The following is a 72,089-nucleotide window of genomic DNA, read 5'->3' as shown; positions in this document are numbered from 1 at the left end:
CTGTTTCTGTGCTGTAGTTTTCCTATGGTTTCTACGTTGGCACCAACGACACAGGCAGGAAGAGGGATGAGGTCCTGAAGTGAGAGTTTCAGGAACTAGGCAGAAGGCTGAAGAACAGGACCTCAAGGGTAACGTTCTCAGGATTGCTGCCAGTGCTACGTGACAGTGATGGTAAGAATTGGAGGAGATGGCAGTTGAATGCGTGGCTGAGGAGTTGGTGCAGGGAGCAGGGTTTTAGATTTTTGGATCATTGGGATCTCTTCTGGGGAAGGTGGGACCTGTACAGATTGGATGGGCTGCACCTGAACTCGAGGGGGAGCAATATCCTTGCAGGTAGGTTTGCTAGCATGGTTCGGGAAGGTTTAAACTAATTTGCAAGGGGGATGGGACCCAGAGCGATAGAGCAGTCAAAGAAGTGCATGGAGTAAAGCCAGATCTAACATATAGAGAGGCTTTGAGGAAAGAGAAGCAGAATAAACGGTGTAAAGACAGTAAGGTAGAAGGGCTGAAGTGTGTGTACCTCAATGCAAGAAGCATCAGGAACAAAGGTGATGAACTGAGAGCTTGGATCCAGACATGGAATTATGATGTAGTGGCCATTACAGAGACTTGGCTGGCACCAGGGCAGGAATGGATTCTCAATATCCCTGGATTTCAGTGCGTTAAAAGGGACAGAGAGGGGGGAAAAGGGGAGGAGGGGTGGCATTACTAGTCAGAGGTACTATTACAGCTACAGAAAGGGAGGGTAATGGAGCAGGATCCTCTTTTGAGTCAGTATGGGTGGAAGTCAGGAACAGGAAGGGAGTATTCTATAGGCCCCCTGGTAGCAGTAGAGATACAGAGGAGCAGATTGGGAGGCAGATTTTGGAAAGGTGCAAAAATAACAGGGTTGTAATCATGGGTGACTTTAACTTTCCTAATATTGATTGGCACCTGATTAGTTCCAAGGGTTTGGATGGGGCAGAGTTTGTTAAGTGTGTCCAGAATGGATTCCTGTCACATTATGTTGACAGGCCAACTCGGGGGAATGCCATACTAGATCTAGTATTAGGTAACGAACCGAGTCAGGTCACAGATCTCTCAGTGGGTGAGCATCCGGAGGACAGTGACCACCGCTCCCTGGCCTTTAGCATTATCATGGAAAAGGATAGAATCAGAGAGGACAGGAAATTTTTTAATTGGGGAAGGGCAAATTATGAGGGTATAAGGCTAGAACTTGTGGGTGTGAATTGGGATGACGTTTTTGCAGGGAAATGTCCTATGGACATGTGGTCGATGCTTAGAGATCTCTTGCAGGATGTTAGGGATAAATTTGTCCCGGTGAGGAGGATAAAGAATGGTAGGGTGAAGGAACCATGGGTGACAAGTGAGGTGGAAAACCTAGTCAGGAGGAAGAAGGCAGCATACATGAGGTTTAGGAAGCAAGGATCAGATGGGTCTATCAAGGAATATAGGGTAGCAAGAAAGGAGCTTAAGAAGGGGCTGAGAAGAGCAAGAAGGGGGCATGAGAAGGCCTTGGCGAGTAGGGTAAAGGAAAACCCCAAGGCATTCTTCAATTATGTGAAGTACAAGAGGATGACAGGAGTGAAGGTCGGACCGATTAGAGATAAAGGTGGGAAGATGTGCCTGGAGGCTGTGGAAGTGAGCGAGGTACTCAATGAATACTTCTCTTTGGTATTCACCAATGAGAGGGAACTTGATGATGGCGAGGACAATATGAGTGAGGTTGATGTTCTGGAGCATGTTGATATTAAGGGAGAGGAGGTGTTGGAGTTGTTAAAATACATTAGGATGGATAAGTCCCCGGGGCCTGACGGAATATTCCCCAGGCTACTCCACGAGGTAAGGAAGGAGATTGCTGAGCCTCTGGCTAGGATCTTTATGTCCTCGTTGTCTACGGGAATGATACCGGAGGATTGAAGGGAGGCGAATGTTGCCCCTTGTTCTAAAAGGGTAGTAAGGATAGTCCGGGTAATTATAGACCAGTGAGCCTTACGTCTGTGGTGGGAAAGCTGTTGGAAAAGATTCTTAGAGAGAGGATCTATGGGCATTTAGAGAAACATGGTCTGATCAGGGACAGTCAGCATGGCTTTGTGAGGGGCAGATCGTGTCTAACAAACCTGACAGAGTTCTTTGAGGAGGTGACTAGGGATATAGATGAGGGTAGTGCAGTGGATGATATCTATATGGATTTTAGTAAGGCACTTGACAAGGTTCCACACAGTAGGCTTATTCAGAAAGTCAGAAGGCATGGGATCCAGGGAAGTTTGGCTAGGTGGATTCAGAATTGGCTTGCCTGCAGAAGGCAGAGGGTCATGGTGGAGGGAGTACATTCGGATTGGAGGGTTGTGACTAGCGGTGTCCCACAAGGATCGGTTCTGGGACCTCTACTTTTCGTGATTTTTATTAATGACCTGGATGTGGGGGTAGAAGGGTGGGTTGGCAAGTCTGCAGACGACACAAAGATTGGCAGTGTTGTAGATCGTGTAGAGGATTGTCAAAGGTTGCAGAGAGACATTGATAGGATGCAGAAGTGGGCTGAGAAGTGGCAGATGGAGTTCAACCCAGAGAAGTGTGAGGTGGTACACTTTGGAAGGACAAACTCCAAGGCAGAGTACAAAGTAATTCGCAGGATACTTGGTAGGGTGGAGGAGCAGAAGGATCTGGGGGTACATGTCCACAGATCGCTGAAAGTTGCCTCACAGGTGGATAGGGTAGTTAAGAAAGCTTATGGGGTGTTAGCTTTCATAAGTTGAGGGACAGAGTTTAAGAGTCGTAATGTAATGATGCAGCTCTATAAAACTCTGGTTAGGCCACACTTGGAGTACTGTGTCCAGTTCTGGTCGCCTCACTATAGGAAGGATGTGGAAGCATTGGAAAGGGTACAGAGGAAATTTACCAGGATGCTGCCTGGTTTAGAGAGTATGCATTATGATCAGAGATTAAGGGAGCTAGGGCTTTACTCTTTGGAGAGAAGGAGGATGAGAGGAGACATGATAGAGGTATACAAGATAATAAGAGGAATAGATAGAGTGGATAGCCAGCACCTCGTCCCCAGGGCACCACTGCTCAATACAAGAGGACATGGCTTTAAGGTAAGGGGGTGGGAAGTTCAAACGGGATATTAGAGGAAGGTTTTTTTTAGTCAGAGTGGTTGGTGCATGGAATGCACTGCCTGAGTCAGTGGTGGAGGCAGATACACCAGTGAAATTTAAGAGACTAGACAGGTATATGGAGGATTTTAAGGTGGGGGGTTATATGGGAGGCAGGGTTTAAGGGTCAGTCCAACATTGTGGGTCAAAGGGCCTGTAGTGTGCTGTATTATTCTATGCTGGCTGTAGTCAGGGCTTTATGCCTTGGCTCTTAGTAGGGTCACCCATGCCAAACAGGTCAAAGGGTACAGGCCAGACTAAGAGTGGTCCTCTAGGTTCAGGGGTCAGTTCAGGTTTAATAACCCAGACTTGTAAAACAAAATTGTTACAGAAACCACAATGAAGAATTCTTCCACACCTGAGTGTGACGGTATTCCCGAGTCTCCAACCGGGGCTTGCATGGCTGACAGTAGTGAAAACCAAGCTACTGACACAATGAAGGGAAGCCTAATACTGCCAAAAGATGGAGGACCTTCATCTCTGCCCTAAGTGCCAGCGGCGTAACAGGCAGCAGGTTGCTCCATATACAGACCACATTCTGCATGAGGTTGCCCCACAGATTCCTTTAAAATCTTTTCCATATCCAATCACCCTAACTATATCCCTCATTTACAGCCTTTAATCCAACATGGAGCATTTAATACATCTCTAAAAGGTCACCCCTCGGTCTCCAACATTCAAAGGAATAGTCCTCCCTATACCTTATGCCCTTGAATCTTGGCAACATCCATGTAAATCTTCTTTACACTCTCTCTGGTTTAATTACATCCTTCCTATAACATGGTGACCAAAACCGTACACAATCCTTAAAGCGTGGCCTTATTGACATTTTGTACAGATGCAAAACTATGTCCCAATTCTTACACTCATTGTCCTGACTGATGAAGGCCAACATGCCAAATGTCTTCTTCACTAGCCTATCTATCTTTAATGCCACTTTCAGTGAAGTATGTGTGTAAATTCCTAGGACCCTGCATTCCACAATACTGCCCAGGGCCTCACCATTCACTGGGAAAGTTTTACCCTGGTTCATCTGATGGAATTATAGCAATGTCAATGTTGCTGAAATCAACACAAGGCGTTTTCACATCAGGATTATTAAACAAAATTTGGCACCAATAAAGTAGATGACAACGTGGTCTATTTTAAGAGAGTTTGAGAATTTTAGAGAGAGTGGTTCAAAGGTTAATAATGTAGAAACCAAAGCTTTTGCCTCCTATTGGTGCAGTTTGGAGGGCCAAGAGGCCAGAACCAACAGCACACAGAGATCACGGAGAAGATAACAGACATGGGGTACTGACATTCTCTTTAGATACTTAAATCACTTTAGTAACCCATCCCCTTCTTACCCCTCCAGCTCTAGATTGACCTGATCGCAGAATCCCTTGATGCATTCCCATTTCTCTTCAGTATTTAGAGGATTGGTAGCTTTATCTTTAAAAGAAAAACATACAACACAATTAGAAGAAACTGTGTGTTGACAAAACGCCACGTTACCTAGTCTCCTCCATGGCAGATACTGACTGACCTACCAAGTCTTTCTGCCGTATTGCTTTTGTTTCAGACCAGCAACACCTGAAGGGTGTTGGTCTTTGTGTTATAGATGAAGTATTAAAGATTTGCTAAATTATGAAATTATATTAATTTATAAAATTATAGGAGGTATGGACAGATTAAATAGTGGGCATTTTTCCCCAGGGTAGAAATGTTTATTACGAGAGGGAATGCGTTTCGGGTATGAGGGAGAAATGTGTTGTTGTTTTTTTTTTTTTAAAAAGACTGGTGGGTGCCTGGAATATACTGCCAGGGGTGGTGGCGGAGGAAGTTAAGACCGAGGCTCTTGGTTAGGGATGAACATGCAGAGGACAGAGGGATATCGATCACGAGCAGGCAGAAGGGATTAGTTTAATTAGCTGACATTAGCCTTATCAGTCTGAGATATCCTGGTCCAAAGGGCGTGTTCCTGTGCTGTGTGTTCTCTATATATTCTAACCTTCCACCAACAACCAGAATACGCAGGAACAAACATCGTGTGCAGTTTTTGTCATCTACCTACAGGAAGGATCCAAATAAGATTGAAAGAGTACAGAGAAGATTTACAAGGATGTTGCCAAGTCTAGAGGGCCTGAGTTATAAGGAAAGATTGGATAGGGTTTTATTCCTTGGAATGTAGAAGATGCAGAGGAGATCTGATGGAGGTATACAAAGTAAAGAGGGGTATAGATAGGGTAACTGCAAGCAGGCTTTCTCCACTGAGGTTGGGTGGGACTACAACTAGGGGTCATGAGTTAAGGGTGAAAGGTGAGAAGTTTAGAGGGAACTTAAACTTCCCCCTTAAACTTCACTCAGGGACTATGAGAGCGTGGAATGAGCTGCCAGCACAAGTGGTGAATCCGAGCTCAATCTCAATGTTTAGAGAAGTTTGGACAGGTACGTGGATGGTAGAAGTATGGAGGGCTCTGGTCCCAATGCAGGTCAATGGGAGTAGGGAATTTAAATGGCTTGGCATGGACTAGATGGGCTGAAGGGCCTATTTCTATGCTACATTTTTCTATGACTAACACAGAACCGTACAGCACAATATGGGCCCTTCAGCCCAGGATGTTCTGCTGACCGATATCTCCCCTAAACTTTTCTCCACTCACCTCTGGTAATGACCACTGGTGCCCGGGGTAAAAGGTGCTGGCTGTCCACTCCATCTATGCCTCTCATAATCTTATACACCTCTCTCAAGTCGCCTCTCATCCTTCGTCACTTTGAAGGAAAAAACCCAAGTTTGCTCAACCTTTCCTTATGTAACAGCCTCTCATCCAGGCAGTATCCCGGTGAATCATCTCTGCGCCCTCTCTAAAGCTTCCACAATTTTCCTGTAATAAGGCAACCAGAACTGAAAACAATACTCCAAATGTGGTCTAACTAGAGTTTTATAAAGCTGCTACATTACCTCGCATCTCTGAAACTCAATCCCCCCAACTAATGAAGGTTAACACATTATATGCCTTCTTAACCACCCTAACAACTTGCTTGGCAACTTTATTCCTCTAGACTGCTAATAATCCCGCCATTAAGCTTTAACTCCACTTTCAACTTCAATCTTCCCAAGTGTATCACTTCACACTTATCCAGAGTGAATCCATCAGCCACTTCTCCACACAACTCTGCATCGCATTTCTTCTATAGCAGCCTCCCATGCTTCCCACAACACCTCCAACCTTCACGTCATCTGCAAATTCACTAATCCATCCCTCCACCTACTCATTCAACTCATTTACAACCCAAACACTGTTTCAAGAAACCAAGGAAAGAAGCAACAAGTAACCCATCCCTTTCTTACTGTAGATTGACCAAATAGCAGAATCCCTTGATGTAGTCCATTTCTCTTCCGGTTCATATAGTATACTGGATCCCAATAGTAAAATAATCTAATTAGACACAAAAAAAAGCTGCTGGTTGAATTCAGCGTCTGCAGAGGGAAATGTTTACTAAACCTAGATAAAGGGTCTCAACCCGAAACATTCGCTGTCGATTTCCCTCCATAGGTGCTGCTTGTGTTCCTCAATGTTTGATTTCTTGCTCTAGGTTCCACCATCTCAGTCTGGTATTCCTAGGCATCACAGGCATTCCACAAGGCCGTTCAGCCCATCAAGTCTGCCCTGCCATTTCATTAATGCCGATTTAATTATTCCCTCGCATCCCATTCGCCTGCTTTTTCCCCATAGACTTTGACATTATTACTAATCAAGAACATATCAGCCTCCACTTAAAATGTATCAAATACCTTGGCCTCCACAGCTGTCTGTGGCAATGAATTCCACACATTCACCATCCTCTGGCTAAAGAAATTCCTCCTCACCCGTGTTCTAAATGGACACCCTCCTCTTCCGAGGCTGTGCCCTCCAGTCCTACACTCTCACACTATAGAAAACATCCTCTCCACATCCACTCTAGTCAGGCCTTTCAATGTTTGAGCGCTTTCAATAAGATCCCTCCTCATCCTTCTAGACTCCAGTAAGTACAGGCCCAGAGCCATTAAATGCACCTTATACATTAATCCTTACATTCCCAGAAACATTACTGTAAACCTCCTCTGACCCCTCTCCAACGCTAGCACAACCTTCTTTAGATACAGGGCCCAAAACTGCTCACAATACTCTGAATGCATCTCACCAATGCCTTATAAAACTTCACCATTATATTCTAGTCCTTCGAAATGAATGCTAACACTGCATTTGGCTTCCTTACCTACAAGTTAACCGTTAGGGAATCCTGTACTACGACACCCAAGTCTCTTTGCACCTCTGATTTCTGAATTCTCTACCCATTCTTCTTTCTGTCAAGATGCATGACCATACACTTCCCTATGTTGTATTCCATTTACCACCTTTCTCCCAAACTGTCCAAATTCTGCAGACACCCTCCTTCCTCCGCCCTACCTACCCCTCCATCTACTTTTGTATCATCCACAAGCCATCCAGATTATTAACATATCACTTGAGAAGTAGGAGACCGAAGACGAATCCCCGAGGGGCACCACGAGGCACTAGCAGCCAACCCCCTTTGTGCCCACTCTTTGCCTTCTTCCAGTCAGCCAACCCTCCATCCAAGCTAGTACCTTTCCAAAAGTTACATGGGCTCCTATATTGATTAGCAGCCTCTTGTGCGACACCTTGTCAAAGGCCTTCTGAAAATCCAAGCAAACAATATCCACTTACTCTTCTTTGTTGCTTCCTCAAAGGACTGTCAGGTAAGATTAAGGAAACCATTTTGATTTGAGCTTTTTATCATGCACCTCCTAGTAGTCTGAAACCTCATTCTTTATAATGGATGAATAATTTAATGACTAATAATCCTTATTAATCTTACCAACCACTTGTCAGGCTAACCACCCTATAGTCTTGTCTCTATCCCTAACAACAATTGTTCATCCCAGTTTGGCAAAAGAATAAATCAAGGAAGGTAGTGCACCCGTGGCTGACAAGGGAAATTAGGGATAGTATCAATTCCAAAGAAGAAGCATACAAATTAGCCAGAAAAAGTGGCTCACCTGAGGACTGGGAGAAATTCAGAGTTCAGCAGAGGAGGACAAAGGGCTTAATTACAAAGGGGAAAAAAAGATTATGAGAGAAAACTGGCAGGGAACATAAAAACTGACTGTAAAAGCTTTTATAGATATGTGAAAAGAAAAAGATTGGTTAAGACAAATGTAGGTCCCCTACAGACAGAACCAGGTGAATTGATTATGGGGAGCAAGGACATGGCAGACCAATTGAATAATTACTTTGGTTCTGTCTTCACTAAGGAGGACATAAATAATCTTCCGGAAATAGTAGGGGACAGAGGGTCCAGTGAGATAGAGGAACTGAGGGAAATACATGTTAGTAGGGAAGTGGTGTTAGGTAAATGAAGGGATTAAAGGCAGATAAATCCCCAGGGCCAGATGGTCTGCATCCCAGAGTGCTTAAGGAAGTAGCCCAAGAAATAGTAGATGCATTAGTGATAATTTTTCAAAACTCTTTAGATTCTGGACTAGTTCCTGAGAATTGGAAGGTGGCTAATGTAACCCCATTTTTTTAAAAAGGAGGGAGAGAGAAACCAGGGAATTATAGACCGGTTAGCCTAACATCGGTGGTGGGGAAACTGCTAGAGTCAGTTATCAAAGATGTGATAACAGCACATTTGGAAAGCGGTGAAATTATCGGACAAAGTCAGCATGGATTTGTGAAAGGAAAATCATGTCTGACGAATCTCATAGAATTTTTTGAGGATGTAACTACTAGAGTGGATGGGGAGAACCAGTGGATGTGGTATATTTGGATTTTCAAAAGGCTTTTGACAAGGTCCCACACAGGAGATTAGTGTGCAAACTTAAAGCACACAGTATTGGGGGTAAGGTATTAATGTGGATAGAGAATTGGTTGGCAGACAGGAAGCAAAGAGTGGGAAAAAATGGGACCTTTTCAGAATGGCAGGCAGTGACTAGTGGGGTACCGCAAGGCTCAGTGCTGGGACCCCAGTTGCTTACAATATATATTAATGACTTGGATGAGGGAATTAAAAGCAGCATCTCCAAGTTTGCGGATGACACGAAGCTGGGCAGCAGTGTTAGCTGTGAGGAGGATGCTAAGAGGATGCAGGGTGACTTGGATAGGTTAGGTGAGTGGGCAATTATCCACTTCGGTGGCAAAAACAGGAAAACAGATTATTATCTGAATACTCAAACAACAGGAATTCTGCAGATGCTGGAAATTCAAGCAACACACATCAAAGTTGCTGGTGAACGCAGCAGGCCAGGCAGCATCTCTAGGAAGAGGTGCAGTCGACGTTTCAGGCCGAGATCCTTCGTCAAGACTAACTGAAGGAAGAGTGAGTAAGGGATTTGAAAGTTGGAGGGGGAGGGGGAGATCCAAAATGATAGGAGAAGACAGGAGGGGGAGGGATGGAGCCAAGAGCTGGACAGGTGATTGGCAAAAGGGATACGAGAGGATCATGGGACAGGAGGTCCGGGAAAAAGAAAAGGGGGGGGGGACCCAGAGGATGGGCAAGGGGTATATTCAGAGGGACAAAGGGAGAAAAAGGAGAGTGAGAGAAAGAATGTGTGTATAAAAATAAGTAACAGATGGGGTACGAGGGGGAGGTGTGGCATTAGCGGAAGTTAGAGAGGTCGATGTTCATGCCATCAGGTTGGAGGTTACCCAGACGGAATATAAGGTGTTGTTCCTCCAACCTGAGTGTGGCTTCATCTTTACAGTAGAGGAGGCCGTGGATAGACATGTCAGAATGGGAATGGGATGTGGAATTAAAATGTGTGGCCACTGGGAGGTCCTGCTTTCTCTGGCAGACAGAGCGTAGGTGTTCAGCAAAGCAGTCTCCCAGTCTGCGTCAGGTCTCGCCAATATATAAAAGGCCACATCAGGAGCACCGGATGCAGTATATCACCCCAGCCGACTCACAGGTGAAGGGTTGACTCACCTGGAAGGACTGTTTGGGGCCCTGAATGGTGGTAAGGGAGGAAGTGTAAGGGCATGTGTAGCACTTGTTCCGCTTACACGGATAAGTGCCAGGAGGGAGATCAGTGGGGAGGGATGGAGGGGGATGAATGGACAAGGGAGTTGCATAGGGAGCGATCCCTGCGGAAAGTGGGGGGGGGGGGAGGGAAGGATGTGCTTAGTGGTGGGATCCCGTAGAAGGTGGCAGAAGTTACAGAGAATAATATTTTGGACCCGGAGGCTGGTGGGGTGGTAGGTGAGGACCAGGGGAACCCTATTCCTAGTGGGGTGGCAGGAGGATGGAGTGAGAGCAGATGTACGTGAAATGGGGGAGATGAGTTTAAGAGCAGAGTTGATACTGGAGGAAGGGAAGCCCTTTCTTTAAAAAAAGACATCTCCCTCGTCCTAGAATGAAAAGCCTTATCCTGAGAGCAGACGCGGCGGAGACGGAAGAATTGCGAGAAGGGGATGGCATTTTTGCAAGAGACAGGCTGAGAAGAGGAATAGTCCAGATAGATGAGAGAGTCAGTAGGCTTATAGTAGACATCAGTGGATAAGCTGTCTCCAGAGACAGAGACAGAAAGATATAGAAAGGGGAGGGAGGTGTCGGAAATGGACCAGGTAAACTTGAAGGCAGGGTGAAAGTTGGAGGCAAAGTTAATAAAGTCAACGAGCTCTGCATGCGTGCAGGAAGCAGCGCCAATGCAGTCATTGATGTAGCGAAGGAAAAGTGGGGGACAGATACCAGAATAGGCACGGAACATAGATTGTTCCACAAACCCAACAAAAAGGCAGGCATAGCTAGGACCCATACGGGTGCCCATAGCTACACCTTTAGTTTGGAGGAAGTGGGAGGAGCCAAAGGAGAAATTATTAGGAGTAAGGACTAATTCCGCTAGACGGAGCAGAGGTAGAGGGGAACTGATTAGGTCTGGAATCCAAAAAGCGTAGAGCTTTGAGACCTTCCTGATGGGGGATGGAAGTATATAAGGACTGGATATCCATGGTGAAAATAAAGCGGTGGGGGCCAGGGAACTTAAAATCATCGAAAAGTTTAAGAGCGTGAGAAGTGTCACGAACATAGGTAGGAAGGGATTGAACAAGGGGGGATAAAACCATGTCGAGGTATGCAGAAACGAGTTCGGTGGGGCAGGAGCAAGCTGAGACAATAGGTCGGCCAGGACAGGCAGGTTTGTGGATCTTGGGTAGGAGGTAGAAATGGGAAGTGCGAGGTGTGGGAACTATAAGGTTGGTAGCAGTGGATGGGAGATCCCCTGAGCAGATAAAGTCGGTGATGGTATGGGAGACAATGGCCTGGTGCTCCTTAGTGGGGTCACGATCGAGGGGTAAATAAGAGGAGGTATCCGTGAGTTGTCGCTGTGCCTCGGCAAGGTAGAGGTCAGTACGCCAGACTACAACAGCACCCCCCTTATCGGCGGGTTTAATAATAAGGTTAGGATTAGTGCGGAGGGAGTGGAGAGCAGAGCGTTCCGAAGGAGTGAGGTTCAGATTATTATCTGAATGGTGGCCGATTAGGAAAAGGGGAGGTGCAACGAGACCTGGGTGTCATTATACACCAGTCATTGAAAGTGGGCATGCAGGTACAGCAGGCGGTGAAAAAGGCGAATGGTATGCTGGCATTTACAGCAAGAGGATTTGAGTACAGGAGCAGGGAGGTACTACTGCAGTTGCACAAGGCCTTGGTGAGACCACACCAGGAGCATTGTGTGCAGTTTTGGTCCCCTAATCTGAGGAAAGACATCTTTGCCATAGAGGGAGTACAAAGAAGGTTCACCAGATTGATTGCTGGAATGGCAGGACTTTCATATGATGAAAGACTGGATGAACTAGGCTTGTATTCGTTGGAGTTTAGAAGATTGAGGGGGGATCTGATTGAAACATATAAAATCCTAAAGGGATTGGACAGGCTAGATGCAGGAAGATTGTTCCCGATGTTGGGGAAGTCCAGAACGAGGGGTCACAGTTTGAGGATAAAGGGGAAGCCTTTTAGGACCGAAATGAGGAAAAACTTCTTCACACAGAGAGTGGTGAATCTGTGGAATTCTCTGCCACAGGAAACAATTGAGGCCAGTTCATTGGCTATACTTCAGAGGGAGTTAGATATGGCCCTTGTGGCTAAAGGGATCAGGGGGTATGGAGGGAAGGCTGGTACAGGGTTCTGAGTTGGATGATCAGCCATGATCATACTGAATGGCGGTGCAGGCTCGAAGGGCCGAATGGCCTACTCCTGCACCTATTTTCTATGTTTCTAAAGTGTAGAGTGACATCTGTGGTTTTCTGGTCCTCTGCAACCATTCCTGACTCCTGTGATTCCTGAAAGATCACTACTGATTCCTCCACATGTTGTGGGTCATGTGGGGTGGAGGAAGGCAATTCATGCAAGCAAAGTACTGTACCTTCATTAACATGAGCTGCCAGAGGCCAGCTGCGAATGTTCCTGGTGCCAGGTTCCCTTTGTCTTTTGAAGCTTATTGACACCAATTCTGCTAGATGCCCCCCCCCATGATTATTCAGAGTTAGATCCTTAACACTACTTATATACTTGGATGGAGTGTGACCCTGACATTTTTAAAAAAGTTGTGTTTTGTGTCACTACTGTTAAACCCCACCAGTATCTCATGATCAGTTGAATATGTGGAATATAATCAAAATGCAGAATCTGGAAATGTGAATTAAAAGCAGTAAATGTTGGGTACATGTAAAATGTCTGGCATCATAGGTGGAAAGAGAAACGGAGCATGGAGTGAAACCTTAACTCTGTTACTCTTTCCACAGCTACTAGCTGACGTGCTGTTTTCAGCTATTTCTGCTTTTAATCTCTCCAACTATTGTGTAATGTTTATTCTCTTGAATGCAGATAACTAAAACTGTATAGCCACTCCCACATTCACAGTTACTCAGTGAGCATTAGAGCCAAACAAAATCATTACATAAGTCATTTTTTCAAAAAAAAATCTACCCACTTCTGCACAGTCAATTCAACCATTTCCCCAGATCCAACCATGCTGCCGAAGTGTGGGAGGGGTTATGTCGCAAGTCATTATGTCTGTCTTGTGACTTCCCCATGACTTACTGAAATGCTAATTTCGACTATTGCTGTCCTCACTTCAGTTTCCACGCTGAAACGTTTTACAGCCCTGAACAGTCACAACTTCAAATTAGGCACATCAAACCCGCAAATCTAGCTCCTCGTTATGTCACACAATCAATAACGCACTCAATTAGGGCAGCAGATTAAAACAAGCCATAAGAACCAAATCAAAAAGCACCACCTAGTTAAGGTACAACGGCAAGCTGACTGAACTGATCGCTTAAGTCAGATGTTGTACGTTGCAATATAATTTATTATTATTACCAATTCAGTGCATGAACAACTGAGACCCTGCTTAGGTACTTTGTGAAAAACAAAAGAACTGAATTGTAAATTCTGAAGCTATGATAATTTTAAGAAACACACATCAAAGTTGCTGGTGAACGCAGCAGGCCAGGCAGCATCTCTAGGAAGAGGTGCAGTCCAATTTTAAGATATCTCTATAGGAAGTGGAGTTTATTGAACTCCATTGCTGGATTAACACCCTGTACACATCACGGTGTTCCCTGTGTTTTGCTGTCAGCTGTGGTTCAGTGAAACCCATCACTCCAAAACCACCAGCGTATAAAAAAATAACCCATCACTGAACAGAAAAAGGTAGAAATACTCAGCAGGCCAGGAAGCGGCGTTGGAAAGACCTATAGCGTTCATTTGTGATCTTCTAATTGGATTTGAAGAATTCAGTATTAGCATTTCAAAAAGAGCACTTGGGTTTTTCCCCCTAGTGAATAGTTATTCTTCAGCCAACATCTGGTCACGTATCGCAATGTATCTCACCGGCATTACAACTGAGGAAACCTTAAACAAACCCCTCTGGACAATGTGGGCTAGAGAGATCGCCATCAGCCGTAGAGATGATATTTTAGGCACAACAGATAGATTATAGCAAAAAGGTAATAAGAAACGGGACAAGGGCACCAGGCAGGTCCAGTTGGGAACGCATAGGCACTGGCAGCTTGGACAGATTTATATTCTTAAGAATCAAATTTTGTTATTGAAACTTAAAAGGGGAGGCTCTTGAATCAGAGATGGGAGGACAGCAAGTAGCTCCAAGAATGGGAGAAGGTGACAACAACGGGGAACTCTAACAGGGAAGGGTGGGGTAGGTGGGCGAGGAATCATCAGCTCCCACGGGGAGTGGAATGGCAGGAGAATTGCGGGCCGCTGAGAAGTCGATCACTTTCTGACTGGGGAGGGGGTTGGTGGGCAGCATGTACTGGGAGACGCGGCCGCCTCTTCCCTTGTAGGCGGTTACAAACTACCGAGCAGCAACCACAATAGGTCCGGGTTCTGAAACAGGGACTGAAGCTCGCCACCTTTTCCCCGGCCCCGCACTCACTCAGCCACGACTCCAGCGTCTCTCCTTCCTCGTCCGCCGCCATCTCTCGGACCCGCTGTTCAGCTCCTCCCCAAAGCACTCGCACCGCCCCCTTTATAAAACAGAACAGTGGGGCCTAAAGACCCCACCCCGAGGGCCTCGACTCAAGGTTTGGCTCCATCCCCAAGGTCTGACCCACCCTCTTGCTGGGCTACCCCCTTCCCAGAGGTCCACATCCTGGAGCCTAACATTGCCGCATAGTGGGGTGTCCTCTCCACAATCCGACCTGTCACCGAGCTCCCCGACCAAGCCTGACCCGACACCATTCCCGGAGAGTTCAGCGCGGGGTTTGATTTCTTGCCAAGGATTCCGTCTTAGGATCTGATCCCATTCCCAGACAGAGTCAGATAAAAAAAAGCACAGCATATAAACAAGCCCTCCAGCCGAACTATTTGAACTGCCTAGTCCCATCGACCTGCACCCGGATCAGAGCCGATTCGAACTTCTCCTAAACACTGACATCGAGCTCACGTGTATCACTTGCACTGGCAGCTCCTTCTACACTCTCACGACCCTCTGCGTGAAGAAGTTTCCCCTTAAATATTTTACCATAACCCATGACCTCTAGTTGTAGTCCCACCCGACTTCCGAGGGAAACACCCGCTTGCATTCACCCTATCTATACCCCTCATAATTTTTTACGCCTCTATCGAATCGTCCCTCAGCCTTCTCCGTTCAAGGAGCATAACCCGTTACACCTCTCATCGATGTATTTACCCAAACTTTATTAAATGTTGCAATTAAACCTACAGTCACCCGTTCTTTTGGCAGCTCGCACCACCGTCTGAGTGTCTGGGTAGCCTCCAACCTGATGGCATGAACATTAACTTCTCCAACTTCCATTAATGCCCCTCCACCCATTCTTATCCCATCCCTTATTTATTTATTATTTTTTCCTTTTTTTCTTTCTCTGTCCCTCTCACAATCACTCCTTACCTGCTCTCCATCATCCTCTGGTGCTGCCCTCCCCCTTTCTTTCTCCCTTGGCCTCCCGTCCATGATCCTCTCCCTTCTCCAGCCTTGTACCCCTTTTGCCAATCAACTTTACAGCTCTTAGCTTCATCCCTCCCCCTCCTGTCTTCTATTATTTCAGATCTCCCCCTCCCCTCCCCTCCCACTTTCAAATCTCTTACTATCTCTTCTTTCAGTTAGTCATGATGAAGGGTCTCGGCCCGAAACATCGACTGTACTTCTTCCTATAGATGCTGCCTGGCCTGCTGCATTCCACCAACATTTTGTGTGTGTCGTCTAATCTAATTTACTACTTCATCTTGAATGCCAAGCAACTAAACCTTCCTGACCAACTTCCCATGTGAGACCTTATCAAATGTCTTGCTAAAGTCCATGTAGACTTTATTTATCAACTTTCCTGGTAGCTTCCTTGAAAATCCCTATAATATTGTTTAGAAGCAACCTACCACGATACCTACACTATTCCAGAAGACCAAATTTGTCCCCTGTATTCCTTTTGCTCTTAACATACTTGTAGAATCCCTAGGATCCTCCTTCACCTAGTCTGCTAGGGCAACTTCATGTCTTCTATTAGGCATGCTGATTTTTTTTCTTGTGTTCTTTTGCATTTCTTATAGTCTGTAAATGCCCCATATGTTCCTACCTGCTATGCCCCTGCTTTTTTTTTTCTTAACCAGGGCCTTATTAAGGGAACTTTCCTGAACACATTTGACAAACTCTATCCCATCTAGCCCTTTTACAGCATTAATGTGGTCATACCTTTCTTATTCCTCAGTTCCACCCACTAGACAAGTTCTCTATTGTCTGTCCTGAGACCTGTTGTGACATTTCCCTACTAGTATTGCCACCCCTCCCGCTCTGTCACATCTAAAACGGAACCGCAAAATATTGAGCTGCCAGTTCTGCTTCTCCCACAACCAAGTCTCACTAAAGATCTGACCTATTCCTGGGGATTTCATTCCAAGGTTCTGACCTCTCTCCTGGGTCACAGCATTAGCTGGGATTCCAGCACACATCAGGTTCCATTTCTGGGAGTTTCCTCTCAGGTTGTGTCCTATTCTCAGGCATCCTATCAATGGGATCTCATCATGAACGATGACTCCCAATGCAGGGCAGTATCTTACGAATCTGCTTCTACTCCATTGTGTGGCACTTGGTCTGTACCCAGCCCGTGAACTGTATTTTCAAAGTCTTGCTGCTATGCCAGTTCCGAGTGGAAGATACCTGTGTCCATAAGCCTTTTAGCAAGGAGTGGTCCACACGGACGTGACAAAGTGAGGCTAGATTCAATGACAAGGAAGCCCAAAGTGATTTGAGTCTAATCCTTTCTGCACAGACATAGCATCTGTACATGGGATACATGAATGCCCATTTACCCTAAAGCAAACATCTAATCTCACACACACAAATATCTTCCTATCTACACGATTTTTCCCTCCCCACCTTGTTCCTCTCATTCCAGTTCACTTCCCTTTGCCCTCTCCCTCTTTTTGCCTTCATACACTCCTAAGCACCCTGTAGTTCACACATCTCTTAGCTTCATCTTCATTAACTACTCTCAGCTTGATATTTTCATTTATCCCATCCTTGTTTCATTCACTTCAAATTCCCTCCCTCTCATTATACTTCACTTCCTACCCAATCCTCAGCTCCATTTTCATTAACTCCTCTTAGCACCCTCCCCTTCTTCCGGTCCTCCCTCATCTCCTTCCCATTTCACTCATTCCCTCCCTTTTGGTATCCTCTGTTCCAGTCACTCACTCCATGTTCCCCAGCACAGTTTACTCCTAATTCCATAGTTCTGGATATCTTTAAATCATTGATCCATGCTAACAGAGGCTACCTATAAAACTTACTCCAGTTTCATTCATTCTCATGTCTACGTTTGGAAGGATGTAACTATCTGCTATGCTGATTAACCTGAGGTTCTTTATGGAAGGAAAGCTGCAACATGGCCTTCTTCAAGTTCTTGAAATTACAAGGGCTCCCTGGGTTTCAAATGACCTCACTTACAAAAACCCAGGACTGCCTGTGTAAATCGAGTGTACTGGCCAGCTGCATCACCGGCTGGTGAATTGCAGGACGTTTGACCACAAGATTCTATAAAGGATTGTGAGGACTGCTGAGAGGATCATCAGAGTCTCTCTTCCACCCACCAGAGATACTTACCAGGAGCACTCCTTATGCAAGGCCCTTAGCATTGTCAATGATCCATCCCACCCATCCAACCATCTCTTTGACCCCCTTCCATCAGGCAGGAGGTACAAGCATTAGGACAAGAACTGTTAGGATGGGAAACAGCTTCTTCCCCTAGGCTGTACTACTACTGAACTCCCTATCAACACCGAGGTGTCACCACGTAGGAAGCACCAATAGCATTATACTAGTTACTTTTTCGCTTGTGATGTAACTGCACCTTATTAGTTGTTAACTTATTTGTGCTAATATTACTTTATATGTTGTATGTGAATTATTTGTACTGTGTTGTGCACCTTGATCTGGAGGAACATTGTTTTGTTTGGCAGTGTACATGTGTACAGCTGAATGACAATAAATTTGAACTTTTTACTAGTGGGAAGGGTGAGATCAATACAAAAGGAGAAAAACATAAGATAATAAATATAAATTATTTATAATAAATCCAGTAAAGAACTCACCAGACACCTATTTAACTCAAAGCATAGTAAGTCTGTGTTTCTCTTTAGAGATAGTTAGCTAGTTACTGCCTGTTATGCTGCTGGTGTTTAGGGCATTAGAAATAGAACCAATGTCTTTATTTGGAAGACACAAGGGAGAAAAGAACAGAATGAAATAAATAAAAAACAATGTGAAGCAGGAGGCTGGTGTGGAGCACAGAACAGCTGCATTAAATGATATTTATCTCCGCTGTTAATCCATTGATACCAATAGTCCTCACAGCAAGTGATTTGGTATTCTTGGTTATCAGATGATCAAAGTCCCATGAACAACACGTGATCCTGAAGTCATGGATCTGAGACTCCTCCAAGAGCAGGAGTAACATAAGGATTACCCTGTGGGGACGGAAGTCTTTCCCTTCTCTGCTGGACTCCAATGCAGCTGAAGCTCAGGTCCCTGACCAGTGTGCTGTAATCACAAAGCAGCGCTGTGAATGCAGCTTCTCATTATACCAGGTAGATTCACCCAGAAGTGTAAAATGTTCGGACGTTCACGTTTTCCCTTCCTGGATGTTCCGTCAGCAGTCGTACAGATTGAAGAATACATCATGGACAACCTGTCAAGAGTACAGGTGGTAGAAGGCCACCCACGCTCACCGAACAATCACTCGGTGCAGTCGCTCACATACCTCTTTAGGTCCCAAGGACAGCATAATTTCAACTACACTTGGTCCCTGCTGTGGAGAAAGCAAAATACTATCAGATCCTCCAAAAGAAACAGCAAATTTACCCAATTAAAATTCCCTCATTATGTCCCCTCTCTACAACACTCCAAAAAGATATAGATTACCTCCCCAGAACCAACACTAGGCACTAGAATAACTGTGGCAGAAAGGTAAGCTATTTATATCTTTGAAAGAGAGCTCCAATCCCACCACCGACTGCCAATGATAGCTCTGCCAATTCCATGAGCAACAAAACATTGCGTTCATCTCCCCTTCAGCTCTTTTTCCAATTAATAAATCGCTCTCATCTGGATACCTAACTTGCCAACAGTGAAGGCAGTGTTTCCATCACTAGCCTAAGAAAACTTCTCAGAATTTATCTCCCATGTATTATCTCCTGTGAGCATGCTCAGTGTTAAGGAAAACTACGGCAGCCTTTTCAGTCTCCACAAGTATTTAGTCCCTCTTCACTGGTGCCACTAATCTTGATGCTCCCTACCTGCTGCCCGCTGAGAGCCAGTCGAAGGAGCTTCATCATGGCACTGTATTTGGTGGTTGTCAACTGTGTCTGTAACCATTTCAGCTCTGAATTCAGATCTGCTGGGGTCCCATGAACGTTTGAACAGTTCTGGTATAGGCTGGAATCCAAGTCAGCAAAGTGTTAATTGATTTCTTTGTAAGATTAAGTTTCAAAGTGACAGATTGAAGAAAACTAGAGGGTCGAGGAGAATGGATTGCAGAAAGGAGAGTTGGCAGTACAAGAAATGTGAAATGCCAGGGTGGACTTCGAGGAGGGCATGAGTTTGGAGAAAAAGGTAAGTACAGTAGGGAAGGGTGACAGAACACAAGAAGGTGGTGGGAGATGTATGAAGAAAAGGGTACAGCAGAGATAAGAGTAGAGAGCTGAGAAAGAGGGTGAGGGCGAGAGTGGGGTTGGGAGGAGAGACCAGATGAGACCAAGCCTTAGAGGAAGAAGACGGAAGGAATTGGTGGGGGTGGGGGGGAGGCAGGGACCAAGGGCAGCAGGGGTGCAGGTGAGACAGAAGGACCACAAGAGACCATAGGGAAGAGCTAAGGGTTGAGAGGAAAGGGCTAAGCAATGAGGGGGGAGTGCAAGAGTAAACTGGAAGGTCAGTGTGGGCAATAGTGTGGAGAGACTAAAAGGGAAAGAGCAGGAGGGGTAAAAGGAGAAAGGGTGAGACAGGAGGACAGGCAGCAATAGCAAAACGAGAGGACAAAAGGGGAGGACGGAAGAGTGAGATTAAAAGGCGAGGACAGAATGAATGGGAAGACAGGTTAGGAGGAAAGGGAGGGGAGGCAGATACTTACCTTAACACCATGCTGCAGATTTTCACTGCCTCTGTTGTCAGATCCTCCATCTGCTCTCGTGGCACAGGAGGGCAGATCCATAGGTAGGAGTAGTCTGGTTTTAGCAAGTCCAGCAAAGAAGTGATGTGCCCCTGCCGGTATGTCAAATACATAATTTTATGGCTGTGTCTTACAGTTCATTAACTGAGGTTTCAGCTTGTAGGGAAGTAATAGTGAGGGCTAATAACCGGAAATAGGGATGTGGATTGTGCTAATGTGGAAACAGGGAATCCCAGACAAAGCCTAGAAATCGAGACATGGAATGCAACAGTAACAACACCCAAGGTTCAGGGACTTCATTAATTACGTTATAGCATGCATCCATTGTTGTAACAGAAAAATATATATATATATACTGTTAGACCTGTGGATAATCATGTTATTCAGTAATCAGGACCTAGTCTGCTACTTAATTAAAATCGAAATGTAGTTTCACTGGTAATGTTGTCAACTAAGAATACAACTACGTTGTACCCAGTTCATGTTCAGGTAGATCAGCTTTGATTGGTCTAATGTTGCAGACCAGTTTTTAATAAATTGCCCGTTATTTCAAATACCAACTCTGTGTGGCCTCTCAGTTTGCTCCTACACCGGCTTTCTCCTTTCGAACCACACAGTTCTTCAGCAACAGTATCAATCTCCCTGTGGGAAGTTGACACAGCCACTACTCAACAACAGGCAACCCATCCCAACTCATAGTTACTGAGACTCAGAGGGGGCTGAAACTAGGAACAAATTTCAGTATTGCTCCTACCTTCCGGTGTACCAGCACCCGTTCCACATAGTCTGTGCTCAGGGGTTTACCCTCTGGCAGATTGTCCTTGTATACCTTCTCTACCAGTGTTTGCAGCTCTGTCACCAATAGCTGCCGTGAGCTACTATTTTCGATGCAGCGCAACAAGTGAATTCTGCCAAATAAGAAGAGCATGGACAGGATCTGAGTGGGCAGGTTCAGTTGTTGTGAATCATTTGTCTGCAGTGTAACATATCAACCTAATCTCAGCTGGAGTCCTGAAAATGCTATGTGCACCTCCTCATAGGTTAACACTAATAAACACCAACAGCATCCCCTCTCTCCTTGTCACCACCTCCTGTATACCTTATTCATTAGTTGTGTCTCTACCTGCATAGTATTTATTAACTACAGTGAGAAGTATTGCATGCCAATCAGTTCTGCCTGGCTGACTTTTACTCTCCTGATGCTGATACTGCCTATGATGCCCCAGCAAAACTGACCAATTCAGAACAGACTGAGACTGGCTTGGGGTGTCAAGGTCTGAGTAGCTCAGCAGCAAGAAACTTGCTTCTCCACTGCATCTTACCACTCCATCAAAGTACTTCAGTCAATCCCTTAAACAACTAACCAGAACACAGGAGAACTTCCCTGCATTTCCTCAAACACTGGAAACATTTGACACCCTCCTGTTTCGACTCTATTTAATGTACCACATTGGGAGGGCCATTTGAACTTTATCAGAGGCTGTAAATTTTAAAGTTACAAATGTAAACTGATAGAGTAAAGGTTATGTTCACCACAGTAGAAAATGGCTTTACTATTAGTACAAGTACACTGATGTGCACATTTATGCTTATGCGTGCTCACACTTGGATCCTTATGTACCTGTTGAACTCTGGCAGTTTGTCAAGGTCCAGGAGTGCAGAGTGAGTTATGATCCTGGTCACATCAAACTCACTCACTAATTCTTCTAGAGTTCGACCTGGCCGATTTCCTACAAGCACAAAGAGTCATAGAGTTATACAGCATGACAACAGGCCTATCAGCCCAACCCATCCATGCTGACCAAATTGTCTACCTTAGCTCGTCCCATTGGTCTCGTTTTGGCCCACATCCCTCCAAACCTTTCCAATTGTCAAACTATTTTTCAAACAGAGTTATTGTACCCACCTCTACAGATTCCTCTGGCTGCTCAGTCAATACACCCACCATCCTTTGTGTGAAAACATTAGTCCTCAGGTCTCTCTTAAATATTTCCCTCTTGCTTTAAAGCCTATTCCTTGTTTTCCAGTTGCCCTCTGTGACTCGTTTTACTGATCCTTTTCATGAGCACCCAGAAGAACAAGACCCTGCTGCTATCATTTTACTCCAAATATCCTACATACAACATACCCCAGTATGTCCATAATATGCCAAACCTGTAAATACTCAATCCATTCTGTACATAACCCTGCCTGCAACAGGCTCAATTTAAAACATCCTCTATCTGACACACTCTAAGCTCCGCACAACCCTCCCTCAACATAGCCCAGCCGATTTGCAGTCCCGTGTATAAGGTACTCCAAACGGAACAGAACAATACCTGAGAAGCCTGAACCACAGTTCGTAACAATGTCCAGTAAAGCCTCTGGGAGGTACCCATTCTGGGAAAAGTTCTGAATGAACAGATCACTCTGACGCTTAGACAGCTTGCTGCCGTCCTTGTTCAAGAGGAGAGGAAGGTGAGCAAAAACTGGCGGATCCCAGCCAAAGGCTCTGTACATCAACACATGCTTGGCAGTAGAAGTTAGCCACTCAGTACCCCGCAGAACATGGCTGATATTCATGTGATGGTCATCAACAACATTTGCCAAGTGATAGGTCGGAAATCCATCTGCCTTAATGATGACAGGGTCTCCTTCCACACTGGCCGGCTCCATCCTGTTCGTTCCATACACCAGATCTTCAAAGGACACTGTACCCTTGTCCAGGCAGAATCTGATAACATATGGGCACCCTTGTACCAATTTCTCCTCGATCTGTTTTGAAGTAAGGTGCCTGCAGCGATTGTCATACCTAAAAATGGAGAACATTCATTTAACACAGAATTTGAAGACTGTGGGTTTATGTCCTATTCTAAAGGCTTGAGCACATTATCCAAAACAACATTCCCCGAGAGAATGTTGCACTGTTAGATGATTAGTGAAGAAATCACTGTTTCAGAGGCAGTGCTAAGACAGCACTCTTCAGTCAAGTTTATTATCAAATACACAAGTACAGATGAGTATATGACACAAGTACACATCCATATACAATATACATAGGTACAGGTACAATGAAAGACTTGCTTGCCACAGCATCACAGGCATGTAGGTTCAGACAACATACAACATAACATATACATAAATTAAGAGAGCAAGAACTGAACAAATGTTAACTGTGGAAGGCTAGTATGCTCCTTCTTCTTCTGCTTGGTACTGTGCAAGCACTGCCGTACGGCTGTTATAACGCGCAGTCGGTGTGAACGGTGTTCGAGTTAAATTGTAAAGTGAGCTTTTTTTGACTAGATCCTCTAAATTGATTTGATTGAGTCTATCTTTAAAAATATTAATGTCAGAAATACTGTGCAGGTCTGGCAGCAGAAGATTCCACTCTCTTGTTGATCTTGGGTAGAGGGAGTACTGGTAGCGAATCTTATTGAACGAAGGAATTTCCAATATGTGAGGTCCAGTTTGCTGTCGTGTTGAACTGACCCTGTGACGAATTTGGATGTTTGATGGAGTGATGTTGTGAACTTCCTTGAAAATGAAAATTAACCATAGTTTAATACGTTGGTTTTCAAGTGGTTCCCATTGAAGGTTAGAGAGCATGTTGGTGACACTGGATTTCCTGCTGTAATCGTTTAACACAAAGCAAGCAGCATGGCGTTGGATTTTTTTGATGGACTTCTTATATAGTTCTTATAGCTTGATGGGGATCCCATATGGCCATGCAATACTCAAGCTTTGGACGGACGAGTGTCTTATATGCCATGTTCTTGACAGATTTACTACATGAGTGGAGGTTTCTTATCAGGACACCCAGCATTTCATTTTATTTTGTGAAGGGAACACTGCACTGATGAAGGAGGAATGCTTCAATGTCACGGATGCTGAGAGAGCATTCCTCTGTTGAAGGGATACTGCAGTGTTGACGACAGAGTCCTGCGCTATATACTTTACAAATGTGATAGTGATCTAGGTTAATTACTGTTCATGTAGATAAAAGAGGTTCTGTGGCACTATTCATGCAAGGAAATCTCCCATGTCTCCACCAAGATTGATCTTTCGCCATCTCTAACTTGGATTCCTTTATCAGAATCACCAGCATTGTGTTGTGAAATTTCTTAACTTTGTGGTAGCAGTACAATGAAATACATAACACAAAAAAAACTGGATTACAGTCAGTGCGTGTAAATTAAATGGTTAAATCAATTAAGTCATGCAAAATCAGAAATAGTAGTAGTAGTGAGGTACTGCTCATGGATTCAATGGTCATTCAGGAATCGGATGGCAGAGGGGAAGAAGCTGTTGCTGACGTGCTGAGTGTGTGCCTTCAGGCCTCTGTACTTCCTTTCTGATGGTAACAGTGAGAAGAGGGCACATCCTGGGTGATTGGGGTCCTTAATGACGGATGCCACCTTTTTGAGGCACCGCTCCTTGTAGATGTCTTGGATACTATGGAGGCTGGTACCCATGGTGGAGCTGACTAAGTTTACAACTCTGTGCAACTTACTTCGATCCTGTGCAGTAGCCCCCTCCCCATACTTGACCGTGATGCAGCCAGTCAGAATGCTCTCCACTGTACATCTGTAGAAAATTTTGAGTGCTTTAGGTGACATACCAATCTCCTCAAACTTGTAATGACACATAGCCACTGTCTTGCCTTCTTTATAGCTGTATCGATATGTTGGGAACAGGTTAAGTCCTCAAAGGTATGAACACCCAGGAACATGAAATTGCTCACTTTCTCCACTCCTGATCCCTCTATGAGGATTGGTGTGTGTTCCCTCGACTTACCCTTTCTGAAGTCCACAATCAGCTCTTTCTTACCAATGTTGAGTGCAAGGTTGTTGCTGCCACACATTCAATTAGCTGGTATATCTCGCTCCTGTACACCCTCTTGTCACCGTCTGAGATTCTGCCAACAATGGTTGTACCATCAGTACATTTTTAGATGGTATTTGAGCGATGGCCAACCATACAGTCATGAGAGAAGAGAGAGTAGAGGAGTGGGCTAAGCACTCATCCCTGAGGTGCACCAGTGTTGATTGGCAGTGAGGTGGAGATGTTATTACCCATCCACACAGACAAAGTCGAGGATCCAGTTGCAAAGGGAAATACAGAGGCCCAGGCTCTGTAGCTTTTCAATCAGGACTGTAGGAATGATGGTGTTAAACACTGAGCTATAGTCAATGAACAGCATCCTGACATAGGTATTTGATTTGTCCAGGTGATCCAAGGCCGTGTGGAGAGCAAATGAGATGGCATCTGCCGTAGACCTATTATGATGATAGGCAAATTGCAGTGGGTCCAGGCCCTCAGTGAGGCAGGAGTCAATTCTAGCCATGACCAACCTCTCAAAGAACTTCATCACTGTAGATGAGAGTGCAACTGGACGATAGTCATTAAGGCAGCTCAAACTGCTCTTCTTGGGCACTGCTACAATTGTTGCCCTTTTGAAACAGGTGGAAACTTTCGACTGTATCAGTACCTCTAGAATGTTTTCGGGGGCTTGCTAAGCACAAATCAGCTGTTGTGCTTCCTGCATTTTAACAATAACTGCAACTGGCTGTAAACCAACTTCAGGCATCTCAGGGTAATGGGAGGTGCTATATAAGAATTTCTAACTTTCTGAAATAAAAGGCAGAGGGAGTATTACGGGGCAGGTCATACATTCTTGAGCAAGTAAAGGACAGAGTTCACATGGAACAATACCTATTGTGTGCACTGATAAAAGCTGTTAAAAGCCATTATGTGGAGGAAAGGCACATGCTTCAACATGGATGCCGTCCCTGTAAACACACATTTTAAACTTACTTTGGTGTTTGCCTCATTCTCAGTGCTTCCTTCTTCAGTATTTCCAGACGGGAGGGAGTGCAAAAGCAATAGTAAGCAGCATTCCTCTCCACTAGAGTTTCAGCTGCCTTCAGGTACAGATCCAGTCGCTCCGATTGCTGATATGGTCCACAGGGGCCTCCTTTACGTGGGCTTTCATCAGGGGGGATTCCTGTAGGACAAGTGATAGAATGTTTTAAGAACAGTTTCTTCCCCTGCGCCATCAAAGTTCTGAATGGACAATGAACCCGAGAACCCTTCCTCAGTATTTTTTGCCCCATTTACGCACTCCTTTTGCACTACTTATTTAATTTATTGTTAATACATACTTGTTATTATAATTTATAGTTTTTAATACTATGATTTGCAATGTACTGGTTCCGCAAAGCAACAAATTTCACAACGTATACTGGTGATATTAATCTGATTCAGATACCAAGACCCTATTCAGAGACTAATAGATTTTTAGATATTAAAGAACTTGAGGATGGGGTAAAAAGGTGGTAAATGGTCAGCCATGATGGAACAGGAGCACATGCCAGTCTACTCCTGTTTCTACCTCTTACGTTCTTCAGAGCATCGTTATAACCATTAAATTGCAATGAGGGTGGAGTATATTAAAGTATTATGTGTGAGACTTATACTAAGGGTGTGTAACAGAACAAATTTGACAAGAGTCCTATAACACAAGGTCAACTGCAACATAGTACAAATATGTAACAGGACATTAAACTGAATGCAGGTTGTAAGAAAGAAAATGATATAACTAAGGGCCTAAGGCAGTAAAACTGAAAATGGGTTATAACTGAATTTCTTTCGCTGGGTGGGAGACACTAATATAATTGAAAGACTTATGCTTATTTCAGGATATATGAGAGGGAGAGAGATTTAACTGATACCAAGGGAGACTATAACACCCAGCAACCACAGAGTTATGCACAATACCTGCCCATTCCAGTACATCCTCAATATTTTCTGCTGCTCCAGGTACAAGACGGCTCTGATCAGTATCTTCTATACGTAAGATAAACTGGCCTCTATGTTTTTTGGCAAATAAGTAATTGTACAGAGCTGTGCGGAGTCCTCCAAGGTGCAGGAAGCCTGGTCAAGGAAGCAAGAGCAGCATATTAATTGATCGATTCATCTTTGAGTAACGTATGGGCAACCTTCTGAACATGGACTTGTTAGAAAGTCTAGATTAAACCTCTCGTCACAGTAAAGCAAAGTGTGCTTCATCAGGGAGCATATATGCTTCATACTTCATTCCAGGGTCTGATATGGATAAAGAATATGAACAATTACCAGTGAGATGGATAGAATCAATGGAAAGGAAAGACACAAGATCATCCTCCAAAAGAACGTTGGCTCCAAGGACACTTGCGACAACCCAGGTCTGCAGAGGCAGTCACTTCTCTGGCACAGTGCCGCAGTTAGTGAAGCTGCTGCCTCACAGCACCACAGAATGACGTTCGATGATGCTGCCTGTGTGGGGTTTGCAAAGTCCCCTGGACTACTGTTTTTTTCTGGATGTTCTAGTCTCCTCCCATATACCAAAGACATGAAGACTGGTAGGTTAATTGGCCTGTAAAATTGAGGGCAGGAGGAAGATAGAACAGTTCATTACCACAGAGACCCAAAGCGCCTGTTTCTATGTTGTACCTATGACTGCACAGTACCTCCCATCAGACAGCAGGACAGTAAACTTAGAAAGTGTGGAGGGGCTGAGAGAGGCATGAACCATCAACACACTGATGTTCGTTATTTTTAAATGATATTGCTAAATAGGGAACCAAAGAGAGATCCTTCATGGTAAGAGAAACCATAGTAATTGATTGTTGCCCACCCAGCTGGATAAATGACAGTATGGATGACCACGCCAAGGAAGAGAAGGAATTAGCTAATATAACAGTCTCAGGAGAAATGATTCTGTACTCACTATGCGCCATATCGTATGACGTGGGCAATCATGGTCTTCCATCTGTCTGCCGAGTGAGGAATCACTGACTGTGGGGTAAGAACCCATTCACACCGTTGCCCTATCCACGACCATGACTGTTCCTGGCAAAGTTTCCTACTGGCTTGCCATTGCCTTCTTCTAGGCAGTGTCTTTACAAGACGGGTGACCCCAGTCGTTATCAAAACACTTCAGAGATTGTCTGTCTGGCATCAGTGGTCACGTAACCAGGACTTATGATATGCACCATCTGCTCATACGACCATCAACTACCTGCTCCCATGGCTTCATGTGACCCTGATCAGGGGGTTAAGCAGGTTCTACACCTTGTTCAAAGGTGACCTGCAGGCTAGTGGAGGGAAGGAGTGCCTTACACCTCCTTTGGTAGAGATGTATCTCCACCCTGTCACCTGTGATTCTATATAAGGACTGGAAAAAAATTAGATTGCAGAGATTCAAACATGGAGTTCTGGAAAAGATCTGCACAGATAGGGACAACAATAGCTTGAAAAGAAATGGGATACCAAGGATGAGGCAATGGTTAACAAGAACAGAGTCAAAAGTTTATTTGTGAGAGAATTCAGGCAGTAGTACAGGAACACTCTCAGTAGCAGCAGTGGAGATCAGGCAGGTATTATGAAGAAACTCTGCAGTGGAGAAAAAATGGTTATCTTTACATTTTAGCTAGATCCTGGATGACCTTCAGCTCATACGGGAAACTGAGGAAGTGATAGATAGGAGCTACAGGGAAGTAGTCACCCCGATCTCGCAAAATGCAACTAACTGGGTGACTGTCGGGAGGGAAAATGCACAGCCAGTGCAGAGTACCCTGCATCCATTCCCCTCAATAATAAGTACAGGTATACAAATTTGGGGATACTGGTGAAGGGAATGGCATACCAGGTCTCTGGAACTGAGTCTGGTGCAGTGGCTTGGAACAGAAAAGAAGTGAAGAGGCCTGCAGAAGCAATAGGAGCTTCCACAGTTAGGGGAGTAGAGACAAGATTGTGTGGACGCGATAGATACCGGGATGGTACGTTCCCTCCCATGTCTTGAATTGGATCCACAGCATTCTAAAGGGGAAGCCAGAAGTCTTGGCACATATTGGCACCAATGGCACAGGTAGGAAAGGTGAGGAGGTCCTGAAGACAGATTTTAGGGAGCTAGGTAGAAAGCTGAAAAGCAAGACCCCCAGTTTAGTAATCTCTAGATTGCTGCCTGAGCCACGTGCGAATGAGGGTAGGAAGAGGATGATTTGGCAGATAAATGCGTGGCTGAAGAACTGGTGCAGGGAACAGGGGTTCAGATTTCTGGATCATTGGGATCTCTTCTGGGAAAGGTATGACCTGTACAAAAGAGATGGGTTCACTTGAACCCGGGGGGGGGGGGGCCCCCAAGGCCAATATCCTTGTGGGCAGGTTTGCTAGAGCTGTTCGGTGGGGGGGGGGGTTGTTAAAACTAATTTGGCAGGGGGATGGGAACTAGTGCGAGAGGGCTGAGCATGTAGCAGTAGGTTTACAAAGGCAGTATGTGGTGAGACTGCTAGCAAGGAGGGGCTGATGATGGGGCAAAGGTGCAGTCAATGGGATGAGTTGCAATGTAAAAGGGGGACAAAATCGAAAAGAGTGATGAATACAACAATGAAGGTGTTATACTTGAATGCACACAGTACATGGAATAAGGTAAATGAACATAGCAGTCAGAGATTGGCAGGTACAACATTGTGAGCATCACTGAATCGTGGCTAGAAGACTATAGCTGGGAGCTTAACATCCTAGGATACACATTGTATCGAAAGGACAGGCAAGTCGGCAGAGGGGGTGGGGTAGCTCCGTTGGTAAAATATGAAATCAAATCCTTAGAAAGAGGTGACATAGGATCAGAAGGTGTAGAATCATTGAGGGTAGAGCTAAGAAACTGCAAGGGTAAAAAGACCCTGATGGGGGTTGTACACTACCTAACAGTAGCAAAGATATGGGCTACAAATTGCAACAGGAGATAGAAAATGCATGTCAAAAGGGTTAACTTGCAAGTTGAGTTGGTGGTGAGGAAGGCAAATGCAATGTTAGCATTCATTTCAAGAGGAGTAGAATACAAGAGCAAGGAAGCAATGCTAAGGTTTTATAAAACACTGGTGAGGCCTGACTGGAGTACTGAGAGTTTTGGGCCCCTTATGAAAGGAATGATGTGCTGACATTGGAGAAGGTTCAAAGGAGGTTCATGAAAATTGTTCTGGGATTGAAAGGCTTATTATATGAGGAGCATTTGATGGCTTTGGGCCTGTACTCACTGAAATTCAGAAGAATGAGGGGGGAACTCATTGAAACGTATCGAAGGTTGAAAGGCCTCAACAGGGCAGATGTGGAAGGATGTTTCCTGTGGTGGGGGAATCTAGGACCAGAGGATACAGTCTCAGATTAGGGGGACATCCATTTAGACCATCTAGAGGAATTTCTTTAGCCTGAGTGGTGAATCGGCAGAACTTGTTGCCATGAACTACCATGGAGGCCAACTCATTGGGTATATTTAAGACAGAGGTTGATAGATTCTTGATTAATCAGGACACGAAGGGTTACAGGGAGAAGGCAGGAAACTGAGGCTGAAAGGGAAAATGGATCAGCCACAATGAAATGCCAGAACAGACTCAATGGGACAAATGGCCTAATTCTGCTCCTATATCTTATGGCCTTAAACTGCCTTTCACCTCCCTCTGGTCCCCTGCCTCTTTCCCATAGTCCACTCTCCACTATCAGATTCTTGCTTCTTCAGTCCTTTACCTTCTCCACCCGTCACCTTCAAGCTATTCGCTTCTCCACCCCCTTCTCCCTCACCTGGCTTCCAACTTGCACTCCTCCCCTCTTCCACCTTCTTATTCTGGCTTCACCTCCCTTCCTTTCTAGTCTAGCTGTAGAGTCTCAGCCTGAAACATCGATTCTTTATTCCTTTCCATCGATGCTACCTGACCTGCTGAGTTCCTCCTGCATTGTGTGTGTGTGTGTTACTCTGGATTATCAGCATGTGCAGACTGGTTTGTGTTTAAGATTACTTGTATCCAGTTTATAGTGTGGGCACGTGGCCAAGTGGTTAAGGCACTGGACTAGCTACCTGAAGGTGAGTTGGAGCCCCAGTTGAGGCAACGTATTGTGTCCTTGAGCAAGGCACTTAATCACACTGGTGCCAAGCTGTATGGGTCCTAATGTCCTTCCCTTAGACAACATTGCTCTCATGGAGAGGGGAGACTTGCAGCATAGGCAACTGCTGGTCTTCCATACAACCTTGCCCAGGCCTGTGCCCTGGAGAGTGAAGACTTTCCAGGTGCAGATCCATGGTCCCACAAGTCTAAGGGATGCCTTCAATTAATCCAGTTTATTTCAGTAGGAGTGCTCTCTGAAGGATTTGTATATCGGGCTCAACGAGCTCACAGGGTGAAAAACGAGATTTGAGGGGAAAACACCACGGTGGTAAGGGAAGCAGCTGACGGAAATGAAGGCGGCGGGATGGAAAAGCATACAAGAGACAAAGAGAAAAGTGGAAATTAGGAAATATGTGCAGAGAGGGCTATGGAGTGAGGAAGGCTGATGAATCAGGGAAGTGTAGTATGTATACTGGAAGGACAATTCCCGAGAAAGGTTTATACAAAGACCAGGATGATTTCATGTTAATATGGAAAATAAGGACTGCACATCCATTACAAGGCACAGCATTTCTGGTCAAAGGTGAGTATCCATCAAACATTCACACGCCAAGCGGGCCCTGTTGTTACCCTCCCATCGTGGTACCTGTAGGACTCGGCCCGAATCGCACCCTCACCCCGCTGCCGATTTCCTCCCCATGGGAGGCCAACCCGCACAGGCCCGGCCTGCACACCGTCCTCCGCCGCGCCGCGGGCCCAACAACACAGGACCAATTGCCCAGCAGCCGCCAGCGGCGACTCAGCCCGTTCAGCCCCATCACCGCGCTCACGGTCCGCAGCGGCAACTTCCGGTTCACGCGAACGGGGTGGGCGGGGCTTCGGGCAGCCTACGTCACCGGCCACGCCCCTTGGAGGCCGGCTGGGGAACTGTGAGTGGGGACGAGGAAGAAGAGAAAGAGCCAAATAATTAAACAGAGGAATGGGACGTCCGTGGAGGATTACATTTCCTGCTGCAAAGGCTCAAGTTATTTGTGTTTTTTTTTCTGAAATGAACATTATATCCACAGTTGATCTCAGGTTATATGGTAAATTTCTTAGGAGTCAGTAGCAAAGTTTCTAGGCATGTGGGTGGACACAAGGCAGACAAGAAAGGTGCATGTCAATAAATTTCTCGGCAAGTGTAAATCAAACCTCAGATGCTTCGATGGGTGTGATTGGGATGTGAGTAGGAGGTCACTTACACAAATGTGTGCTGCTTTAATCAGGTCTGTCTTTGATTGTGGGTGTGTTGCTTATGGGTCAGCCTCACCAGCGGTCTTTAAGCTAAAATTCAAACTCAGGCATTGAGATTACGTTGTGGTGCTTTAAATCATCCCCAATTTCAGCGTTACTGGTTGAAATGGGCGAAGTTCATTTACACCTACACAGGTTATTGTAAGCAAAGGTTTATTGGGTTAACGTGTCACAACCACGGATTCGGCCATTGCGCTCGTGAATATGCACGTGTCAGCTAATTATTACTTAATTGCGATAGTATTTAACTCCATTCATTCTATCGTAGTATTTGCCAAGACTTGGATACAGCAATATTTTGCTGCCTGTATTTGTCCTTCCCTGAGAAATTGCCCTGTTTGGCCTAACGCTTATTGTTTTCTTTACCTTTAACGCTGTTCGTATTAACGTCTATGATCTATCGACCTGCTTCAGTGCTTCTCACTCCGCCCTTGGGCCATATCCGAACCGGGTGACATAATGTAAGAGGACATAAAATCGGTCATCCAATATTGGAAACAGGTGGGAGTACCGCCGTCGTAAAATTTTCAGTTTTGGGTCGATGGAAAATGAATGGACAAGAAATCTTGGGTTGTCTAACGTGGAATATGATCCCAGTGTACCCCTTTCTGTCATTCCTCTAGGGGGTTTCCCCCTTATTGGTAACTTAAACGTTTAAGAAAAGATCAAGAGGAGGAGCGACTGTATATCAGTAGCACAGTCAGTTCAGCAATAGATGCACAGCAAATATTATGGCTGCTGGTATATCTACTCGGACGGTTCAAAAGATCCAGTTCTGTTTATGTTCCACAGTTTCAGGTGACTTAAAAAAAAATAGAAGTTTCAGCATTGACATCTGCGATGGTTCATCTCATTTTAGCCTTAAATGGCTCAAAGGAGTTTACTGAAATTGAAACGGGTATTTCAAATTGTAAACCAGACATTCTTGAGATTGGACAGTATCGGTTGAGGCTGCAATGTATATTCATTGCTTATGGGTCCCTGCCCATGTTGGAGTTGAAGGAAACAAGGTGCCAAACCTTCTAGGCAAGCAATCACTTAAAATCGGGATGTCAATGTAGTAATAATCCATTTCCGACACCTCCCTCCCCTTTCTCAATCTCACTGTCTCTATCTGTGGCGACAGTGTATCTACTGGTATCTACTGATATCTTCTAATTCCACGGACTCTCACACTACCTAGACTATATCTCTTCCTACCCGTTACTTGTAAATACGCCATCACCCTTCTTTCAGTCCCTCTATCTCTGCCGCATCTGCTCTCGGGATGAGGCTTTTCATTCTTGAACGGAGATGTCCTCCGTTTTCAGAGAAAGGGGCTTCCCTTCCTCCACCATCAACGCTGCCCTCAATCGCATCTCTTCCATTTCATGCACGTCTGCCCTCGCCCCATCCTCCTGCTACCCTTCCAGGGACGGGGGCCCGCTTGTCCTCACCTACCACCCCACCAGCCTCAGCGTCCATCGCATAATTCTCCGAAACCTCCATCTCCAACGGGATTTCGCCGTCAAGCACATCTTTCTCCCCTTCCCCCACCCTCACACACTTCCTGCTTTCCGTAAGGATCGCTCCCTACGCGACTCCCTTGTCCATTCTTCCCTCCACACGGAGCTCCCTCCTGGCACTTATCCTTGCAAGCGGAACGAGTGCTATACTTGCCCCTACACCTCCTCCCTCACTACCAGCCAGGGCCCCAAACAGTCCTTCCAGGAGAGGCGACACTTCACCTGTGAGTCTGTTGGGGTCATTTACCGTGTCCGGTGCTCCCGGTGTGGCCTCCTGTATATCAGTGAGACCCGACGTAGATTGGGAGAGCATCTCGCCGAGCATCTACGCTCCGTCCGCCAGAAAAAGCGGGATCTCCCAGTGGCCACCCATTTTAATTGTATTTTCCTCTCCCATTCCGGTATGTCCATCCATGGCCTCCTCCACTGTTGTGATGAGGCTACGCTTCAGGCTGAAGGAACAACACCTTACATTCCGTCCGGGTAGCCTCCAACCCGATGGCATAAACATCGATTTCTCAAAGTTCCAGTAATGCGCCCCCCCTTCACCATTTCCCATCCCGTTGTCCCTCTCTCGCCTTATCTCCCCGCTCGCCCATCGACTCCCTCTGGTGCTCCTTCCCCCTTTTCTTTCACCAATCAACTTCCCAGATCTTCTCTTCATTCCTCCCCCTCCAGGTTTCAGCTGTCGTCTTGTGTTTCACACTCCCGCCACCCCACCTTTAAATCTACTCTTTTTTTCTCTCCCGTCCTGCCGAAGGGTTTCGGTCTCAAACGCCAGCACGCTTCCGCAGATACTGCCTGGCCCGCTGAGTTCCTCCAGCATTTTGTGTAAATATAGTTATGCCTTTGCATAAGCGGAGGTGAAAATCTCTTCAATCACTGTGGCAACAAAGTTGGGATAAGAAAAAGAAAGAGCAGCATTTATATAAAATTCAGAGGATGGTGGGAACTCAAAGGAGGAAACAAATTACATCCACGTTTACATAATTGAACATACTAGTTTGAATAATTCCTCGTTCAGAATTAATGTTCATGATCTGGGCTTTTGTAGGGAGTACATTTGTCAAGAAACAATGCAGCATACTCTATATTAGGATGCAGTTCCTATGAGGTGTTTAACGTAGAAAGTTTGTTTTTCTTTCACTGTAAACATAATGTATACCAGTGCATATTTGACTTTCTGAAAATTGTTTGACTTTTTAATATTATTTAGTGGGTTTATTTCCTGTTTGTTCCTCGCTCCAGCTCAGTCGGTGATGGTAATGCCCTTGCATTGGTCTGCCAAACACCATTAAGCTTTACAAGAAGAAGAGAGAGCCAAATACTATGAGAGAGAAAAATTAAGGAAGGTAAAGAATTTGAAGCAAACCAAGAGTGAGGAAGAGATTGTGAATGAGATAGATGGTGAGAGAGGGATCGAGAAGTGTGGGAGAGACAAGTGATCAGATTTCCTGAAGTGCATTCTGGACATAGAACTCTAGGCATTCCTTATTGTGGTATAGCAGTGGTCCAGTGTGTTGTGACCCCTGGTGCTGCAGTTATATTCTGGTGATGATTAGGCAGAGATTTTTTTTCAAACAAGCCTGACTGAAGTCCCCGACTATGATTTGAAATGTGTCAGAGTGGTGTGTTTTTCATTTGGAAATGGCAGCATTCAATATCTCGAGTGCTTAATTTATGCCAGTTTTTGGCAGTATGTAAACTGCGGCCAGAGCTCTCTTGGTAAGTAGAATGGTCAGCACTTAATTGTTAGATATTCCAGGTTGGGGAATAAGAGTATGACAAAACCACTATGTTCGAGCACCAGAAGGAGTTTATCATGAAACACAGGCCCCCACCTTTTGCCTTCTCCAAATCAGCCGTTTGGTCCATTCTGTGTATCAAGAAACCTTTGGGTCTTACTGATGCATCCAATGTGTTTGCAGTGAACCATGTCTCTGTGAAACATAGAACACAGCAATTCCTCATTTCCCTCCAATACAGCAATCCTGCCCTTAAGGTCCTTAATTTTCTTCTCCAGCAACTGTACATTTGCTAACAAGATGCTGTATAGAGGGAGACTCTTTCATCTGTGTTTCAGCCGGGCTCAGAGTCCTCTCAGCCTCCCTTTCTTTCAACCATGGCAACATATCTTCAATCACCTTAAAGGTGCTGTACCTGCATGTCCACCGAGTCCTTCAGAATATCATGAAATCACTAATTCATTAAGGCTGTTTAAAAGTATATTTCTTAAAGGGAAATTAAAGGAAATTACAAATCTCAGGGTTGTATATGGTGACACATATGGACAGATGATAAATTTACTTTGAACATCCTTGAATCCTCAGTTCAACTCGTATTTCCTCCCATGACAGAACTTGGAATAAAGAAGTGGTTTTGGGAGTTTGAAGTCAAGCAAGTGAATGACATACCTGCCTTACACAGCCAAATGAGTGTAACTAGAGCTTCAACACTGTGAGTGAGCATTCTATTCTTGCTCCTAATGTGTATGCTCATATGATACTGGCCTAGGACAGAACGCTAGGGATGTTGGTCAAGGAGGAATTACTTGGGGAAATTTCTTTACACTTTCAATGGGTGTGGAAGACATTTTAGAGACAGCATTGGTGGTATCTTTCCATTTCTTTAAGGTGCCTGTTGCAGGTAATTCAGGTCTGAGAAGTATATAGGAAGGCAGGGATCACTGCTACCTGGTAGACTGTGAGTTTTTAACCACATCTGAAGTCATGATCTTGAAACACTTCTCCTCAACTGACCACAGCTGTGTAGGTACACTGAAAACTGTGATAAATTTCTGTCTTCACTGAGGAGTAGTTTCCGTGATACGGTAAGTAGTCCATAATTTCTATTTCCTCACTCTGAGTTATTATTGTCAGCGGAGCGTGCACGGTAGCTGGGGAAAGTTGGTAAAAGACTTTTGATTTGCAGATATTGATTGTTACCACAACTGGGTGCTTGTGGGAAGTTTACTATGTTTAGGCTACTCTTCTTGAGCAGTCCCTTGAGGTCAAGGATGACTTGCTTCCATTTCCATTCTGTGGGTTTTACTGCAGCTAGTGAATCCATCGTGGACTCAGACTGTGCCAGTTCTGATGTTTAGCCCAGCAGTCTGGGTGGGCATTTTGTGAGGTTTTTTTCTCCTTCTCCATATCCCAAACAAACAGACACAAGGTATTTAATAATACCATATGACATAGGGACAGAATTAAGTCATCTGGCCCATCAAATCTGCTGCATTCACTCATGACTGATTTATTTTCCCTCTCAACCCCATTCTGCTGCCTTCTCCCTGTAACATTTGACCACCCTGCTAATCAAGAACTTATTCTCTGCTTTAAGTATGCCCAATGTCTTGACCTCCACAGGCGTTCCGCTGGGACAGAGGGGTGTTAAACTAGAGTTGCAGGAGGTGGGAACCAGAGTGCCAGAATGGAGACATGTTGCTAAGACATTAGATAAAATCAGGAATCAAAAGGTTGAGCATGGTATGACTAATGGCCTGAGCTCCGTATATTTCAATACAGGAAGTATTGTAGGAAAGGCAGGTGAGTTCAGGACATGGAGTAACACATAAAATTATGATATTGTAGCCATTAGTGAGACTTGGTTGCAGGAGGGACAGGACTGGCAGCTCAGTATTCCAGGTTTCCATTGTTTTAGGCTCGACAGAGCAGGAGGGATTAAAGGAGGAGGGGTGGTGTTACTAGTCAGGGAAAATGTCGTGGCAGTGCTCAGTCGGGACAGACTGGAGAACTGTCTAGTGAGGCTTTATGGGTGGAACTGAGAAGTAACAAAAGGTATGACCACATTAATGGGGCTATATTACAGACCAACCAATAGTCTGTGGGATTTCGTGGAACGAATTTGTAGAGCGATCGCAGACTGTTGCAAGAAACGTAAGGTTATTATAGTAGGTGGTTTTAATTTTCCACAGATTAACAGGGACTCCCATACTGTAAATGAACTAGATACGATTGAGTTTGTTCAATGTGTTCAGGAAAGTTTTCTTAATCATTACATAAAAGTCCCAACAAGAGAGTGTGCGTTACTTGATCTGTTATTAGGGAATGAGACAGGTAGGAGACAGAAGTTTGTGTAGGGAACATTTTGCGTTGAGTAATCACAATGCCATTAGATTAGATTAGATTCAACTTTATTGTCATTGTGCTGAGTACAGGTACAAAGCCAATGAAATGCATTTAGCATCTGACCAGAAATGCAAAGAATAGTGTTATTTACAAAATAACTGCGAAAATAACTGGAGTTGCAAAGTAAATATGGAAAAAGATAGGTCTGGTCCAAGGTTTGAGATTCTAAATTGGAGAAGGGCCAAGTTTGATGGTATCAGAAAGGATCTGGGCTACTGTGGCTTGGGACAGGCTGTTTTCCGGCAAAGGTGTACTTGGTAAGTGGAAGGCCTTCAAAAGTGAAATTTTGAGAGTACAAAGCCTATCAGAATAAAAGGTAAAGATAGCTAGTTTAGGGGAACCTTAGTTTTCAAGAGAAATGGAGGCCCTGGTTAAGAAAAAAAGGAGGTACATTGCAGGTATAGGCAGCTCAGAAAAATGAGGTGCTTATGGAGTATAAGAGATGCGAGTGTTAGTCAGTTCGGATACGGCCCAAGTGCGGAGTGAGAGACACTGAAGCAGGTTGATAGTTCACTGACTTTAATGCGAACAGTATCAAAAGGGAAAATAAAACAATAGATTAGGCCAAACAAGACCATTAACTAAAACCCTCAAATGGGAAATGAAGCCTACACTGCAGCTGAAAAGAACTAAACATTAAACAAATACAGCTAGTCCTCAGAGTTAGTTGACTCGACAGTCCAATTTCTCAGGGAAGGCCGAATGCAAACAACCAGCAAAGCGTTGCTATGCTGTGTCCAATTCTCGACAAGCACTACGACGACAAGTACGGAGTTAAATACTATCACAATTAAATAATAATTAGCTGACATGTGCATATTCACAAGTGCAACTGCCGTATCTACTGCGCTGCCGAATCCATGGTTGTGACAGCAAGAGAGCACTTAAGAAAGGAAGCAGAAGGACTAAAAGAAGGCATGAGGTTGCTCTAGCAGACAAGGTGAAGGAGAATCCCAAGGGATTCTACAGATATGTTAAGAGCAAAGGGATTGAAAGGGACAGATTTGGTCCTCTGGAAGATCGGAATGGTAATCCATGTGTGGAGCCAAAAGAGATGGGGGAGACTTTGTGTTTATTGCATCTGTATTTACTGAGGAAACAAACACAGTCTATAGAAGTGAGGCAAAATGGCTTCAACTTCCTGGACCCCATATAGATTACAGAGGATGAGGTGTTTGCTCTCCTGAGGCAGTTTGGGGTGGATAAATTCCCAGAGCCCGACAAGATGTTCCCTTAGACCCAGAGCGAGGCAAGTGCAGAAACCCTAGTGACAGGTAAGGTACAGGAGGATTTGAGAATGGCAAGTACTGTTCCGCTCTTTAAGAAAGCCTCTAAACATTATAGGTTGGTGAGCCTGACATCAGTAATGGGAAGTTATTGGAAGGTATTCTGAGGAGACTGCGCCTGTCTGTTAATGGAGTAACTGCAATTTTGTGCTGCTCGTAGTTTCATTTCTCTCCCCCTAGTTTAAACTTCAAATTTAAAATTCTTAATTGCTGATTCTTGAGGAGGAACAATATGTCTATGTCTACGAGGAGTGGGAAGGACTTGTCTGAACCTAGTGATAAAGGTAACGGGATGGGAAAGGAAAGATGTCAAAGGAGAGATCTGATGAAATGCCACCATGGGCTGAAGATATGGTCTGGTCACTGAATTCAATTAAAGATCAGAATGGATCAATTAAAGATCAACTGGAAAAGAGTAGTAATGAAATGAAGTCATTTCTGGGAAAACTTAAAGACTTGGAAACTCAAATTGTTACACACGAAGAGGAATTGAAGATAACTAAGCAAAAATTGTCGAAGCTACAACTCGTTGTAGACCTGGAAACTAGATCTCGCCAGAGAAATGTACGAATTGTTGGACTCCAAGAAGGAGTTGAAGATGGAGATTTAACTGCTTACTTTGGTAAGCTTTTTCATACTTTATTTCCTACCATATTATCACTGCCACCTACTATAGAAAGAGCACACAGAGCTTTTGCATCGAAATTTAAAGATGCAAATAGACCAAGGTCTGTTTTGGTCTGTTTTCATCATTTTAAAATTAAAGATCAAATAATGTGACAGGCAAGAAAACAGAGCTTTTAGATTTATGGAATCCGAGTCCTGTTTTTATGATGATTATCCGAGGGAGGTAATATCATAGTCATAGTCATACTTTATTGATCCCGGGGGAAATTGGTTTTTGTTACAGTTGCACCATAAATAATTAAATAGTAATAAAACCATGAATAGTTAAATAGTAATATGTAAATTGTGCCAGGAAATAAGTCCAGGACCAGCCTATTGGCTCAGGGTGTCTGACCCTCCAAGGGAGGAGTTGTAAAGTTTGATGGCCACAGGCAGGAATGACTTCCTATGACGCTCTGTGCTGCATCTCGGTGGAATGAGTCTCTGGCTGAATGTACTCCTGTGCCCACCCAGTACATTACGTAGTGGATGGGTGAAATTGTCCAAGATGGCATGCAACTTAGACAGCATCCTCTTTTCGGGCACCACCATCAGAGAGTCCAGTTCCATCCCCACAACATCACTTGCCTTATGAATGAGTTTGTTGATTCTGTCGGTGTCTGCTACCCTCAGCCTGCTGCCCCAGCGCACAACAGCAAACATGATCGCACTGGCCACCACAGACTCTTAGAACATCCTCAGCATCATCCGGCAGATGTTAAAGGACCTCAGTCTCCTCAGAAAATAGAGACGGCTCTGACCCTTCTTGTAGACCGCCTCAGTGTTCTTTGACCAGTCCAGTTTATTGTCAATTCGTATCCCCAGGCATTTGTAATCCTCCGCCATGTCCACTCTGACCCCCTGGATGGAAACAGGGGTCACCGGTACCTTAGCTCTCCTCAGGTCTACCACCAGCTCCTTAGTCTTTTTCACATTAAGCTGCAGATAATTCTGCTCACACCATGTGACAAAGTTTCCTACCGTAGCCCTGTACTCAGCCTCATCTCCCTTGCTGATGCATCCAACTATGGCAGAGTCATCCGAAAACTTCTGAAGATGACAAGACTCTGTGCAGTAGTTGAAGTCCGAGGTGTAAATGGTGAAGAGAAGGGGAGACAAGACAGTCCCCTGTGGAGCCCCAGTGCTGCTGATCACTCTGTCAGACACACAGTGTTGCAAGCACACGTACTGTGGTCTGCCAGTCAGGTAATCAAGAATCCATGACACCAGGAAAGCATCCACCTGCACCACTGTCAGCTTCTCCCCCAGCAGAGCAGGGTGGATGGTGTTGAACGCACTGGAAAGGTCAAAAAACATGACCCTCACAGTGCTCGCTGGCTTGTCCAGGTGGGCATAGACATGGTTAAGCAGGTAGACGATTGCATCGTCAACTCCTAGTTGGGGCTGGTAGGCGAACTGGAGGGGATCTAAGTGTGGCCCGACCATAGGCCGGAGCAGCTCCAGAACAAGTCTCTCCAGGGTCTTCATGATGAGGGAGGTCAATGCCACCAGTCTGTAGTCATTGAGGCCGCGGGGGCACGGCGTCTTCGGCACAGGGACGAGGCAGGACGTCTTCCACAGTACAGGAACCCTCCAGAGCCTCAGGCTCAGGTTGAATACATGGCGAAGTACTCCACATAGCTGAAGGGCACAGGCTTTGAGCACCCTGGTACTGACACCATCCGGTCCTGCGGCCTTGCTTGGGTTGAGACGTTTCAGCTGTCTTCTCACCTGTTCAGCTGTGAAGCCCACCGTGGTGGTTTCGTGTGAGGAAGGGGTATAGTCATGAGAGCAGGGTGGGGGACTGTGAGGAGGGGTAGGAGGGGAGAGTGGAATAAGTGTTGGTTGGGGGCCGACAACAAATGGCTCATGTGGGGGATGGGCAGGGGCCACAATGTCAAATCTGTTAAAGAACAGGTTAAGTTCGTTGGCCCTGTCCACACTGCCTTCAGCTCCTCTGTTGCTAGTTTGCCGGAACCCAGTGATGGTCCTCATTCCACTCCAGACCTCTCTCATGTTGTTCTGCTGGAGTTTCCACTCAAGTTTCCTCCTGTACCTGTCTTTAGCGCTTCTGATCCTGGCTTTCAGGTCCCTCTGTATTGCCCTCAGCTCCTCCCTATTTCCATCTCTAAACCCCCTCTTTTTAGCATTCAGGATGTTGTAATGGAACAAAGATCAGGATTTGCTCTGGTAATGAAACAGGCATATGATAAGAAACTGTTTCCTTCCTTGCATTACCCAACAAGAATTAAAGTTTTTCCTTCTAACTCTCCTCCTCATACATTTTTTGATCCAAAAGCTGCACTGGAGTTCGTTCAAACTATACCTGCCGCTGTTACCAAATGAATTGTCTGAAATTGGTTATTTGTATATTCTTGGCATTTCGGAAAGAAGATTTATGAAGGTGACTTGGCAGGGAATGGGACAAATGGATTTCCCGCTTCATTTGGCAAGGAAAGAAACCTAGAATTCGATATAACACCTTACAGTTAGGGAAGGAAGGAGGAGGTATGGTTCTTCCTTGCCTGAGAAATTATTTTTATGCCTCACAGATAACCCCTCTATTATATTGGTGTAATAGGGAATATAAGGCTAGATGGAAGGAAATAGAATTTGGATTACTTGACAGTTTTCCTCTACAGGCCTCAATAGCTGACAAAGGATTGATGGCCCAATTGAAAAAATTTAAAAACAGTTGGATAAATCTTACATTAAAAGTATGGCAGAAGGTGATTAATTCGTGTGGAATTAATAACATATTAAAACTCTTCAGGTGGTGTGCATATGATACCGAGTTCCTTCCCAACAGAGGAGATAAAAGATTTAAATCATGGATAAAGAAAGGTCTTACAACCTACCTTTCATTTATAGATAAAAGAGTATTACAAGGTTTCCAAATCCTGCAGGACAAACATGGCCTAGAACACAATGACTTTTTTAGGTACCTTCAAGTATGAAACTATGTTAACCAGGGTTGTAGATATACAGACCTATCAACAGTAGAATTAGAATTTTTCAAGATCCTGAATTTGGCTTGCAGTTCAATACCTAGTAAATCAGTTTCTCGATTATATAATGCACTCTCCCAGGCTAAAAATATAAACACATTGTATATTAAAGAGAAGTGGGAGAAAGAAGCAGGTTTGGTACTTTCAGAGGAGGCTTGGGGGAAAATATGCAGCTTTCAGTGGTCCTTGACTAATTCTTTGACGTGGAGAGAACATTGTTGGAAAAACCCCATATCAGGAAAAATATAAAGATACAAATGTGACGTGTTGGACAAGGTGCGGCTCCAAGGAGGCAAATCATTTTCATATTTTCTGGGATTGCCCTAAATTAAGTCTATTTTGGGAAGGTATTCATAGAACATTAGTTAAGGTACTTAGGTCCCAGATACCTCTGAACTTTGAGACTCACTATTTGGGGCATGTATTGTTTCTTGAACAGAAGGAAGATATAAAGTTGCTGCAGGCCCTCTTAGCGGCAAGTAAGAAATCAATCACTAGAAAGTGGCTAAATCCAACACCACTTACATTAGAAGATTGGCACGAAAATATCTTGGAAATATTTAAAATGGAAAAGTTGACTTAATCCCTGAGAATTCAAAAAGAAAAATGTTATCAAATCTGAAATAAATGGATTGAATATATAACCCCAATGCGAGCAGACTTTAGATGACTCTCCTAATGATTTATGCTGCTCTTCTCATCAACACAGTAATATTGCTAACGTAAGCACCCCTAGTCTAAATGTTTACTGTTTTTGTTTTCTTTTGGAAAATAGAGAATTAACACGAGTAAAGGAAAAGATTTGGGAAAGGGATAAAAAATGATAAAATTAAGTAAGTAAGTACATAGGGATTGGATAATTATGTCCGGGGGCAGGAGCAAGCATGAACAAGTTAGGATATAAACACCTACAATGGTTGTTACATAGGCTTACATACAACATTTTGGACCAGAAGAAATGGTCCAGAAGAGATTTATGGAAACTATTGTTACTATGTTTCTTAACAACTAATACCATTACTTAGCCTAATAGATTAGAATTACCACTGTACATAATTATCTACTTAAGTGTCTAATTTCCTTTTATATCATCTCAATGTCTTCTTAAGAATGTATAAATAGTTTTATACATGTAAAAAATGGAAAAGGTTATGTGTGGAAAAAGTACATGATACTTGTGAATTCCTTATCCAAATAAAAATAAAATTAAAAAAAAGGTGACTTGGATATTTTATTGAGCGACTAATGAAAGAAGATAAGGAGAGTCGTTCGTTATTGCATATTGTTTTTTTAAAATAAGATTTATGGTTCAAGTATGACTGTTTAAATGGTTACTCTGAGATTTGACTGAGAAAAAGAAGATAAACCCTTTAACCTAATATTTGGTTTCATGTCTTTTTTTTTGTTTCTTTCTTAATTAATTAATCAGTAGATTTTCCTACTAATTGGGCTTTTTTATATATCTAGGGGAGGGTTTAATTACTTATGTTATTATTAATTGGTATTTTTGGAAATTTAGTATGGTTTAACATGCTATTAATTTTTCCTGCTTTATTATAGTGTCTTATAATTGAATTTGAAGTTTTTTTTAGAGACATAATGTTAAACCCAAAAAATGGCGCTGGTTTTTCTCTTTAAGAGATAACATTGTTATGCTGGAATGTAAACACACTCCTTTGCTGAGACTTTATTGTTCCTTTCACAAGGTCAGTCGGTTTTTTTTAACTGGGGGGAGGGAGAGAGAATCCTTTTAAAAAATGTTTCTCCTGAACAGACAGAGCACTCCCTGGTTTTGTATTCTACCTACTTTGCTTGCCTTTTCGGCCTTTTGGGAGGGGGAGGGGTTAGAGTTAGGAATATTTTTCCCCATTGGGTGGTTCTGGAGCATGCGTGTTTTTTATGTGGTTGTATTCTTCGCCGCCGCCATTTTTGATCATCCTGTATTCGCATGTGCTCTGCGCATGTGTAAAGTAGAATAAAATTATAATATGGTATTTAAACGGATTAATGTAATAAGTTGGAATGTACATGGTTGGAATCATCCTATCAAACGAAAATAGACTTTTAAAGTTAGTAACCGATTCCAACCTGATATAATTTTTGCTCAAGAGACACATATCAGGGCGGGAGATCAAAATAGATTTTTTGGATGGTGGAAAGGTTGCAGTTCCACTCCACTTCTCAGAGTAAGACTAAAAGCATGTCCATCTTTATTAAATCTAATATATTTACTCGAGGATATTGAGTCAGATTATAATGGTAGATTTTTAATTGTTAAAGGAGTGATCTGTAACAGAAAAGTTGTTTTGGTTAAATGTATAGTCCTAATTTAGATGATCCTTCATTTTTTAAAAAGGTATTTGCCTTACTGCCTGAATTAAATCAATATATGTTGATAATAGGTGGGGATTTTAACTGTTGTTTAAATCCTTTGATGGATAAGAGCTTAACCCAACAGCAACTTCCAAATCATTCTGCGTCACTTATCAACTCCTTTTTGACTGATTTTGGATTGATTGAATTATGGAGGTATCTACACCCTGATAACAGACAAGTCTTAGTTTGGAGAAAATTAGAAGTCGAACCCTTGAACGTATGTTTGATTTTGAGAAAAGATGGGGTTCATTTGAGTTAATTGATGGATTCTCCACGATCTAACTGTAAATTTTTTGATACTTTTTTTTGCTGGCAGTTTGATGTTTATCTTTAGAAGTTTTATGTATGACGCATGGTTCTGGGGTTGAACACCTAATGGGATTTTTCTTTTTTTCCCACTTTTCTTGCTTAGTAGAGTTTTTTTTCATCACAAAATTTTTTCAATCTTGATATAATGTTTTTTTTTCTTGAGACATTGTAAGTGTTCTTTACTTCGATGTACTCATGTTTACTTTGAAAAAAGATTATAAAAAGATTTGAAAAGAAAGTAAGGTATTCTGAGGGACAGGATATATGAGTATTTGGATAGGCAGGGACAAATGAGGGATAGTCTGCATGGCTTTGTGTATGATAGGTCATGTCTAACCAATCTTATAGAGTTCTTCGAGGAGGTTACCAGGAAAGTTGATGAAGGCAAGGCAGTGGATGTTGTCTACATGGACTTTAGCAAGGCCTTTGATAAGGTCTCACATGGGAAGTTGGTCAGGAAAGTTCAGTTGCTTGGCATTCAAGATGAGGTAGTAAATTAGATTAGACATTGGCTTTGTGGGAGAAGTCAGAGAGTGGTAGCAGATGGCTGTCTCTCTGATTGAAGGCCTATGGCTAGTGGTGTGCTGCAGGGATCAGTGCTGAGTCCATTGTTGTTTGTCCTCTATACCAATGATCTGGATGATAATATGGTTAACTGGATCAGCAGATTTGTGGATGACACCAAGACTGGGGGTGTAGTGGACGGCGAGGAGGACTATTAGAGCTTGCAGCAAGATCTGGACCAGCTGGAAAATGGGCTGAAAAATAATAGATGGAATTTAATGCAGACAAGTGTGAGGCGTTGCACTTTGGTAGGACCAACCAGTGTAGACATACACAGTGAAAAGTAGGGCAGTGATGAGTGTGGTAGAACAAATGGGATCTGGAAATACAGGTCCATAAATCATTGAAAAGTGGTGTCAAAGGTAGATAGTTAAAGAAAACTTTTGGCACAATGGCCTTCGTAAATTAAGGTTTTAAGTACTGGAATTGGGATGTTATGTTGAAGTTGTATGAGATGTTAGTGAGGCCTGATTTGGAGTACTATGTGCAGTTTTGGTCACCTACCTACTGGAAAGATGTAAATAAAGTTGAAAGAGTACAGAGAAAATTTACAAGGATGTTGCCGGAATTGGAGGACCTGACTTGGAAGGAAAGATTGAATAAGTTTGGACTTTACTCCTTGGGATGTAGATGATTGGGGGGAGATTTAATGAAGGTATACCAAATCAGAGGTATAGACAGGGTAAATGCAGGCAAGCTTTTTCCATAGAAGTTGTGTGGGACTACAACTAGAGGCCATGGGTTTAGGGTGAAAGGTGAGATGTTTAAGGGGAACACGAGGGAAAACCTCTTCACTCAGAGCGTGAAACAAGCTGACAGTGCAAGTGGGGCATGTGAGCTCGATAGGTACTTGGATGGGAGAGTTACGGAAGTCTATGGTCTGGGTGTAGGTTAATGGGACTAGGCAGTTTAAATGGTTTGGCACAGAAAGATGTGTTTCTGTGCTGCACTTTTCTATGACTCTGACATTCACCACCATTTGGCTAAAGAAATTCCCCCTCCGTTCTAAAGGGACATCCTGCTATTCCGAGGCTGTGCCCTCTGGTCCTAGACTCCCCCACTAATGGAAATATCCCATCTACATCCATTCACTCACTTTGAATCACGGGTCAGGAGTTCCTAGGAGTCAGCAGGGACAAGCACTTTTTCAAGAAGGTCTGCTAAGCTCTTGCTGCGGTAGGACTCGGAATGGAATGTCTGTTTGGAGAGTCTTGTATCACGCAATGCAAGGAACAGAATGATCACCATTGGGGCCTCGGTGCGAGGGATCTCTAGCCAAATAAAAAAGTGATCAGTGAGAGACTGCGAATCCCTAAGATGCAGAGGGTCAGGATAATCCAGTGCATGACTCACCAAAAGACTCATTGGCAAGTACAAGAAGTAACAAAATGCTATTGCTTACCTCTGGGGAAATGAATCCAAAAGTAGGAAGGTAATATCAGAGGTTAGATGTGACATATAGATACAGGGCATTAGGTGGGATTACACCTGTGTGCAATATCTGCCCCCTTATTTAGGGAAGGATGTTAATGTGATGGAGGCAGTTAAGAAAAGGTTAATGAACTAATACTTTGAATGCACGGGTAGTCTTTTGAGGTAAGGTTGGAAAAACTAGGTCTGTATCCTCAAATGACATCTATAAATTTGCTGACAATATAACTATTAGTGGCTGAATTTCAGATGGTGACCAGAGGGCGTACAGGAATGAAGTATATGGTGACCAGAGCGAGTATAGGAGTGAGGGATATGGTGACCAGAGGGCGTACAGGAGTGAGGGATATGGTGACCAGAGGGCGTACAGGAGTGAGGGATATGCTGACCAGAGGGCGTACAGGAATGAGGGATATGGTGACCAGAGGGCGTACAGGAATGAGGGATATGGAGACCAGAGGGCGTACAGTAGTGAGGGATATGGTGACCAGAGGGCGTACTGGAATGAGGGATATGGTGACCAGAGGGCATACAGGAGTGAGGTATATGGTGAGCAAAGGGCGTACAGGAATGAGGGATATGGTGACGAGAGGGCATACAGGAATGAGGTATATGGTGACCAGAGGGCGTACAGGAATGAAGTATATGGTGACCAGAGGGCTTGCAGGAATGAAGTATATGGTGACCAGTGGGCGTACAGGAGTGAGGTGTATGCTGACCAGAGGGCGTACAGGAATGAGGGATATGGTGACCAGAGGGCGTACAGGAATGAGGTATATGGTGACCAGAGGGCATACAGGTATATGGTGACCACAGGGTGAACAGGTATATGGTGACCAGAGGGCATACAGGTATATGGTGACCAGAGGGCGTACAGGAGTGAGGTATATGGTGACCAGAGGGCGTACAGGAGTGAGGTATATGGTGACTAGAGGGCGTACAGGAGTGAGGTATATGGTGAGCAAAGGGTGTACAGGAATGAGGGATATGGTGACCAGAGGGCGTACAGGAGTGAGATATATGGTGACCAGAGGGCGTACAGGAGTGAGGGATATGGTGACCAGATGGCGTACAGGAATGAGGTATATGGTGACCAGAGGGCGTGCAGGAATGAAGTATATGGTGACCAGTGGGCGTACAGGAGTGAGGTATATGGTGACCAGAGGGCGTGCAGGAATGAGGTATATGGTGACCAGAGGGCGTACAGGAATGAGGGATATGGTGACCAGAGGGCGTACAGGAGTGAGGAATATGGTGACCAGGGGCGCACAGGAATGAGGGATATGGTGACCAGAGGGCGTACAGGAGTGAGGGATATGGTGACCAGATGGCGTACAGGAATGAGGGATATGGTGACCAGAGGGCTTACAGTAGTTAGGGATATGGTGACCAGAGGGCGTACAGGAATGAGGTATATGGTGACCAGAGGGCGTACAGGAATGAGGTATATGGTGACCAGAGGGCGTACAGGAATGAGGGATATGGTGACTACAGGGCGCACAGGAATGAGGTAAATGGTGACCAGAGGGCGTACAGGAGTGAGGTATATGGTGACTAGAGGGCGTACAGGAGTGAGGTATATGGTGAGCAAAGGGTGTACAGGAATGAGGGATATGGTGACCAGAGGGCGTACAGGAGTGAGATATATGGTGACCAGAGGGCGTACAGGAGTGAGGGATATGGTGACCAGATGGCGTACAGGAATGAGGTATATGGTGACCAGAGGGCGTACAGGAATGAAGTATATGGTGACCAGAGGGCGTACAGGAATGAAGGATATGGTGACCAGAGGGCGTGCAGGAATGAAGTATATGGTGACCAGTGGGCGTACAGGAGTGAGGTATATGGTGACCAGAGGGCGTGCAGGAATGAGGTATATGGTGACCAGAGGGCGTACAGGAATGAGGGATATGGTGACCAGAGGGCGTACAGGAGTGAGGAATATGGTGACCAGGGGCGCACAGGAATGAGGGATATGGTGACCAGAGGGCGTACAGGAGTGAGGGATATGGTGACCAGATGGCGTACAGGAATGAGGGATATGGTGACCAGAGGGCTTACAGTAGTTAGGGATATGGTGACCAGAGGGCGTACAGGAATGAGGTAAATGGTGACCAGAGGGCGTACAGGATTGAGGGATATGGTGCCCATGGGGCGTACAGGAATGAGGTGTATGGTGACCAGGGGGCGTACAGGAATGAGGTGTATGGTGACCAGGGGGCGTACAGGAATGAGGGATATGGTGACCAGAGGGTGTACAGGAGTGAGGGATATGGTGACCAGATGGTGTACAGGAATGAGGGATATGGTGACCAGAGGGCGTACAGGAGTGAGGTATATGGTGACCAGAGGGCGTACAGGTATATGGTGACCAGAGGGTGAAAAGGTATATGGTGACCAGAGGGCGTACAGGAATGAGGTATATGGTGATCAGAGGGCGTACAGGAGTGAGGGATATGGTGACCAGAGGGCGGACAGGAATGAGGTATATGGTGACCAGAGGGCGGACAGGAATGAGGGATATGGTGACCAGAGGGAGTACAGGAATGAGGGATATGGTGACTAGAGGGCATACAGTAGTGAGTTATATGGTGACCAGAGGGCGTACAGGAGTGAGGGATATGGTGACCAGGGGACGTACAGGAATGAGGGATATGGTGACCAGAGGGCGTAAAGGAGTGAGGTATATGGTGACCAGAGGGCGTAAAGGAGTGAGGTATATGGTGACCAGAGTGCGTACAGGAGTGAGGAATATGGTGACTAGAGGGCGTACAGGAATGAGGGATATGGTGACCAGAGGGCGTACAGCAGTGAGGTATGTGGTGACCAGAGAGCGTACAGGAATGAGGGATATGGTGACCAGAGGGCGTACAGGAATGAGGTATATCGTGACCAAAGGGCGTACAGGAGTGAGGTATATGGTGACCAGAGGGCGTACAGCAGTGAGGTATGTGGTGACCAGAGAGCGTACAGGAATGAGGGATATGGTGACCAGAGGGCGTACAGGAATGAGGTATATGGTGACCAGAGGGCATACAGGAATGAGGGGTATGGTGACTAGAGGGCGCACAGGATTGAGGTAAATGGTGACCAGAGGGCGTACTGGATTGAGGTATATGGTGCCCATGAGGCGTACAGGAATCAGGGATATGGCAACCAGGGGGCGTACAGGAGTGAGGGATATGGTGACCAGAGGGCGTACAGGAATGACGGATATGGTGACCAGAGGGCGTACAGGTATATGGTGACCAGAGCGCGTAAAGGTACATGGTGACTAGAGGGCGTACAGGTATATGGTGATCAGAGGGCGTACAGGAGTGAGGGATATGGTGACCAGAGGGCGTACAGGAATGAGGTACATGGTGACCAGCGGGTGGACAAGAATGAGGTGTATGGTGACCAGGGTGCGTACAGGAATGAGGGTGACCAGAGGGCGTACAGGAGTGAGGGATATGGTGACCAGAGGGCGTACAGGAATGACGGATATGGTGACCAGAGTGCGTACAGGTATATGGTGACCAGAGGGCGTACAGGAGTGAGGTATATGGTGACCAGAGGGCGTACAGGTATATGGTGACCAGAGGGTGAAAAGGTATATGGTGACCAGAGGGCGTACAGGAATGAGGTATATGGTGATCAGAGGGCGTACAGGAGTGAGGGATATGGTGACCAGAGGGCGTACAGGAGTGAGGGATATGGTGACCAGGGGACGTACAGGAATGAGGGATATGGGGACCAGAGGGCGTAAAGGAGTGAGGTATATGGTGACCAGAGGGCGTAAAGGAGTGAGGTATATGGTGACCAGAGTGCGTACAGGAGTGAGGAATATGGTGACCAGAGAGCGTACAGGAATGAGGGATATGGTGACCAGAGGGCGTACAGGAATGAGGGATATGGTAACCAGAGGGCGTACAGGAGTGAGGTATATCGTGACCAAAGGGCGTACAGGAGTGAGGGATATGGTGACCAGAGGGCGTACAGCAGTGAGGTATGTGGTGACCAGAGAGCGTACAGGAATGAGGGATATGGTGACCAGAGGGCGTACAGGAATGAGGTATATGGTGACCAGAGGGCATACAGGAATGAGGGGTATGGTGACTAGAGGGCACACAGGATTGAGGTAAATGGTGACCAGAGGGCGTACTGGATTGAGGTATATGGTGCCCATGGGGCGTAGAGGAATCAGGGATATGGCAACCAGGGGGCGTACAGGAGTGAGGGATATGGTGACCAGAGGGCGTACAGGAATGAGGTACATGGTGACCAGCGGGTGGACAGGAATGAGGTGTATGGTGACCAGGGTGCGTACAGGAATGAGGGGTGACCAGAGGGCGTACAGGAGTGAGGGATATGGTGACCAGAGGGCGTACAGGAATGACGGATATGGTGACCAGAGTGCGTACAGGTATATGGTGACAAGAAGGCGTACAGGAATGAGGTATATGGTGACCAGAGGGCGTACAGGTATGAGGGATATCGTGACCAGAGGGCGTACAGGAATGAGGGATATGGTTACCAGAGGGCATACAGGAATGAGGGATATGATGACCAGAGGCCGTACAGGAATGAGGGATATGGTAACCAGAGGGCGTACAGGAGGGATATGATGAGCAGAGGGCGTACAGGAGTGAAGGATATGGTGACCAGAGGGCGTACAGGACTGAGGGATATGGTGACCAGAGGGCGTACAGGAATGAGGGATATGGTGAGCAGAGGGCGTACAGGTATATGGTGACCAGAGGGCATACAGGTATATGGTGACCAGAGGGTGTACAGGAATGAGGTATATGGTGACCAGAGTGCGGTCAGGAATGAGGGATATGGTGACCAGAGGGAGTACAGGAATGAGGGATATGGTGACCAGAGGGCGTAAAGGAGTGAGGTATATGGTGACCAGAGTGCGTGCAGGAGTGAGGAATATGGTGACCAGAGTGCGTACAGCAGTGAGGTATGTGGTGACCAGAGAGCGTACAGGAATGAGGGGTATGGTGACTAGAGGGCGCACAGGAATGAGGTAAATGGTGCCCATGGGGCGTACAGGAATCAGGGATATGGCAACCAGGGGGCGTACAGGAGTGAGGGATATGGTGACCAGAGGGCGTACAGGAATGACGGATATGGTGACCAGAGGGCGTACAGGTATATGGTGACCAGAGCGCATAAAGGTACATGGTGACTAGAGGGCGTACAGGTATATGGTGATCAGAGGGCGTACAGGAGTGAGGGATATGGTGACCAGAGGGCGTACAGGAATGAGGTATATGGTGACCAGCGGGCGGACAGGAATGAGGTGTATGGTGACCAGGGTGCGTACAGGTATATGGTGACCAGAGGGCGTACAGGTATGAGGTATATGGTGACCAGGGGGCATACAGAAATGAGGTGTATGGTGACCAGAGGGCGTACAGTAGTGAGGTATATGGTGACCAGAGGGCGTACAGGAGTGAGGGATATGGTGATCAGAGGGAGTACAGGAATGAGGGATATGGTGAGAAGAAGGCGTACAGGAATGAGGTATATGGTGACCAGAGGGCGTACAGGTATGAGGGATATTGTGACCAGAGGGCGTACAGGAATGAGGGATATGGTTACCAGAGGGCATATGGGAATGAGGGATATGATGACCAGAGGCCGTACAGGAATGAGGGATATGGTGACCAGAGGGCGTACAGGAGGGATATGATGAGCAGAGGGCATACAGCAGTGAAGGATATGGTGACCAGAGGGCGTACAGGACTGAGGGATATGGTGATCAGAGGGCGTACAGGTATATGGTGACCAGATGGCGTACCGGAGTGAGGTATATGGTGACCAGAGGGCGTACAGGAATGAGGGATATGGTGACCAGAGGGCGTACAGGAATGAGGGATATGGTGACCAGAGGGCGTACAGGAATATGGTGACCAGAGGGCGTACAGGAATATGGTGACGAAAGGGCGTACAGGAGTGAGGTATATGGTGACCAGAGGGCGTACGAGAGTGAGGTATATGGTGAACAGAGGGCATACAGGAATGACGGATATGGCGACCGGAGGGCATACAGGAATGAGGTGTATGGTGACCAGAGGGAATACAGGAATGAAGTGTATGGTGACCAGAGGGCATACAGGAATGAGGTATATGGTTACCAGAGGGCGTACAGGAGTGAGGTATATGGTGAGCAGAGGGCGTACAGGAATGAGGGATATGGTGACGAGAGGGCGTACAGGAATGAGCTATATGGTGACCAGAGAGCGTACAGGAATGAAGAATATGGTGGTCAGAGGGCGTACAGGAGTGAGGTATATGGTGACTAGTGGGCGTACAGGAATGAGGGAGATGGTGACCAGAGGGCGTACAGGAATGAGGTGTATGCTGACCACAGGGCGTACAGGAATGAGGTATATGGTGACCAGAGGGCGTGCAGGAGTGAGGTGTATGCTGACCAGAAGGCGTACAGGAGTGAGGTATATGGTGACCAGAGGGCGTACAGGAATGAGTTATATTGTGACGAGAGGGCGTACAGGAGTGCGGTATATGGTGAGCAAAGGGCGTACAGGAATGAGGGATATGGTGACCAGAGGGTGTATAGGAATGTGGTATATGGTGACTAGAGGGCGTACAGGAATGAGGGATATGGTGACCAGAGGGCGTACAGGAGTGAGGAATATGGTGACCAGGGGGCATACAGGAATGAGGGATATGGTGACCAGAGGGCGTACAGGAGTGAGGGATATGGTGACCAGAGGGTGTACAGCTATATGGTGACCAGAGGGCGTACAGGAATGAGGTATATGGTGACCAGGGGGCGTACAGGTATATGGTGACCAGAGGGCGTACAGGAATGATTTATATGGTGACCAGAGGGCGTACAGAAATGAGGTGTATGGTGACCAGGGGGCGCACAGGACTGAGGTATATGGTGACCAGAGGGCATACAGGAGTGAGGTGTATGCTGACCAGAGGGCGTAGAGGAGTGATGTATATGGTGACCAAACGGCGTACAGGAATGAGGGATATGGTGGCCAGGGGACGTACAGGAATGAGGGATATGGTGACCAGAGGGCGTAAAGGAGTGAGGTATATGGTGACCAGAGTGCGTACAGGAGTGAGGGATATGGTGACTATAGGGCGTACAGGAATGAGAGATATGGTGACTAGAGGGCGTACAGCAGTGAAGAATGTGGTGACCAGAGGGCGTACAGGAATGAGGGATATGGTGACCAGAGGGCGTACAGGAATGAGGTAAATGGTGACCAGAGGGCGTACAGGTATCTGGTGACCAGAGGGCGTACAGGAGTGAGGTGTATGGTGACCAGAGGGCGTACAGGAATCAGGGATATGTTGACCAGAGGGCGTACAGGAATGAGGGATATCATGACCAGAGGGCGTACAGGAATGAGGGATATGGTTACCAGAGGGCATACAGGAATGAGGGATATGGTGACCAGAGGCCGTATAGGAATGAGGGATATGGTGACAAAGGGGTGTACAGGAATTAGGGATATGGTGACCAGAGGGCGTACAGGATGGATTTGATGAGCAGAGGGCGTACAGGAGTGAAGGATATGGTGACCAGAGGGCGTACAGGACTGAGGGATATGCTGACCAGAGGGCGTACAGGAATGAGGGAAATGGTGACCAGAGGGTGTACAGGAATGCGGTATATGGTTACCAGAGGGTGTACAGGAGTGAGGGATATGGTGACCAGAGGGCGTACAGGAGTGAGGGATATGCTGACCAAAGGGCGATTGGGAGTGAGGGATATGGTGACCAGAGAGCGTACAGGAATGAGGGATATGGTGACCAGAGGGCGAACAGGAATGAGGGATATGGTGACCAGAGGGCGTACAGGAATGAGGGATATGGTGACCAGAGGGCGTACAGGAATGAGGTATATTGTGATCAGAGGGCATACAGGAATGAGGTGTATGGTGACCAGAGGGTGTACAGGAGTGAGGTATATGGTGACCAGAGGGCGTACTGGAGTGAGGTGTATGCTGACCAGAGGGCGTACAGGAGTGATGTATATGGTGACCAGAGGGCGTACAGGAATGAGGGATATGGTTACCAGAGGGCATACAGGAATGAGGGATATGATGACCAGAGGCCGTACAGGAATGAGGGATATGGTGACCAGAGGGCGTACAGGAGGGATATGATGAGCAGAGGGCGTACAGGAGTGAAGGATATGGTGACCAGAGGGCGTACAGGACTGAGGGATATGGTGACCAGAGGGCGTACAGGAATGAGGGATATGGTGAGCAGAGGGCGTACAGGTATATGGTGACCAGAGGGCATACAGGTATATGGTGACCAGAGGGCGTACAGGAATGAGGTATATGGTGACCAGAGGGCGGACAGGAATGAGGGATATGATGACCAGAGTGAGTACAGGAATGAGGGATATGGTGACTAGAGGGCATACAGTGGTGAGTTATATGATGACCAGAGGGCGTACAGGAGTGAGGGATATGGTGACCAGGGGATGTACAGGAATGAGGGATATGGTGACCAGAGGGCGTAAAGGAGTGAGGTATATGGTGACCAGAGTGCGTACAGGAGTGAGGAATATGGTGACCAGAGTGCGTACAGCAGTGAGGTATGTGGTGACCAGAGAGCGTACAGGAATGAGGGATATGGTGACCAGAGGGCGTACAGGAATGAGGGATATGGTGACCAGAAGGCTTACAGTAGTTAGGGATATGGTGATTAGAGGGCGTACAGGAATGAGGTATATGGTGACCAGAGGGCGTACAGGAATGAGGGGTATGGTGACTAGAGGGCGCACAGGAATGAGGTAAATGGTGCCCATGGGGCGTACAGGAATCAGGGATATGGCAACCAGGGGGCGTACAGGAGTGAGGGATATGGTGACCAGAGGGCGTACAGGAATGACGGATATGGTGACCAGAGGGCGTACAGGTATATGGTGACCAGAGCGCGTAAAGGTACATGGTGACTAGAGGGCGTACAGGTATATGGTGATCAGAGGGCGTACAGGAGTGAGGGATATGGTGACCAGAGGGCGTACAGGAATGAGGTATATGGTGACCAGCGGGCGGACAGGAATGAGGTGTATGGTGACCAGGGTGCGTACAGGTATATGGTGACCAGAGGGCGTACAGGTATGAGGTATATGGTGACCAGGGGGCATACAGAAATGAGGTGTATGGTGACCAGAGGGCGTACAGTAGTGAGGTATATGGTGACCAGAGGGCGTACAGAAATGAGGTGTATGGTGACCAGAGGGCGTACAGTAGTGAGGTATATGGTGACCAGAGGGCGTACAGGAGTGAGGGATATGGTGATCAGAGGGAGTACAGGAATGAGGGATATGGTGAGAAGAAGGCGTACAGGAATGAGGTATATGGTGACCAGAGGGCGTACAGGTATGAGGGATATCGTGACCAGAGGGCGTACAGGAATGAGGGATATGGTTACCAGAGGGCATATAGGAATGAGGGATATGATGACCAGAGGCCGTACAGGAATGAGGGATATGGTGACCAGAGGGCGTACAGGAGGGATATGATGAGCAGAGGGCATACAGCAGTGAAGGATATGGTGACCAGAGGGCGTACAGGACTGAGGGATATGGTGACCAGAGGGCGTACAGGTATATGGTGACCAGATGGCGTACCGGAGTGAGGTATATGGTGACCAGAGGGCGTTCAGGTATATGTTGACCAGAGGGCGTACAGGAATGAGGGATATGGTGACCAGAGGGCGTACAGGAATGAGGGATATGGTGACCAGAGGGCGTACAGGAATATGGTGACCAGAGGGCGTACAGGAATATGGTGACGAAAGGGCGTACAGGAGTGAGGTATATGGTGACCAGAGGGCGTACGAGAGTGAGGTATATGGTGAACAGAGGGCATACAGGAATGACGGATATGGCGACCGGAGGGCATACAGGAATGAGGTGTATGGTGACCAGAGGGAATACAGGAATGAAGTGTATGGTGACCAGAGGGCATACAGGAATGAGGTATATGGTTACCAGAGGGCGTACAGGAGTGAGGTATATGGTGAGCAGAGGGCGTACAGGAATGAGGGATATGGTGACGAGAGGGCGTACAGGAATGAGCTATCTGGTGACCAGAGGGCGTACAGGAATGAAGAATATGGTGGTCAGAGGGCGTACAGGAGTGAGGTATATGGTGACTAGTGGGCGTACAGGAATGAGGGAGATGGTGACCAGAGGGCGTACAGGAATGAGGTGTATGCTGACCAGAGGGCGTACAGGAATGAGGTATATGGTGACCAGAGGGCGTGCAGGAGTGAGGTGTATGCTGACCAGAAGGCGTACAGGAGTGAGGTATATGGTGACCAGAGGGCGTACAGGAATGAGTTATATTGTGACGAGAGGGCGTACAGGAGTGCGGTATATGGTGAGCAAAGGGCGTACAGGAATGAGGGATATGGTGACCAGAGGGTGTATAGGAATGTGGTATATGGTGACTAGAGGGCGTACAGGAATGAGGGATATGGTGACCAGAGGGCGTACAGGAGTGAGGAATATGGTGACCAGGGGGCATACAGGAATGAGGGATATGGTGAATAGAGGGCGTACAGGAGTGAGGGATATGGTGACCAGAGGGTGTACAGCTATATGGTGACCAGAGGGCGTACAGGAATGAGGTATATGGTGACCAGAGGGCGTACAGGAATGATTTATATGGTGACCAGAGGGCGTACAGAAATGAGGTGTATGGTGACCAGGGGGCGCACAGGAGTGAGGTATATGGTGACCAGAGGGCATACAGGAGTGAGGTGTATGCTGACCAGAGGGCGTAGAGGAGTGATGTATATGGTGACCAAACGGCGTACAGGAATGAGGGATATGGTGACCAGGGGACGTACAGGAATGAGGGATATGGTGACCAGAGGGCGTAAAGGAGTGAGGTATATGGTGACCAGAGTGCGTACAGGAGTGAGGGATATGGTGACTAGAGGGCGTACAGGAATGAGAGATATGGTGACTAGAGGGCGTACAGCAGTGAAGAATGTGGTGACCAGAGGGCGTACAGGAATGAGGGATATGGTGACCAGAGGGCGTACAGGAATGAGGTAAATGGTGACCAGAGGGCGTACAGGAATGAGGTAAATGGTGCCCATGGGGCGTACAGGAATGAGGGATATGGCGACCAGGGGGCGTACAGGAATGAGGTATATGGTGACCAGAGGGCGGACAGGAATGAGGTGTATGGTGACCAGGGGGCGTACAGGAATGAGGGATATGGTGACCAGAGGGCGTACAAGAGGGATATGATGAGCAGAGGGCATACAGGTATCTGGTGACCAGAGGGCGTACAGGAGTGAGGTATATGGTGACCAGAGGGCGTACAGGAATCAGGGATATGTTGACCAGAGGGCGTACAGGAATGAGGTATATGGTGACCAGAGGGCGTACAGGTATGAGGGATATCATGACCAGAGAGCATACAGGAATGAGGGATATGGTTACCAGAGGGCATACAGGAATGAGGGATATGGTGACCAGAGGCCGTATAGGAATGAGGGATATGGTGACAAAGGGGTGTACAGGAATTAGGGATATGGTGACCAGAGGGCGTACAGGAGGGATTTGATGAGCAGAGGGCGTACAAGAGTGAAGGATATGGTGACCAGAGGGCGTACAGGACTGAGGGATATGGTGACCAGAGGGCGTACAGGAATGAGGGAAATGGTGACCAGAGGGTGTACAGGAATGCGGTATATGGTTACCAGAGGGTGTACAGGAGTGAGAGATATGGTGACCAGAGGGCGTACAGGAGTGAGGGATATGGTGACCAAAGGGCGATTGGGAGTGAGGGATATGGTGACCAGAGGGCGTACAGGAATGAGGGATATGGTGACCAGAGGGCGAACAGGAATGAGGGATATGGTGACCAGAGGGCGTACAGCTATATGGTGACCAGAGGGCGTACAGGAATGAGGTATATGGTGATCAGAGGGCATACAGGAATGAGGTGTATGGTGACCAGAGGGTGTACAGGAGTGAGGTATATGGTGACCAGAGGGCGTACTGGAGTGAGGTGTATGCTGACCAGAGGGCGTACAGGAGTGATGTATATGGTGACCAGAGGGCGTACAGGAATGAGGGATATGGTTACCAGAGGGCATACAGGAATGAGGGATATGATGACCAGAGGCCGTACAGGAATGAGGGATATGGTGACCAGAGGGCGTACAGGAGGGATATGATGAGCAGAGGGCGTACAGGAGTGAAGGATATGGTGACCAGAGGGCGTACAGGAATGAGGGATATGGTGAGCAGAGGGCGTACAGGTATATGGTGACCAGAGGGCATACAGGTATATGGTGACCAGAGGGCGTACAGGAATGAGGTATATGGTGACTAGAGGGCGGACAGGAATGAGGGATATGGTGACCAGAGGGAGTACAGGAATGAGGGATATGGTGACTAGAGGGCATACAGTGGTGAGTTATATGATGACCAGAGGGCGTACAGGAGTGAGGGATATGGTGACCAGGGGATGTACAGGAATGAGGGATATGGTGACCAGAGGGCGTAAAGGAGTGAGGTATATGGTGACCAGAGTGCGTACAGGAGTGAGGAATATGGTGACCAGAGTGCGTACAGCAGTGAGGTATGTGGTGACCAGAGAGCGTACAGGAATGAGGGATATGGTGACCAGAGGGCGTACAGGAATGAGGGATATGGTGACCAGAAGGCCTACAGTAGTTAGGGATATGGTGATTAGAGGGCGTACAGGAATGAGGTATATGGTGACCAGAGGGCGTACAGGAATGAGGGGTATGGTGACTAGAGGGCGCACAGGAATGAGGTAAATGGTGCCCATGGGGCGTACAGGAATCAGGGATATGGCAACCAGGGGGCGTACAGGAGTGAGGGATATGGTGACCAGAGGGCGTACAGGAATGACGGATATGGTGACCAGAGGGCGTACAGGTATATGGTGACCAGAGCGCGTAAAAGTACATGGTGACTAGAGGGCGTACAGGTATATGGTGATCAGAGGGCGTACAGGAGTGAGGGATATGGTGACCAGAGGGCGTACAGGAATGAGGTATATGGTGACCAGCGGGCGGACAGGAATGAGGTGTATGGTGACCAGGGTGCGTACAGGTATATGGTGACCAGAGGGCGTACAGGTATGAGGTATATGGTGACCAGGGGGCATACAGAAATGAGGTGTATGGTGACCAGAGGGCGTACAGTAGTGAGGTATATGGTGACCAGAGGGCGTACAGGAGTGAGGGATATGGTGATCAGAGGGAGTACAGGAATGAGGGATATGGTGAGAAGAAGGCGTACAGGAATGAGGTATATGGTGACCAGAGGGCGTACAGGTATGAGGGATATCGTGACCAGAGGGCGTACAGGAATGAGGGATATGGTTACCAGAGGGCATATAGGAATGAGGGATATGATGACCAGAGGCCGTACAGGAATGAGGGATATGGTGACCAGAGGGCGTACAGGAGGGATATGATGAGCAGAGGGCATACAGCAGTGAAGGATATGGTGACCAGAGGGCGTACAGGACTGAGGGATATGGTGACCAGAGGGCGTATAGGTATATGGTGACCAGATGGCGTACCGGAGTGAGGTATATGGTGACCAGAGGGCGTACAGGACTGAGGGATATGGTGACCAGAGGGCGTACAGGAATGAGGGATATGGTGACCAGAGGGCGTACAGGAATGAGGGATATGGTGACGAAAGGGCGTACAGGAGTGAGGTATATGGTGACCAGAGGGCGTACGAGAGTGAGGTATATGGTGAACAGAGGGCATACAGGAATGACGGATATGGCGACCGGAGGGCATACAGGAATGAGGTGTATGGTGACCAGAGGGAATACAGGAATGAAGTGTATGGTGACCAGAGGGCATACAGGAATGAGGTATATGGTTACCAGAGGGCGTACAGGAGTGAGGTATATGGTGAGCAGAGGGCGTACAGGAATGAGGGATATGGTGACGAGAGGGCGTACAGGAATGAGCTATATGGTGACCAGAGGGCGTACAGGAATGAAGAATATGGTGGTCAGAGGGCGTACAGGAGTGAGGTATATGGTGACTAGTGGGCGTACAGGAATGAGGGAGATGGTGACCAGAGGGCGTACAGGAATGAGGTGTATGCTGACCAGAGGGCGTACAGGAATGAGGTATATGGTGACCAGAGGGCGTGCAGGAGTGAGGTGTATGCTGACCAGAAGGCGTACAGGAGTGAGGTATATGGTGACCAGAGGGCGTACAGGAGTGAGGAATATGGTGACCAGGGGGCATACAGGAATGAGGGATATGGTGACCAGAGGGCGTACAGGAGTGAGGGATATGGTGACCAGAGGGTGTACAGCTATATGGTGACCAGAGGGCGTACAGGAATGAGGTATATGGTGACCAGGGGGCGTACAGGTATATGGTGACCAGAGGGCGTACAGGAATGATTTATATGGTGACCAGAGGGCGTACAGAAATGAGGTGTATGGTGACCAGGGGGCGCACAGGAGTGAGGTATATGGTGACCAGAGGGCATACAGGAGTGAGGTGTATGCTGACCAGAGGGCGTAGAGGAGTGATGTATATGGTGACCAAACGGCGTACAGGAATGAGGGATATGGTGACCAGGGGACGTACAGGAATGAGGGATATGGTGACCAGAGGGCTTAAAGGAGTGAGGGATATGGTGACCAGAGTGCGTACAGGAGTGAGGGATATGGTGACTAGAGGGCGTACAGGAATGAGAGATATGGTGACTAGAGGGCGTACAGCAGTGAAGAATGTGGTGACCAGAGGGCGTACAGGAATGAGGGATATGGTGACCAGAGGGCGTACAGGAATGAGGTAAATGGTGACCAGAGGGCGTACAGGAATGAGGTAAATGGTGCCCATGGGGCGTACAGGAATGAGGGATATGGCGACCAGGAGGCGTACAGGAATGAGGTATATGGTGACCAGAGGGCGGACAGGAATGAGGTGTATGGTGACCAGGGGGCGTACAGGAATGAGGGATATGGTGACCAGAGGGCGTACAAGAGGGATATGATGAGCAGAGGGCATACAGGAGTGAGGGATATGGTGACCAGAGGGCGTACAGGAATGAGGGATATGGTGACCAGAGGGCGTACAGGTATCTGGTGACCAGAGGGCGTACAGGAGTGAGGTATATGGTGACCAGAGGGCGTACAGGAATCAGGGATATGTTGACCAGAGGGCGTACAGGAATGAGGTATATGGTGACCAGAGGGCGTACAGCTATGAGGGATATCATGACCAGAGGGCGTACAGGAATGAGGGATATGGTTACCAGAGGGCATACAGGAATGAGGGATATGGTGACCAGAGGCCGTATAGGAATGAGGGATATGGTGACAAAGGGGTGTACAGGAATTAGGGATATGGTGACCAGAGGGCGTACAGGAGGGATTTGATGAGCAGAGGGCATACAGGAGTGAAGGATATGGTGACCAGAGGGCGTACAGGACTGAGGGATATGGTGACCAAAGGGCGATCGGGAGTGAGGGATATGGTGACCAGAGGGCGTACAGGAATGAGGGATATGGTGACCAGAGGGCGTACAAGAGGGATATGATGAGCAGAGGGCATACAGGAGTGAGGGATATGGTGACCAGAGGGCGTACAGGAATGAGGGATATGGTGACCAGAGGGCGTACAGGTATATGGTGACCAGAGGGCGTACAGGAATCAGGGATATGTTGACCAGAGGGCGTACAGGAATGAGGTATATGGTGACCAGAGGGCGTACAGCTATGAGGGATATCATGACCAGAGGGCGTACAGGAATGAGGGATATGGTTACCAGAGGGCATACAGGAATGAGGGATATGGTGACCAGAGGCCGTATAGGAATGAGGGATATGGTGACAAAGGGGTGTACAGGAATTAGGGATATGGTGACCAGAGGGCGTACAGGAGGGATTTGATGAGCAGAGGGCATACAGGAGTGAAGGATATGGTGACCAGAGGGCGTACAGGACTGAGGGATATGGTGACCAGAGGGCGTACAGGAATGAGGGAAATGGTGACCAGAGGGTGTACAGGAATGCGGTATATGGTTACCAGAGGGTGTACAGGAGTGAGGGATATGGTGACCAGAGGGCGTACAGGAGTGAGGGATATGGTGACCAAAGGGCGATCGGGAGTGAGGGATATGGTGACCAGAGGGCGTACAGGAATGAGGGATATGGTGACCAGAGGGCGAACAGGAATGAGGGATATGGTGACCAGAGGGCGTACAGGAATGAGGTATATGGTGATCAGAGGGCATACAGGAATGAGGTGTATGGTGACCAGAGGGTGTACAGGAGTGAGGTATATGGTGACCAGAGGGCGTACTGGAGTGAGGTGTATGCTGACCAGAGGGCGTACAGGAGTGATGTATATGGTGACCAGAGGGCGTACAGGAATGAGGTATATGGTGACCAGCGGGCGGACAGGAATGAGGTGTATGGTGACCAGGGTGCGTACAGGTATATGGTGACCAGAGGGCGTACAGGTATGAGGTATATGGTGACCAGGGGGCATACAGAAATGAGGTGTATGGTGACCAGAGGGCGTACAGTAGTGAGGTATATGGTGACCAGAGGGCGTACAGGAGTGAGGGATATGGTGATCAGAGGGAGTACAGGAATGAGGGATATGGTGAGAAGAAGGCGTACAGGAATGAGGTATATGGTGACCAGAGGGCGTACAGGTATGAGGGATATCGTGACCAGAGGGCGTACAGGAATGAGGGATATGGTTACCAGAGGGCATATAGGAATGAGGGATATGATGACCAGAGGCCGTACAGGAATGAGGGATATGGTGACCAGAGGGCGTACAGGAGGGATATGATGAGCAGAGGGCATACAGCAGTGAAGGATATGGTGACCAGAGGGCGTACAGGACTGAGGGATATGGTGACCAGAGGGCGTATAGGTATATGGTGACCAGATGGCGTACCGGAGTGAGGTATATGGTGACCAGAGGGCGTACAGGTATATGTTGACCAGAGGGCGTACAGGAATGAGGGATATGGTGACCAGAGGGCGTACAGGAATGAGGGATATGGTGACGAAAGGGCGTACAGGAGTGAGGTATATGGTGACCAGAGGGCGTACGAGAGTGAGGTATATGGTGAACAGAGGGCATACAGGAATGACGGATATGGCGACCGGAGGGCATACAGGAATGAGGTGTATGGTGACCAGAGGGAATACAGGAATGAAGTGTATGGTGACCAGAGGGCATACAGGAATGAGGTATATGGTTACCAGAGGGCGTACAGGAGTGAGGTATATGGTGAGCAGAGGGCGTACAGGAATGAGGGATATGGTGACGAGAGGGCGTACAGGAATGAGCTATATGGTGACCAGAGGGCGTACAGGAATGAAGAATATGGTGGTCAGAGGGCGTACAGGAGTGAGGTATATGGTGACTAGTGGGCGTACAGGAATGAGGGAGATGGTGACCAGAGGGCGTACAGGAATGAGGTGTATGCTGACCAGAGGGCGTACAGGAATGAGGTATATGGTGACCAGAGGGCGTGCAGGAGTGAGGTGTATGCTGACCAGAAGGCGTACAGGAGTGAGGTATATGGTGACCAGAGGGCGTACAGGAATGAGGGATATGGTGACCAGAGGGTGTATAGGAATGTGGTATATGGTGACTAGAGGGCGTACAGGAATGAGGGATATGGTGACCAGAGGGCGTACAGGAGTGAGGAATATGGTGACCAGGGGGCATACAGGAATGAGGGATATGGTGACCAGAGGGCGTACAGGAGGGATTTGATGAGCAGAGGGCGTACAGGAGTGAAGGATATGGTGACCAGAGGGCGTACAGGACTGAGGGATATGGTGACCAGAGGGCGTACAGGAATGAGGGAAATGGTGACCAGAGGGTGTACAGAAATGCGGTATATGGTGAGCAAAGGGCGTACAGGAATGAGGGATATGGTGACCAGAGGGCGTACAGGAGTGAGGGATATGGTGACCAAAGGGCGATCGGGAGTGAGGGATATGGTGACCAGAGGGCGTACAGGAATGAGGGATATGGTGACCAGAGGGCGAACAGGAATGAGGGATATGGTGACCAGAGGGCGTACAGGAATGAGGGATATGGTGACCAGAGGGCGTACAGGAATGAGGTATATGGTGATCAGAGGGCATACAGGAATGAGGTGTATGGTGACCAGAGGGTGTACAGGAGTGAGGTATATGGTGACCAGAGGGCGTACTGGAGTGAGGTGTATGCTGACCAGAGGGCGTACAGGAGTGATGTATATGGTGACCAGAGGGCGTACAGGAATGAGGTATATGGTGACCAGCGGGCGGACAGGAATGAGGTGTATGGTGACCAGGGTGCGTACAGGTATATGGTGACCAGAGGGCGTACAGGTATGAGGTATATGGTGACCAGGGGGCATACAGAAATGAGGTGTATGGTGACCAGAGGGCGTACAGTAGTGAGGTATATGGTGACCAGAGGGCGTACAGGAGTGAGGGATATGGTGATCAGAGGGAGTACAGGAATGAGGGATATGGTGAGAAGAAGGCGTACAGGAATGAGGTATATGGTGACCAGAGGGCGTACAGGTATGAGGGATATCGTGACCAGAGGGCGTACAGGAATGAGGGATATGGTTACCAGAGGGCATATAGGAATGAGGGATATGATGACCAGAGGCCGTACAGGAATGAGGGATATGGTGACCAGAGGGCGTACAGGAGGGATATGATGAGCAGAGGGCATACAGCAGTGAAGGATATGGTGACCAGAGGGCGTACAGGACTGAGGGATATGGTGACCAGAGGGCGTATAGGTATATGGTGACCAGATGGCGTACCGGAGTGAGGTATATGGTGACCAGAGGGCGTACAGGTATATGTTGACCAGAGGGCGTACAGGAATGAGGGATATGGTGACCAGAGGGCGTACAGGAATGAGGGATATGGTGACGAAAGGGCGTACAGGAGTGAGGTATATGGTGACCAGAGGGCGTACGAGAGTGAGGTATATGGTGAACAGAGGGCATACAGGAATGACGGATATGGCGACCGGAGGGCATACAGGAATGAGGTGTATGGTGACCAGAGGGAATACAGGAATGAAGTGTATGGTGACCAGAGGGCATACAGGAATGAGGTATATGGTTACCAGAGGGCGTACAGGAGTGAGGTATATGGTGAGCAGAGGGCGTACAGGAATGAGGGATATGGTGACGAGAGGGCGTACAGGAATGAGCTATATGGTGACCAGAGGGCGTACAGGAATGAAGAATATGGTGGTCAGAGGGCGTACAGGAGTGAGGTATATGGTGACTAGTGGGCGTACAGGAATGAGGGAGATGGTGACCAGAGGGCGTACAGGAATGAGGTGTATGCTGACCAGAGGGCGTACAGGAATGAGGTATATGGTGACCAGAGGGCGTGCAGGAGTGAGGTGTATGCTGACCAGAAGGCGTACAGGAGTGAGGTATATGGTGACCAGAGGGCGTACAGGAATGAGTTATATTGTGACGAGAGGGCGTACAGGAGTGCGGTATATGGTGAGCAAAGGGCGTACAGGAATGAGGGATATGGTGACCAGAGGGTGTATAGGAATGTGGTATATGGTGACTAGAGGGCGTACAGGAATGAGGGATATGGTGACCAGAGGGCGTACAGGAGTGAGGAATATGGTGACCAGGGGGCATACAGGAATGAGGGATATGGTGACCAGAGGGCGTACAGGAGGGATTTGATGAGCAGAGGGCGTACAGGAGTGAAGGATATGGTGACCAAAGGGCGTACAGGACTGAGGGATATGGTGACCAGAGGGCGTACAGGAATGAGGGAAATGGTGACCAGAGGGTGTACAGGAATGCGGTATATGGTTACCAGAGGGTGTACAGGAGTGAGGGATATGGTGACCAGAGGGCGTACAGGAGTGAGGGATATGGTGACCAAAGGGCGATCGGGAGTGAGGGATATGGTGACCAGAGGGCGTACAGGAATGAGGGATATGGTGACCAGAGGGCGAACAGGAATGAGGGATATGGTGACCAGAGGGCGTACAGGAATGAGGGATATGGTGACCAGAGGGCGTACAGGAATGAGGTATATGGTGATCAGAGGGCATACAGGAATGAGGTGTATGGTGACCAGAGGGTGTACAGGAGTGAGGTATATGGTGACCAGAGGGCGTACTGGAGTGAGGTGTATGCTGACCAGAGGGCGTACAGGAGTGATGTATATGGTGACCAGAGGGCGTACAGGAATGAGGTATATGGTGACCAGCGGGCGGACAGGAATGAGGTGTATGGTGACCAGGGTGCGTACAGGTATATGGTGACCAGAGGGCGTACAGGTATGAGGTATATGGTGACCAGGGGGCATACAGAAATGAGGTGTATGGTGACCAGAGGGCGTACAGTAGTGAGGTATATGGTGACCAGAGGGCGTACAGGAGTGAGGGATATGGTGATCAGAGGGAATACAGGAATGAGGGATATGGTGAGAAGAAGGCGTACAGGAATGAGGTATATGGTGACCAGAGGGCGTACAGGTATGAGGGATATGGTGACCAGAGGGCGTACAGGAATGAGGTTAATGGTGACCAAAGAGCGGACAGGAATGAGGTGTATGGTGACCAGGGGGCGTACAGGAATGAGGGATATGGTGACCAGAGGGCGTACAAGTGGGATATGATGAGCAGAGGGCGTACAGGAGTGAGGGATATGGTGACCAGAGGGCGTATAGGAATGAGGGATATGGTGACCAGAGGGCGTACAGGAATGAGGTATATGGTGACCAGAGGGCGTACAGGAGTGAGGTATATGGTGAACAGAGGGTGTACAGGAGTGAGGGATATGGTGACCAGAGGGCGTACAGGAATGAGGGATATAGTTACCAGAGGGCATACAGGAATGAGGGATATGATGACCAGAGGCCGTACAGGAATGAGGGATATGGTGACCAGAGAGCGTACAGGAGGGATATGATGAGCAGAGTGCGTACAGGAGTGAAGGATATGGTGACCAGAGGGCATACAGGAATGAGGTGTATGGTGACCTGAGTGAATACAGGAATGAGGTGTATGGTGACCGGAGGGCATACAGGAATGAGGTATATGGTGACCAGAGGGCGTACAGGAATGAGTTATATGGCGAACAGAGGGCGTACAGGAGTGAGGTATATGGTGAGCAGAGGGCGTACAGGAATGAGGGATATGGTGACGAAAGGGCGTACAGGAGTGAGGTGTATGCCGACCAGAGGGCATACAGGAATGAGGTGTATGGTGACCAGAGGGTGTACAGGAATGAGGGATATGGTGACCACAGGGCGTACAGGAATGAGTTATATGGTGACGAGAGGGCGTACAGGAGTGAGGTATATGGTGAACAGAGGGCGTACAGGAGTGAGGGATATGGTGACCAGTGGGCGTACAGGAATGAGGTATATGGTGACCAGAGGGCGTACAGGAGTGAGGGATATGGTGACCAGAGGGTGTACAGGTATATGGTGACCAGAGGGCGTACACGAAAGAGGTGTATGGTGACCAGAGGGCGTACAGGAATGAGGTATAGGGTGAACAGAGGGCGTACAGGTATGAGGGATATCGTGACCAGAGGGCGTACAGGACTGAGGGATATGGTGACCAGAGGGCATACAGGTATATGTTGACCAGAGGGCGTACAGGAATGAGGGATATGGTTACCAGAGGGCGTACAGGAATGAGGGAAATGGTGACCAGAGGGTGTACAGGAATGCGGTATATGGTTACCAGAGGGTGTACAGGAGTGAGGGATATGGTGACCAGAGGGCGTACAGGAGTGAGGGATATGGTGACCAAAGGGCGTATAGGAGTGAGGGATACGGTGACCAGAGAGCGTACAGGATTGAGGTATATGGTGACCAGAGGGCGTACAGGAATATGGTGACGAGAGGGCGTACAGGAATATGGTGACGAGAGGGGGTACAGGAATGAGGTATATGGTGAACAGAGGGCGTACAGGAGTGAGGGATATGGTGACCAGAGGGCGTACAGGAATGAGGTATATGGTGACCAGAGGGCGTACAGGTATGAGGGATATCGTGACCAGAGGGCGTACAGGACTGAGGGATATGGTGACCAGAGGGCGTACAGGTATATGTTGACCAAAGGGCGTACAGGAATGAGGGATATGGTTACCAGAGGGCGTACAGGAATGAGGGAAATGGTGACCAGAGGGTGTACAGGAATGCGGTATATGGTTACCAGAGGGTGTACAGGAGTGAGGGATATGGTGACCAGAGGGCGTACGAGAGTGAGGTATATGGTGAACAGAGAGCATACAGGAATGACGGATATGGCGACCGGAGGGCATACAGGAATGAGGTAAATGGTGACCAGAGGGCGTACAGGATTGAGGTATATGGTGCCCATGGGGCGTACAGGAGTGAGGGATATGGCGACCAGGGGGCGTACAGGAGTGAGGGATATGGTGACCAGAGGGCGTACAGGAGTAAGGTATATGGTGACCAGAGGGCGCACAGGCGTGAGGGATATGGTGACCAGAGGCCGTATAGGAATGAGGGATATGGTGACAAAGGGGTGTACAGGAATTAGGGATATGGTGACCAGAGGGCGTACAGGAGGGATTTGATGAGCAGAGGGCGTACAGGAGTGAAGGATATGGTGACCAGAGGGCGTACAGGACTGAGGGATATGGTGACCAGAGGGCGTACAGGAATGAGGGAAATGGTGACCAGAGGGTGTACAGGAATGCGGTATATGGTTACCAGAGGGTGTACAGGAGTGAGGGATATGGTGACCAGAGGGCGTACAGGAGTGAGGGATATGGTGACCAAAGGGCGATCGGGAGTGAGGGATATGGTGACCAGAGGGCGTACAGGAATGAGGGATATGGTGACCAGAGGGCGAACAGGAATGAGGGATATGGTGACCAGAGGGCGTACAGGAATGAGGGATATGGTGACCAGAGGGCGTACAGGAATGAGGTATATGGTGATCAGAGGGCATACAGGAATGAGGTGTATGGTGACCAGAGGGTGTACAGGAGTGAGGTATATGGTGACCAGAGGGCGTACTGGAGTGAGGTGTATGCTGACCAGAGGGCGTACAGGAGTGATGTATATGGTGACCGGAGGGCGTACAGGAATGAGAGATATGGTGACCAGTGGGCGTACAGGTATATGGTAACCAGAGGGTGTACAGGAATGATTTATATGGTGACCAGAGTGCTTACAATAGTGAGGGATATGAGGATTAGAGGGAGTACAGGAATGAGGTATATGGTGACCAGAGGGCGTACAGGAATGAGGGATATGGTGACCAGAGGGCGTACAGGATTGAGGTACATGGTGCCCATGGGGCGTACAGGAATGAGGGATATGGCAACCAGGGGGCGTACAGGAATGAGGTATATGGTGACCAGAGGGCGTACAGGAATGAGGTGTATGGTGACCAGGGGGCATACAGGAATGAGGGATATGGTGACCAGAGGCCGTACAGGAATGAGGGATATGGTGACAAAGGGGCGTACAGGAATGAGGGATATGGTGACCAGAGGGCGTACAGGAGGGATATGATGAGCAGAGGGCGTACAGGACTGAGGGATATGGTGACCAGTGGGCGTACAGGACTGAGGGATATGGTGACCAGAGGGCGTACAGGAATCAGGGATATGGTGACCAGAGGGCGTACAGGTATATGGTGACCAGATGGCGTACCGGAGTGAGGTATATGGTGACCAGAGGGCGTACAGGTATATGTTGACCAGAGGGCGTACAGAAATGAGGGATATGGTGACCAGAGGGCGTACAGGAATGAGGGATATGGTGACCAGAGGGCGTACAGGAATGAGGGAAATGGTGACCAGAGGGTCTACAGGAATGCGGTATATGGTTACCAGAGGGTGTACAGGAGTGAGGGATATGGTGACCAGAGGGCGTACAGGAGTGAGGGATATGGTGACCAAAGGGCGTATGGGAGTGAGGGATATGGTGACCAGAGGGTGTACAGGAATGAGGGATATGGTGACCAGAGGGCGTTCAGGAGTGAGGGATATGGTGACCAGATGGCATACAGGAATGAGGGATATGGTGACCAGAGGGCATACAGGAATGAGGTGTATGGTCACCAGAGGGCGTACAGGAGTGAGGTATATAGTGACCAGAGGGCATACAGGAGTGAGGTGTATGCTGACCAGAGTCGTAGAGGAGTGATGTATACGGTGACCAAAGGGCGTACAGGAATGAGGGATATGGTGACCAGAGGGCGTACAGGAATGAGGTTAATGGTGACCAA

The 72,089-nt window shown here is 47.1% G+C and overlaps 2 protein-coding genes across 5 annotated transcripts in view; both read right to left on the bottom strand.

Annotated features, from left to right (window-relative positions):
• Positions 1–15,066, bottom strand: part of LOC140202907 (ADP-ribosylation factor-binding protein GGA1-like) — a 57,171-nt gene extending 42,105 nt beyond the window's left edge. Inside the window, exons 1-2 of one of the 2 annotated variants that reach the window (XM_072268468.1) lie at positions 14,590–15,066; positions 4,502–4,586 (exon numbers count right to left, since the gene is read on the bottom strand). In XM_072268468.1, coding sequence (XP_072124569.1) covers positions 4,502–4,586; positions 14,590–14,632 — 128 coding nt within the window. In that variant the 5' untranslated portion in view covers positions 14,633–15,066. The remainder of the gene's footprint in view (positions 1–4,501; positions 4,587–14,589) is intronic. The other variant, XM_072268469.1, reaches the window with a different exon arrangement.
• A 3,293-nt stretch (positions 15,067–18,359) lies between these two features.
• On the bottom strand, positions 18,360–32,079 carry ears2 (glutamyl-tRNA synthetase 2, mitochondrial). Of its 3 annotated transcripts, none has more exons than XM_072268465.1 (9): positions 31,874–32,079; positions 27,086–27,241; positions 26,123–26,312; positions 22,648–23,120; positions 21,951–22,059; positions 21,084–21,237; positions 20,291–20,421; positions 19,461–19,599; positions 18,360–18,973 (listed from the first exon to the last, which is right to left on the bottom strand). In XM_072268465.1, exons 1-9 carry the CDS (start codon positions 32,043–32,045, stop codon positions 18,890–18,892), a joined length of 1,608 nt encoding a protein of 535 aa, XP_072124566.1. In that variant the 5' UTR covers positions 32,046–32,079; the 3' UTR covers positions 18,360–18,889. The 3 variants fall into 3 exon arrangements, with proteins under 3 accessions (XP_072124566.1, XP_072124567.1, XP_072124568.1); XM_072268466.1 differs by having other exon boundaries at positions 18,360–18,970; XM_072268467.1 differs by having other exon boundaries at positions 28,077–31,966.
• Between the last annotated feature and the right edge of the window lie 40,010 nt (positions 32,080–72,089).

This window comes from Mobula birostris, chromosome 9 (genome assembly GCF_030028105.1).
Source record: "Mobula birostris isolate sMobBir1 chromosome 9, sMobBir1.hap1, whole genome shotgun sequence".
Taxonomy (NCBI): domain Eukaryota; kingdom Metazoa; phylum Chordata; class Chondrichthyes; order Myliobatiformes; family Myliobatidae; genus Mobula; species Mobula birostris.
Note: the sequence above shows the minus strand (reverse complement) of the source record. Positions and strands in the feature narration are given on the sequence as shown.

Bases quoted from the DNA above. Each gene is read 5' to 3' on its own strand.
- ears2 (XM_072268465.1), bottom strand. From the start codon at position 32,045: ATGGGGCTGAACGGGCTGAGTCGCCGCTGGCGGCTGCTGGGCAATTGG. The intron at 22,060-22,647 runs GTATTGTTCTGT...TTGTGCTTGTAG, and splicing joins CTGTGGTTCAGGCTTCTCAG to GAAATCGGCCAGGTCGAACT. The intron at 21,238-21,950 runs GTACATAAGGAT...CTTATTTGGCAG, and splicing joins AAACTGCCAGAGTTCAACAG to AATTCACTTGTTGCGCTGCA.